Source organism: Tasmannia lanceolata, unplaced genomic scaffold (genome assembly GCF_043159265.1).
Source record: "Tasmannia lanceolata isolate RefF3 unplaced genomic scaffold, GAP_Taslan_0.1 ptg000018l, whole genome shotgun sequence".
NCBI classification, from domain to species: Eukaryota; Viridiplantae; Streptophyta; class Magnoliopsida; order Canellales; family Winteraceae; genus Tasmannia; species Tasmannia lanceolata.
Window position 1 is genome coordinate 5,161,598 of NW_027518695.1, and position 53,049 is coordinate 5,214,646.

The 53,049-nt window shown below is 38.7% G+C and overlaps 5 protein-coding genes and 1 long non-coding RNA gene across 10 annotated transcripts; 4 read left to right on the plus strand and 2 right to left on the minus strand.

Moving 5' to 3' along the window:
* Nucleotides 1-3,342: 3,342 nt before the first annotated feature.
* Nucleotides 3,343-5,154, plus strand: LOC143851678 (uncharacterized). The gene is made up of 2 exons (XM_077361167.1): nt 3,343-3,806; nt 4,345-5,154. The coding sequence occupies exons 1-2, from the start codon at nt 3,437-3,439 to the stop codon at nt 4,950-4,952; spliced, it is 978 nt and encodes a 325-aa protein (XP_077217282.1). The 5' UTR covers nt 3,343-3,436; the 3' UTR covers nt 4,953-5,154.
* A 4,469-nt stretch (nt 5,155-9,623) lies between these two features.
* Nucleotides 9,624-11,398, plus strand: LOC143851638 (uncharacterized). Its single transcript, XM_077361115.1, has 2 exons — nt 9,624-10,045; nt 10,585-11,398. Exons 1-2 carry the CDS (start codon nt 9,676-9,678, stop codon nt 11,190-11,192), a joined length of 978 nt encoding a protein of 325 aa, XP_077217230.1. The 5' UTR covers nt 9,624-9,675; the 3' UTR covers nt 11,193-11,398.
* Nucleotides 11,399-12,533: 1,135 nt separating this feature from the next.
* On the plus strand, nt 12,534-22,944 carry LOC143852021 (serine/arginine-rich splicing factor RSZ22A-like). 5 transcript variants are annotated; one of them, XM_077361530.1, is made up of 7 exons: nt 12,534-12,688; nt 15,054-15,157; nt 15,554-15,642; nt 19,145-19,394; nt 21,099-21,221; nt 21,303-21,903; nt 22,340-22,944. In XM_077361530.1, exons 2-6 carry the CDS (start codon nt 15,069-15,071, stop codon nt 21,346-21,348), a joined length of 597 nt encoding a protein of 198 aa, XP_077217645.1. In that variant the 5' UTR covers nt 12,534-12,688; nt 15,054-15,068; the 3' UTR covers nt 21,349-21,903; nt 22,340-22,944. The 5 variants fall into 5 exon arrangements, with proteins under 5 accessions (XP_077217645.1, XP_077217644.1, XP_077217646.1 ...); XM_077361529.1 differs by having other exon boundaries at nt 22,603-22,944; XM_077361531.1 differs by having other exon boundaries at nt 21,303-21,899.
* LOC143852022 (uncharacterized) lies at nt 15,649-19,138 on the plus strand. The gene is made up of 3 exons (XR_013236610.1): nt 15,649-17,568; nt 17,705-17,829; nt 17,945-19,138. It is a non-coding gene; the product is annotated as an uncharacterized LOC143852022 (long non-coding RNA).
* A 2,208-nt stretch (nt 22,945-25,152) lies between the features above and the next one.
* On the minus strand, nt 25,153-36,940 carry SCY1 (SECY homolog 1). Its single transcript, XM_077360507.1, has 8 exons — nt 36,690-36,940; nt 36,329-36,498; nt 32,987-33,372; nt 29,524-29,823; nt 29,352-29,441; nt 28,747-28,870; nt 26,542-26,705; nt 25,153-25,554 (listed from the first exon to the last, which is right to left on the minus strand). The coding sequence occupies exons 1-8, from the start codon at nt 36,851-36,853 to the stop codon at nt 25,324-25,326; spliced, it is 1,629 nt and encodes a 542-aa protein (XP_077216622.1). The 5' UTR covers nt 36,854-36,940; the 3' UTR covers nt 25,153-25,323.
* Nucleotides 36,941-40,010: 3,070 nt separating this feature from the next.
* LOC143851165 (putative xyloglucan glycosyltransferase 5) lies at nt 40,011-44,037 on the minus strand. The gene is made up of 5 exons (XM_077360506.1): nt 42,599-44,037; nt 41,917-42,225; nt 41,540-41,830; nt 41,335-41,448; nt 40,011-41,151 (listed from the first exon to the last, which is right to left on the minus strand). The coding sequence occupies exons 1-5, from the start codon at nt 43,319-43,321 to the stop codon at nt 40,510-40,512; spliced, it is 2,079 nt and encodes a 692-aa protein (XP_077216621.1). The 5' UTR covers nt 43,322-44,037; the 3' UTR covers nt 40,011-40,509.
* Between the last annotated feature and the right edge of the window lie 9,012 nt (nt 44,038-53,049).

Sequence of the window (53,049 nt, forward strand, 5' to 3'; positions counted from 1 at the left end):
TTGGGCATTCCGGTTGAATTTTTTAACATAAATTGGGCCAAGTTCATTCCAATTCATTTTTATATGGTAGTGCATATCTTAGTTTCTATATAGATACTGATTGATAAAATTAAATAATTACAATTAATTCTTTCTTAACAGTAATTTTAAAAATTAAAGACAAAGTGGAAAAGAGATGTTATACAGTCTGAGCGCAGGCTTCATATTTATGGGGAGCTGAAGCCTTAAAGAACATTTAGAACCTCATCTAAGATGTAATATCATAGTATCTAAATAATAACATATTGATGCGGATTATAGGCTCAATAAGAGGCATGTTTGCCCATTAGGACTCTTAGGGATTTATTTCCATGGTATTTAGAGTCAGTGAATTTATTTATTTTCCATCCCTAAGAGTCCTAATGGGCAAATATGCCTCTGATTAGGCCTACAATCCGCATCACATATAATGAACATCATACATAGAATCATAGATCACTTGGTGTTGGGCTAAAAACCCTCACACAATACTTTTTCCTATCCAATGTCTACAGCCTGGATTGATAAAGGTGCTATGAATTCCTAACCCCTTATAAGCCCTTCCACATCCATTCACTTTTCCGATGTGGGATCTTTGCTTTCCTGTGGAACCACCAACAATCTCCTCCTCTACGTGAAAGTAACGTGGGAACTACGAGATCTTCCCCACGGAATTTTCTCCGTCATCGAGGAACACCAGGGTTACCAAGGTCTTCCCAGAGGGATTTTCACCATCCTCGAGAGTACACCAGAGTTACCACGCCCTGACTCTGATACCACTTGTTGAGAAATAAAAAACAAGCCAATGAGGTGTTTTTTAATCCCCTCTTTTTTTTGGTTTGTGCTCACAGTGGTCAATGGAATACTATCATATGTGTAAGGTGACAGTAGTAAAAAGGAGGGCGAATTTATCACTCTAATGTTTTGCCCATCCAAATTAATTTGGGCAGGCTCATCTAGGTTATAAACATTGATTAGAGTGATCAAACCATAAGCATGCCATTTGAATAAATTTATTTGAACAGGCTCCTCATGTAAAGGGGTTTTTCGGTAGATAGACCCTTACTGTGAGATTAAATAGCCCTCCGTATCCCATGCTCCCTCTCACTTTTTTTGTAAAGAGGATGTCGAAATCTGTACGGAAGATATTTTGGAAAATAAAAGGGCTTTCCCCCCAGCCTTGGAGCCGCCCCCTCAGGGGACACACAACGGTTGGCTAACGTTGACCGTTAGGCTTTAATGGCTAACTCTAAACGGAGGTGATATTCCACCTCTCTCTCTCTCTCCCAACAGGAACAGTTGATGGGCCCCCAAAATTCTCCTCATTGGTGCCCAAATCCGACCCATTATGACAGTGTACCATCTAGACCATAGGATGACCCGAGCAGTCCATTTGATAGGCCACATCGTAAATAGGTTGTGTCCCAAAAAACCATTTCCATATGATGATCTTAGCCGTCAGATATAAAGAGAAATTGCTTATTATGGAAACCTCTATAGATTGGAGGGTTGTGATCATCCTATGCAAATGATTTTGGGGGCACAACCCATTTACGTTTTGGCCAATCAAATGGATGGCTCGGATCATCCTATGGTCTAGACAGTACACTTCATTTTCAATAATATGGGTGGGGCCTAACTTGGGCCTTAATGTTACTGTATGAACCACACCATAGGATGATCCAAACCATGGACGGCTTGGATCATCCTATGTTGTGGACGGTACACTTCAATTTATAAAATATTGGGGGCCTACAATTGGGCATTAATGTTACTGTACGACCAACTCATAGGATGATCCAAATCATTCATTTGATGGGCTACAATGTAAATAGGTTGTGCCCCAAAAATCATTTCCATAGGATGATCGCAATCCTACAATCTATAGAGGTTGCATAAGATGTAGTTTCTATTTAGATCAGAGGGCTAGGATCAGCCTATGGAAATTATATTTTGGGACGCAACCTATTTACTTTTATGGCCCATCAAATGGACGGTTTGGATCATCCTATGGTGTGCCGTACATTTTGAAAAGTATGGGCGGGGCCTACATTGTTCAAAGATGGGCCCACCAATTGTTCCTGTTGTGTGTAAGACTGTCAATTGGGCCGAACTTGGGCGGGCCTGAGGTGTTCAAGCTCAGCCCATGTCTATACAACGGGCTTCAGGCCTGACTAAATTAGAAAATTTGCTTGCCCAAACTCAGCCCAAACTCCACAACGGGCTTTGGGCAGAGTTCGAGCTTGCCCATCACCTCTTATTTTCTGCATGAGAAAAGACTAAGGCATGCACAGAAAAGCCAATTTCATAGAAAACCATTAAACTTGTTGGCTTTGGCATGTAAGAAAAGCCAAACCGATTGATTTTTTGCCAGATTTTGTATTATTCATTTAATAAATCTAAGGTCGAACTATAGCCTATAGGATATGATGATCCAAACCATTCATATGGAGTGGGCTGAAGAGGGGCCCAATTTGTATACTTCAACGGTTTGGATCATCATATTAAGTGGGCTGAAGAGGGAAAAAATAAAGAAAAAACCTATTTAATGTCGAACTATAGCCTATAGGACATTAATGTTTAAGTAACCTATTTAATTAATATCTACTGATTTTTAAAGGCATTAAAAATCTTAAAAAATTATATAGTAAATATATTATTGGGCCCGGGCCTACAACAGGTTGGACAGTCCTTAATCAAGCTCAGCCCAAATTAGAGTTCGGGCTTCAACTTTTGACAAAGCTTGGTTTGGCTTGTTCTCATTTTAATTATAGGTGGGCTTTTACTATTTCAAAAAAAAATTATAGGTGGGCTTTTAGCGGGCCAAACGGGCAGGCTTCGAGCATGCCCATCCCGATTGACAGTCCTAGTTGTGTGTGGGGTGAGAGAGAGAGAGAGACCGGTCAAATGGTAGTAAACATGACATATACGTTATGGGGTGGGTGGGGAGTGGGGGATTATGTCAAGTGGGGGAAAATTAAAAGGGGATGAACATGACAGTTGATTTGACCTTTTTTAAGGTGTATTTGTTGACTTTTTGGGGATTTGAACTCCTTCCTTTGTCTTTTAGTGGACGTGGCTCCATTGATTGATGCCTGCTTTTTCCCCAAAACGGATTCCCGTTTTCCTAGCAATGCTAAAACATAAATGATCCGAAAAAACAGACAAAGAAAAAGCAACTTTGGAAATTTCATCCCAAGCGCCTGTTCTCGTAGACAGAGTCTTCTCCCAGACTAAGAAATGATATTTCTGTATCTCTGCAGAAAGAGAGTTTCATTGGGTCTTCTAATGAATACAAAATATTAAGTCAATGGAACGAGATAACCCTTTGCACACGCAACAAAGTATGTAGACTAGAGAAACAAATAAATACATATCCTAGACCAGCTTCTCAACAAGCAATATCATCTCAAAAACAATGGCCAAGGAGATGAAACCTTCTTTCATGGCCATGGGTATCCTGGGAATCCTTAGAGAAGCCTTCAAAATCCCTTTTAGAAATGGGAAGCTTGCTCTTTTCCTTGCTCTCCTCCTCCTCATACCTTCTTATTTTCTATTTCTGGCCAACAATTTCACCGTCCAGCCTTTGACCTCCAAACTGACCATGAAGTTTCTTCTCTTGCCTAAGGACGTCCCTGGAAGCCCCGAATATACCGAATTGCTAGCGGAGATCATGAGAGATGTTCGAATTCTCGTTGGGGAGGTAACGATCTTCCTGATCATCTCTAAGGTGGTGTCGATTTTCTCGACTGTGGTGACGGTTTACGCATCTGCCGTGATATATGCTGGTAATTTTAAACAACCAATTACTCCAGATGCTTAGAGATGGTATTATTTTATCATTTATACTTCACAACACTCCCCCCTCATGTGTGACCCTCTTTTTTGGGTTGGTCATAAATGTGGCCCCTCTTTTTGGGTTGGCCGTACACCCTGCACACATGGCTGGATTTTTAATATCAAGGAGTTATTGAGTTTTGATCCCATGACCTACGGTGAGGTATTGCTCTGATACAATGTGAAACAACCAATTACTCCAAAAGCTTAAGTTGTTTGAGATTGTTCATTTGTATTTCAACGATCCCCCTCACGTGTGGCCCCTCTCCTTAGAGTTGTCCATACACGTGGCACATGTGGGCTCTCGTTTTGGGTTGGCCGTACATATGGCACATGTAGCCTTACATGTGAATTTTTAATATCTACGAGTTAAGTTTTGAACCCAGAGACCTGCCGTGAGGCATTGCTCTGATACCATGTGAAACAACCAATTACTCAAAAGCTTAAGCCGTAAGAGATGGTGTTATTTAATCATTTATACTTCAACAGGTAATCACTTGACTATCAGCGAGTTATTTTCGAGGGTCCGAGGAACATGGAAGAAGCCTGTGATCACATGGTTCTATGTCAATCTCTTTAGCCTCGGCTACCTGTTGATCTTAGGGGTTCTTATCGGTGTTTTCCTTTTTATTGGAAAGGGTGGTTCAGTTGCTTTGATTGCCTTGGGTGTTATCCTACTTCTCTTTGCTTTGCTTTGCTTTTTCTACTTGGGTGTAGTTTGGGATTTGGGTGTTGTTGTTTCAGTAATAGAAGAAGGTTGCTATGGACTTGAGGCACTTTCCAAAGCTGGAGGGCTAATCAAAGGAAGAAGACTACAAGGGTTTGTTCTCTTCCTTGTTTCAATACTAGTTCCCATCTTCATTTCTCAGATATTTGCTATCAAGGAGATTGATGTTAACAACACTAAAGCAACTCAAATAGTCATGGGACTAGTTCTCGTCAACATAACCGGCTTTGTTTCACTCTACAATCATGTGGTCTGCACGGTATTCTACTATGAGTGTAAAAAGAGCCATGGAGAAGAGGTAGAAGTGCAAGGGGTGATGGGCTATAGTATGGTGCCTGCTACTCCCGAACTTAAAGCTGATAATCCATGACCAGCCATTTCAATAGCGGCTTCGTGAATTTACAGACATATTTTCCTTTGCTATAAGTGCTTCTGTTTCTGGGCTTTTCTTTCTCTAGATGTGAGATTCAATAAAGAAAGGGCGTGCTTTTATGTGGTAGTAGTGGGCAATGTACATGATATATATTTGTATAAGTGATATTTTATGTTGTATACATGATATTTTCACCCTATATGTTGGCCATCCAACCCGTTAGGCTCTGTTGGTTTTGGATTTGAGAACCAATTATAAGTCCAAACTTATTATTGACTCAAAAGCTAAGGAACTGCTTGTTTACAATTATGCCTACCGATTGCAGAGTCATAAAACAATTATTGGACTCAAATTTACTTTTAATTTTGAGTCCAATAATTGGATTTGGACTCACAATCGGTTGGCATAATCTCAAACGTAAATTTCAGTCCAACAATGCTTGTATCTAGCCTGACTAAAAAGATATAAGAAGTTATAAATCTATGGAGATTTTATATGGTGCGTGGCTGCATAGTCCACTATTTTTTCAAAAAGTACTGTGAAGTAAATTTGAGCCCAATAATTGGTTTTCGACTCGCAATCGATAGGCATAATCTCAAACATAAATTTCAGTCCAACAATGCTTGTATCTAGCGTGACTAATAAGATATAAGAATTTATAAACTAATGGAGATTTTATATGGTGCGTGGGCCGACCCCAAATAGTTTGGGACAAAGGCTTTCTTGAGTTGAGTTTATATGGTGCATGGCTGTATAGTCCAGTATTTTTTCTGAAAGTACTGCATGGTCCACTCTGTATGATGATCCAAACTATCCATTTCTTGGCAACAACATTAGTAAGTTGGGTCCAAAAAATAATTTACTTAGGATGATTCCGACCCTCCAATCATTATGGAAACCACTATAGATCGTAGGGTTAGGATCATCCTATGAAAATGATTTTTGGGACACAATCTATCAACCTAGTGGCCCATCAAATGGACCTAGATCTATTGACATCAAAAGTAGTGTCCGAGAATAGATTCACTTTAATAGTTTAGGGTCTTGAGGTTCAGACGGACCTAGATCTATTGACATCAATGAATTTGTGAATATGGGCTAAAAACTTCAATTGATGGGTTGAGATCGTCTTTAAATACAGGGGCCCACCTCACCAACTGCCTGCATTGCGTACTGTGGGGAAAAAAGGAATGATAGTAACTTTAGCAAAACTAAAAATCATATTAATATGAGGAATACTAAGGTGAAGGGTGCACTTACTAATAAAACCAGCTACAAAGTGCACCCCACTGGACCATCTCAACAAAGTGCATTTATTAGCGACTTTATCAAAACTTTAAAAAAATCATCTAAAAGGGTGTCCCCATTGGACGTCTCACCAGTCTTTGCATTTTTTATTGTTTCTTATCCTCTGATTACATTGCTTCTGCCTGTTTGGTTGCCAAAATGCTGGAAGAATGATGGGGGTAGCGGTGGGATTCGAAGGATTTTGCAAAGAAGATTTCTGGAATATTAACTTGAATTAAATAGAAGCATTTGCACGAGAGAGCAGCCACCCTCACATGAATTAAATATATAAGACAAAATCTGTTGAAAAGTGAACCTATGTGGTGCTCTCACATGCAACAGCTGGCCTGCGAAATGCCTTTTCCGATGGTCCCTAGCAAATCCCTACTTTATAAATTTGATTAGGAAAACATTCCCACAATGGGATTTTGTTTCAAAAATAAAGACGAAAGTGAATTGATCAAAGATTTGGTCATTTCCAGTTTTCATGCATTTTTCATCTTTGTTTTCCAAACCAAATCCCATTTTGGTAGAAGCACTGATTTGATTATGAATTTAAACTTTGCAGATTCTTGTGTGCATTTTGTTTTATATGAAGGTTTTAGGGAATCTAGAGTGGAAATTTGGGCACTATTTGGATGGAATGGCATTCTATCGAAGGATCCAATTTGGATTTGATCTATGTTTGGGATACGATCCCTTCAGATTTCTTATCGGCTTATCCTATTTGTACCGTTCTTCATCACAATCCCTTATTTCTGGCTAATCTAAACTTTTAAATAAGTAAAATAATGCTTGTAAGCAGAAGAATTAATTTGAACTACATACAAACATCCAACCTCTAAGATTAAATTAATGGCTAATTAGTTAGGGCTCAGGGTTAGACAAAGAGCTTACAACGGGGAGAGAGAGAGAGAGATGTTTGGGGCTCTTACATAACCTATTGGTGTAGGTCCAAGAAGGTATGTTTGAAAACTTTTATTTAGGAAGAATTTCTTGGATTACACAGCATTCTAATTTGAGTAACAATTTTAGAAATTAGGCAACTATACCTTTCATGTGCTTGCTTTCATTTGGGGCTTAAAAAAGCACGGGAACTCCTATCGTGACACATGTGCATAAAACAAAAAAAGTGGGGCGCGTATCTCGACTTATGCTATAGATTGCCAAATAGTTCCCTAATACTTGCCTGTCTTTATTTCCTAGAAGGGGTTCAGTTTTAGAAGTGTTTTCCTTAGAGAAATTGGATGTTTCTTGTAGCTAACTCTAAAAAGGAAGGGCCAAAAGTGAGGGAGATTAAATAACTCATCCTCGAACTGCTTAAGCTTTTGGAATAATTGGTTGTTTCACAGTCTACCTTGTTTGGATCATCCAAGGCGTTCATTTGATGGGCCCTCACATATATAGGGTGTGCCGAAAAAATCAGCTCCATCGGATCATCCTAACCCTTCAAAATGTGGTATAAAATGTAGTCCCCTAGTGGTTCCGAGGTATAGAATGTGGTTCCCTAGTGGTTCCGGGGTATAAAATGTGGTTCCCTAGTGGTTCCGAGGTATAGAATGTGGTTCCCAAGTGGTTCCGGGTTATAGAATGTGCTTCAGTAGTGGTTCTGAGGTATAAAATGTGGTTCCGTAGTGGTTTCGGGGTATATAATGTGGTTCCCTAGTGGTTCTGAGGAATAAAATGTGGTTCCGTAGTGGTTCCGGGGTATAAAATGTGGTTCCCTAGTGGTTCTGAGGTATAAAATGTGGTCCCCGAGTGGTTCTGGGGTATAGAATGTGGTTCCATAGTGGTTCCGAGGTATAGAATGTGGTTCCCGAGTAGTTCTGGAGTATAGAATGTGGTTCCGTAGTGGTTCCGAGGTATAAAATGTTGTTCCGTAGTGGTTCTGGGGTATAAAATGTGGTTCCATAGTGGTTTCGAGGTATAAAATGTAGTTCCCTAGTGGTTATGAGGTATAAAATGTGGTTCCCTAGTGGTTCCGGGGTATAAAATTTTGTTCCGTAGTGGTTCTGAGGTAGAAAATGTGGTTCCCTAGTGGTTGTGAGGTATAAAATGTGGTTCCCTAGTGCTTCCGAGGTACACAATGGGCCCACATTGTTTGGATCATCCAAGCCGTTCATTTGATGGGCCCTCACATATATAGGGTGTGCCGAAAAAATCAGCTCCATCGGATCATCCTAACCCTTCAAAATGTGGTATAAAATGTGGTCTCCTAATGGTTCCGAGGTACACAGTGGGCCCACATTGTTTGGATCTTCCAAGGCGTTCATTTGATGGGCCCTCACATATATAGGGTGTGCCGAAAAAATCAGCTCCATCGGATCGTCCTAACCCTTCAATCTGAGGACGTACCATCAGCTCCTAGCCTTACTCGGAAGTCCGAACAAATTTTCAGACTTCTGAATTAAGTCCAATACAATGCCCATTTTACTGGATTCCGGAATGGGGTTTGGAGGGTTGTATGGGGTCTTCATTAGCATTGACAATATTTCAAAAGAGGGGGCCTACCTTATACAAATTGAACCACAGGGGGTTTACTTGTAACTTTTTAAACATTAGGGGTTAAGTTGGATGTGTATAGTCCTTGTACAAAATGAAGGGTTAGGATCTTCATGTGGAGATATGCATGTACATCATATATAAGTCATGGTCCAACAAATTTTACTGGATTCCGGAATGGGGTTTGGAGGGTTGTATGGGGTCTTCATTAGCATTGACAATATTTCAAAAGAGGGGGCCTACCTTATACAAATTGAACCACAGGGGGTTTACTTGTAACTTTTTAAACATTAGGGGTTAAGTTGGATGTGTATAGTCCTTGTACAAAATGAAGGGTTAGGATCTTCATGTGGAGATATGCATGTACATCATATATAAGTCATGGTCCAACAAATGAACGGTTTGGATCATCCTTTGAAGTGAGCCCCACTATTTGCAACATATAAAATTCCTGCAGAGAGAGATGGGTAAAAATAAGGTTTTTAAAAGACAAGGGTATTCTTGTCATTTTCCGTCATTTACAAGACCCGACAGGAGAGAGAAATGGGTAAAAAGATGGTTTTTAAAAGAGAAGGGTATTCTTGTCATTTTCCGCCCTTCTTTCATTGTTTTGAATATCTACCCTTCATTCACAATTTAATAAAAACTATGCATTTTTTTAATAATTTTTCCAAAAAGAAATGATCCTAAAAAAGATTGAGAAAAAGCAACTTTGGAAATTTCGTCCCAAGCGCCTGTTCTCGGTAGACGGAGTCTTCTTCAAGACTAAGATTTAGAAAGAGAGTTTCATTGGGTCTTCTATTGAAAACAAAATATTAAGTCAATGGAACGAGATAACCCTTTGCACACGCAACAAAGTATGTAGACTAGAGAAACAAATAAATACATATCCTAGACCAGCTTCTCAACAAGCAATATCATCTCAAAAACAATGGCCAAGGAGATGAAACCTTCTTTCATGGCCATGGGTATCCTGGGAATCCTTAGAGAAGCCTTCAAAATCCCTTTTAGAAATGGGAAGCTTGCTCTTTTCCTTGCTCTCCTCCTCCTCATACCTTCTTATTTTCTATTTCTGACCAACAATTTCACCGTCCAGCCTTTGACCTCCAAACTGACCATGAAGTTTCTTCTCTTGCCTAAGGACGTCCCTGGAAGCCCCGAATATACCGAATTGCTAGCGGAGATCATGAGAGACGTTCGAATTCTTGTTGGGGAGGTAACGTTCTTCCTGATCATCTCTAAGGTGGTGTCGATTTTCTCGACTGTGGTGACGGTTTACGCATCTGCCGTTATATATGCTGGTAATTTTAAACAACCAATTACTCCAGATGCTTAGAGATGGTATTATTTTATCATTTATACTTCACAACACTCCCCCCTCATGTGTGACCCTCTTTTTTGGGTTGGTCATAAATGTGGCCCCTCTTTTTGGGTTGGCCGTACACCTTAGACACATGGCTGGATTTTTAATATCAATGAGTTATTGAGTTTTGATCCCATGACCTACGGTGAGGCGTTGCTCTGATACAATGTGAAACAACTAATTACTCCAAATGCTTAAGTTGTTTGAGATTGTTCATTTGTATTTCAACACTCCCCCTCACGTGTGGCACCTCTCCTTTGGGTTGTCCATACACGTGGCACATGTGGGCCCTCGTTTTGGGTTGGCCGTACATATGGCACATGTGGCCTTACATGTGAATTTTTAATATCGACGAGTTAAGTTTTGAACCCAGGGACCTGCCGTGAGGCATTGCTCTAATACCATGTGAAACAACCAATTACTCCAAAAGCTTAAGCCGTAAGAGATGGTGTTATTTAATCATTTATACTTCAACAGGTAATCACTTGACTATCAGTGAGTTATTTTCGAGGGTCCGAGGAACATGGAAGAGGCCTGTGATCACATGGTTGTATGTCAATCTCTTTAGCCTCGGCTACCTGTTGATCTTAGGGGTTCTTATCGGTTTTCTCCTTGTTATTGGAAAGGGTGGTTCAGTTGCTTTGATTGCCTTGGGTGTTATCCTACTTCTCTCTGCTTTGCTTTGCTTTTTCTACTTGGGTGTAGTTTGGGATTTGGGTGTTGTTGTTTCAGTAGTAGAAGAAGGTTGCTATGGACTTGAGGCACTTTTCAAAGCTGGAGGGCTAATCAAAGGAAGAAGACTACAAGGGTTTGTTCTCTTCCTTATTTCAACACTAGTTCCCATCGTCATTTCTCAGATATTTGCTATCAAGGAGACAGATGTTAACAACACTAAAGCAACTCAAATAGTCATGGGACTAGTTCTCGTCAACATAACCGGCCTTGTTTCACTCTACAATCATGTGGTCTGCACGGTATTCTACTATGAGTGTAAAAAGAGCCATGGAGAAGAGGTAGAAGTGCAAGGGGTGATGGGCTATAGTATGGTGCCTGCTACTCCCCAACTTAAAGCTGATAATCCATGACCAGCCATTTCGATCAATAGCGGCTTCGTGAATTCACAGACATATTTTCCTTTGCTATATGTGCTTCTGTTTCTGGGCTTTTCTTTCTCTAGATGTGAGATTCAATAAAGAAAGGGCGTGCTTTTATGTGGTAGTAGTGGGCAATGTACATGATATATTTTTGTATAAGTGATATTTTATGTTGTATACATGATCTTTTCACCCTATATGTTGGCCATCCAACCCGTTAGGCTCTGTTGGTTTTGGATTTGAGAACCAATTATAAGTCCAAACTTATTATTGACTCAAACTTATTATTGACTCAAAAGCTAAGGAACTGCTTGTTTACAATTATGCCTACCGATTGCAGAGTTCAAAAACAATTATTGGACTCAAATTTACTTTTAATTTTGAGTCCAATAATTGGATTTGGACTCACAATCGGTTGGCATAATCTCAAACGTAAATTTCAGTCAAACAAACGCTCGTATCTATCCTGACTAAAAAGATATAAGAAGTTATAAATTTATAGAGATTTTATATGGTGCGTGTCATATAAATTGGGTCCAAAAAAGTACCGCGAAGTAAATTTGAGCCCAATAATTGGTTTTCAACTCGCAATCGATAGGCATAATCTCAAACGTAAATTTCAGTCCAACAATGCTTGTATCTAACCTGACTAATAAGATATAAGAAGTCATAATTTTATGGAGATTTTATATGGTGTGTGGGCTGACCCCAACTAGTTTGGGACAAAGGCTTTGTTGAGTTGATTTTATATGGTGCGCGGCTGTATAGTCCAGCATTTTTTCAGAAAGTACTGCTATGATAATCCAAACTATCCATTTCTCGGCAACAACATTAGTAAGTTGGGTCCAAAAAATCATTTACTTAGGATGATTCCGACCCTCCGATCATTATGGAAACCACTATAGATCATAGGGTTAGGATCATCCTTTGAAAATGATTTTTGGAACACAATCTATCAACCTAGTGGCCCATCAAATGGACGGTTTGGACTTTGGACCATCCCACGGAGTGGGGTACAATACTTTAAAAAAAAAAAAAAAAAACTCTACTATGTCCCAAAATCTCCTATGTTCTAAAATCTTGCAATTCATAACCTGGCTAAGGCCGGTCAGGCCAAGCTAGGATTATCATGATAAGCGGGTATTGTATTCTGACCCGGCCGTTTAGTGCCACCCACAACCTTAGTCGTTGACCTTTTTTTTTTAATAAATTTTTATATTCTAAACAAATTTATGCAAAAAAGATAACCTGCCCTAATCCTGGGACAGAAAATAACATATACAAACAAGGGATAGAAACTATTCCATGACAGCCTATCCTGGAATACAGTGAATCAAAGATTAGGGTTTTATCCCGATAAATATGACCAAGGTCGTTTTCTGCCTTGCGAAAGCATTCGAAGAGAAAAAGAAAGAAACGAAGGTCCCTTCTAGGGTTTCTGAGCCTCGTTAAACTGCTCTCCTGATACTCCTCCTTTTCCGTTCAAGGTAAACACTAATCTCTAGCATTTGATTACTCAGATCTGTTAATCTTCAGCCCAATAAACCCTCGATTTTTAGTAGTTTCGATAGAAGGCCTTTCATTATTTTTTTCCTGATCTAGAGAAATCTCTATGGTTTGTTTGAAGATCTTTATTTGATGAAAATGAACTATCGTAATATTTCTTCGGAATTAAAAATTTTTCTAGCTTTGCAGCTAGATTCTCCTTTTTCTTTTCCCCTTTTATTTCTGTCAAGGGTTATTGTTAGATCTCTCTGTCTCTCTTTGATATGTCACACGCATCATTGTGGTCTCTTTGTACCATTGATTCTGAATGTATTAACTTAACAATCTTTGTGTTGTAAAGGGTTCAAGATTCAGAAATAACTTTTGAGGGGGCCCTTTATGAAATATGAAAGGGTTTTTTACATTGTTAGAAAATTCACATGAAACGAGAATCGGGGTGGGTTTTGCAAATTCCTAATCACGGTTCAGGATATGTGGGATCAAAACTTTTTTTTTTCTCTGCTTTCTTCAATATAAAAATGGGGACTCTTGTCAGCCTTATAGATTCAATAGTTCAAATATTGGCACGAGTTTCTCGTGTATTAAAACTTTGTATTGACTTGAATTTTATTTTTCAAAACAATTGGGTTAGCTTTCAGTAAGCTCTCCATTATGAAAAAAAAAATCTAGAACTTCATTTGGACTATTTGCGTCATTTTTTAATGCCTTAATTTCATTGTGGTTATGCTTACACATCTTCTCATAATGTAATAAATAATATCCCTAAGCTAAAATGCTCTTGAATTTAAATCGGTTCACTAGCAATTTGTTTTCGTCAGCTACCGTTACTGCATGAATGTGGAGATACTAGATATATTGTTTGCATCATTTGCATAGTAGATACCTTCCTTTATTGTTACATTACGAAAATAAAAGTTCTTCACAGAACTTGAAAAACTCATTCAGTGGGCTCAACTCCAAGCTGAGATTTTGGCCAAGGTATGTGTTAGCTTGGCTTAGTGAAAGCTTGAGAAAACTGTTCAAGTTATGCTTATTTTAATGGAATTTATAGTATTTCGGACTCAAATGAAATGAATTTTACAATCTGATTGTGTTGTTGAGGCCCATTCTTTAATCATCGTCTCTTCATAAAAGGATGCGCTATAACATAGTGTCTGGTCGTGTGTTGGGTTTTGAATTTTTGATACTTTTTTTCCTGTAACAATATTTGTTAACGATATCCTGGGTGAAGATACTTCCATCTTTCAGGTTTGTCTCCGCTCATGATCTATGGGCAGGGTAGAGAGTGGTGCGTGGTTTGGTGGCCTCTAAGCGGATATTGCCTCAAGGGTGGGCCCCTCCGCCTTTGGATTTTGTGAAACTCAATTTTGATGGTTCTAGCCTTGGTAACCCGGGCTCGGCCGGAATTGGGGGGTTCTAAGGAATAGTGAAGGAGAGATGAAGTGGGCTTTTGCTAGCCCCATTGGGAGAGCCAATGCAACGGAGGCCGAAGTGAAAGCAGTTCATCAAGGCTTGAAGTTGTTAGTGAGAGACCAGGTGGAAAAAGTGATAGTAGAAGGAGACTCGTTGAATGGCATAAGGTGGTTGAAGAACTCTCCAAATCTGCCTTGGAGATTTGATCATCTTTTTGACGAAATGTTTGGCTGGATGGCTTGATACTCTTGGTCCTTTATTCATGTTCGCCGATCCGCTAACCAAGTGGCCGATCGCCTCGCGAGAGATGGAGTTTCAAAGGAGGCTTTAGCTCTTTTCGATGTTCTTCCTCCTTAATTCCTCTTCTCTTATATCTTCTCTCATGTTCCTTTTCTTATCTTTTGCCTTGTATTTTGTCCATCTCAGTCATTTCTTTTAATAAACTTGGCTACCATTTTCAAAAAAAAAAAAAAATTGTTAAAGTGAAAACCTTGTGGTTCTTTAGATATGCATGTATTCCACTGTGTAGAAACTCCACGAGTCAAACATAAACTCATACAAGTTGGCTCCCTTTTAGTTACCTTTGTCTAGTTCTTGTCAGACTCAAAATATCCATTGACTTGCCCGAGTTGACGAATAGTTGACTGCGTCAATCATTGACTTTGTTAACTTTTTTTACCTTGGTCAAATTCTCATCTGAGTCCGAGCTTTTAAACAATGATATATTATCTTCCATAAGCAGCTCATAGGATTATAGCTTAACAGTGTAGAAGGTAATTCCGTATGATGTAATCCACGCTATTTTGGATGGACTGTTGTATTGTTTTTGAAACTTGTTACTTTTAGATTGTTCTAGCCCATTCCTTTTCTGGTTTTGCATCTTACATTTAAAAAGTCTTAACTTCTTCCTTGTTTGATATTTCTGTTGGATAGGTATCTCTACTAGCAATGTCTCGTGTGTATGTTGGGAATTTGGACCCTAGGACAACTGAACGGGAACTTGAAGATGAATTTCGTGTGTTCGGGGTTTTACGGAGGTAAGATGCAATATAAGAAATGTTATTTTTTTGCCTTATATGTGACGTCTATGTTGGTCATGCTGTTAGGCACGTTAACATGACTGGTAGGACATTGCCTTAATGCATCTTTTGTCTAATTTCAGCTATTATTTACACAGTATTTATAATTTATAAACCGATGGAGGTCATCATTCTAAATCTCAGCAAAAATAAAGCACAAAACGAGAAGAAAATCATTTTATATGTTGATGTACGTGGGGATTGGAGGTTCAATCCCATCTTACCTACCAAAAACATTTCATTTTTTTTTTTTTGTGTTGAATGAATGGTTCCATGAATTTGCATTCAACTTTTATCATTGTTCTTGTAGATTTCATCAAATAATTTTTAATATGACTTGCTTGTGAGATGCAGTGTATGGGTCGCACGAAAACCACCGGGCTATGCTTTTATCGACTTCGATGACCGTAGAGATGCTCTCGATGCAATTCGTGAATTGGATGGTTTGTAGAAAACTTTGTTATACTTTTGATTGCATTTAAAGTGCAATAAAGGGTTGTTGCATTTCATATGTTTGCTAAGTTGCTTATAAATTGAGTTTGATACATTTCCTTGCTATCTTTGTGCTGATCTCCTCGATTGGCTGTTTCTCTTTTCATTGATAATATTCCACCGTTAAAATAAAAATTTGAGTTTGATGCATTAAAATTCTTTAATGCATTTTACAACACGTGCTACATAATACTTTTGTGTTAAAATGCAATGAAGAGCATTTATGTGCACTTCTAGAATTCATGTTATGTTGGCCTCTCATGTCCAGTTACCAATTTTGGCTGCATATGTTGAAGTTGTTTAAAAGGTTCCAAGTATGTGCCCAGATGGTGGTGACTTTGTGTATGTCAGTAGTTGGTAAATTAGAAGCAGGATGTAATAATCCAGATTCTGATCAATATTGCTCTACTGCCAAAGATGCATGATCAATAATAGTGTTCGACTGCCAAATATATTCATCTTCAGCCTGGTATAGTTGCTTCTATATGTTTTTTTAATACACTGATTTTTTCAATTGTTGAAATTGATTTAAATGGCCGAAAAGGCTAAACACCATGTAACTCCAGGGTCACACCTCACACCCAGCTTAGGGAACCTCAAAAGGTTGTATTTGCAACTAATTCTCTTATGAATCACATGATCTTTTTAATATTATACTTTACTATATTAGCACTATAAGCTGACACCTGATATCTTACAGTACCATGATTGTAACCTTTAGAATGTGTTAACCTGACAGATATTGGATTTTGAGTGTGCATTTTTTTTTTTTTTGTTGGGGGGGTGTTTATTAATCTCCTTCTAAGCACCTGTATTCTAACCAGGACCAGTTGATGCTTTTCAGTGCTTCTGTGGTGGCCTAGTAGTTTGGATAATTGATGGCTTTTCTTTTAGAAGATATGAATAATGAGGTGGTTGCTCTATAGAATCGTACTTTTTGATTTAAATGCTGATAAGGTAGAAATGAATAAATGGAGAGAGTTTACAGAGGCAAAAAGGGATGGGGATGGGGAAGGATGTGGGAAGGGTACTGAAGTTTCCTAAAATGGAATGACACAAGGGGGGGTTATTAATCTCCTTTTAAGCACCTGTATTCTAACCAGGACCAGTTGATGCTTTTCAGCGCTTCTGTGGTGGCCTAGTAGTTCGGATAATTGGTGCCTTTTCTTTTAGAAGATATGAATAATGAGGTGGTGGCTCTATAGAATCGTACTTTACGATTTCAATGCTGATAAGGTAGAAATGAATAAATGGAGAGAGTTTACAGAGGCAAAAAGGGGTGGGGATGGGGAAGGATGTGGGAAGGGTACTGAAGTTTCCTAAAATGGAATGACACAAAGTTAAAGAAAGTTATTCCCAAGCTTGGAGAAACAGAGCAATGCGAAATCCCAAGATTTGACTTCAGAACTGAGGAAGCTCTTATAATGCTAAGTTTAATTAGCTTTTGCTAATTGGAGCATAGCCACTGCTATTCCAGGAACTATACCTGCAAGACCTCTCTCTAATAAAGGCTTCACCAAACACACTAGTCTTCCCAATTGGACTGGGTTCATGTTTAGCCTACTGGATGTTATTCGCATTGAAGTCTAACCTAATACATCAAGCTATTGGTGGATATTATGATTGTATTCTTTAACCCTCTATGGCATCACTTTTTCTCTTTTTTCACCGTGGATAATGAAAAATTTGAAGAAACCAGCGAATGGCATTGCCAAACTCGGTCATTTGGCCCATAGGTGGCGGAGCGCAAATTCAATGGCGGATGCTCTGGCGAGACATGGGGTTAATCTCCTTTCATCGTGTATTGTGGAGGGATCGTTGGTTCATGAGCCTCGGTAGGGGGTTCTGTTATTGGCGAAGGGGTTGTAATATTTCGGGTGCTTTTTTTGTGGGACATCTTGTCCCCATCTTAGCTTGTATTTTTATGTTGCATTGAATAAATTGCGTTTCCTTTTTTTTTTAAAAAAACTCGGTCCTTTCTGACTGTTTATTCAAATCCTTATTTCTCAGCAGCTAATACAGGCAGATACTCAGGGCTGATTGGAGTCACTTCACACAATTCTGTTCCACCTGTTTTTCCCACTCACTGAAGTGGAGAATGAGAAATGATGAACACACCCTATTTAACCAAAGGCTGGGTATGATTGATAATTGCTGCAAACCCAACTTCTTGGGAAAGCCTTTTGAATGATCAATTCTGTGTTCATGCCAGAGGCGTAAAACTAAAATGGCGTCAACTTTTATTTGCCTCAGGACCTTGCTGCCATACCGAGTGATGCGAGGGTCTCACAATTTGGCCAGATAATGAAGAATATAAGCCAGGCTCTATTTTAGCGAGAGGAAATGATCAACCGCCCTAGGTACCCTAAATGAAGCAGGATCACTTTACCATTATTAGATTTCTTTAAAAGAGACCAGAACTTAAAAAACCTTTAAATGCTCCTAATACCACTGTCAAACTGGTGTCCCACCGTGGCCACCCAGGCACACGTCCTGCATCCAACTCAATATATCTCTTACACCTTGGAGTCCATTCATAAAGTTCTAAGTGGAAATTGAATTAAATTAATTCAAAAAAATGAATTCAAAAAAAATAAAAATAAATAACTTACTAAAAAAAAGAAATTGAATTAAATTTATTAATGTCTTGCTGGTTTCTTATGATCTAAGAAATACAAACACAAATTTATCATAGCTGATTACCATTCAAAAAATGACAAAAAAATCATATCTGATTACCATTCAAAAAATGACAAAAAAAATCATATCTGATCAAGATATGCAGAGTATTTCTGAAATCTGAACAACATAATTAATGTGTTTTGGAATCGTCAGTTTAAGAATTGTGTCAGTCAAGAAAATGCTTGCCAAGGTGAGAAATATTTAAGAAATTTGAGTTGGAATATCTTACCTGTTGATTAAATTATACATTGGGAAGTGATATCCGTACTAACTTGTATTGATAAAGTCACTCCTCTATTTATTAAACTAATTTTTTATTGATCATTGATAGGCTTTTGGAATTGTAGCAGCTTTTAACCACTATTAGGAAAGGGCAAAATGAGGAAAGTAAGAATTATGATCTCACTTAAACAATAGAAATTTGGTGGTGCCAATGGCAGAGCAGTAAATATGACCTTGGCAATTTTTTATGTACTTCCATTTCTTCATTTTCTGATAAAAGGTTTATATCACTCTTTTTTTTTTAAAGAAAAGAAAAGAAAGAGAACTGTTACATGTGGGTTCTGTAAACATTTGTACTGGTTGTCTGGTTCCTAATTTTGGTACTATAAATTCCATTGTGAACGTATATAACTGGGTGGTTTTTATTTTAAATATATCTTCTATGCATTTGGATTGGAGCCATAAATCTTGGTGTGGCATTCTGTACAATTTTTTTTATCATTTGTCACTTTGAGAAATCATTTAGTTATGGTTTCTGTTGGAATATAGGTAAAAATGGTTGGAGAGTTGAGCTCTCTCACAACTCTAGGGGTGGTGGGGGTGGGGGTGGTGGCCGTGGTGGTGGCGGCGGCGGCGGCCGTGGGCGTTCTGGAGGTTCTGATATGAAGTGTTATGAGTGCGGTGAGCCGGGTCATTTTGCCCGTGAATGCCGCTTGCGTATTGGTTCTGGAGGATTAGGCAGTGGAAGACGCCGTAGTCGCAGTCCAAGGTATCGCAGAAGTCCTAGCTATGGCCGAAGGTAAAGTCACTGATCACACCCAATTTAATTGTATGCATAAATCATAATATGTATTCATTTCATGTAATTGTGAGAAATATTTTTCTTCTTTTGTTTCTCTTGCGGTTATCTAACTTATCCATAAGTTGTAGAGGATTTCATTGAGATCTTGAGGTTGGGTGTTTGATAAAAAAACATTTGATAAAGTTTTCTTCTGCAAAATCACATGCAGTTGATTTCATGGATATCTGAAATTGCAAATGACATGTTACAAGCCATTACGGATTGTTTTGGTAGGTAAGCTGGGATTGAACCTCCGGCCTCTTGTTTTTGGAACAGAGCCTTTTCCCAATTGAGCTAGAGGCTCAAACCCTACGGACTTGTCAATAGTCAAACCTTTGTTTTCCAGTGTGAGTAAACTAATGGAAATTGCAATCAAAATTTATTCACAACTCTTTAGGCAAGTTTATCCTGTTCAAGAAAGTATGACATTTTCTGAAAATTAAGTTGGTTACTATTCTTGTCTTTGTAGACATGGACAGGAAGAGATGACTTTGAATTTCTTTGTGGTGCCTTATTCGCATTTGGGTCCTCCAGCGTAGTCACCCGATCTTTTGAGATCTTGGAGGATAAACCAAATACGTGAAATATATCTATGAAACTGGGATACTTGTATAGATCAAGAGTACCTCTGTCCATAGGATACGAGACATGTACAGGATACACTTGGATACAGCCTAAGTCACAAATATTGTTCTTGGGAATTTCTTGGCAAGAGAAAATCTTGGAATATGTTAAATGTTTATTTTATTTTTTCGGGTTTATGTCGGGAAAAAAAGTGATAAATATAAAATTTATTTAAAAATACATAAAAATGTATAATCTAAGAAATCTAAGAAAAAATATAAAATAAAAACTATCGCAATATTATCACGAGATTATCATGGCAAATGATTAAAATGAATATAATTCTATATTTAAAAAAAAATCTTGGGATTATTTTGGGATTTTGTCATTTTATAAACATTTAGTGATAAATTTGCGATATTTTGAAAATTTCGAAGATATATTTTTAATGGTAGACTGTTGGAGATATTTGTGACGATATAGCTTCATGAGAAACAAGCTTTTATATGACCACTCACTTCATCAGACGAGACAAATGTGTGTCACTATCATTTATCTACAATCTCAAGGCCATTAAAAAACCATAACATGGTAATCTCTATCTACATCAAAGAAACTTATGGTTACTTATTTTATACTATAGCTGTAATCTGTGTCCTTGATTTTGGTATTTTACACAAATGCTGTATTGCGACAGCAATCCTGTATCTGTGTCCGTATCCGTATCCATATCCAGATCCATGTCTGGGTATCATAAATATCAATGTGATATACATATAAACAGGGTAAGGAGTGGGAAAGCCTCCACATTCTAGTTTTAGTTCTCATGAGGATCATGGGAAAAGGAAAATGGTCAGAGAGTAGAGACTATGAGTATCTGGCAGTAGCCGTTCAAAAAAAGACAGTATCATGTAGTATTGATAGCATTAGATTAAAAAAGACAGTATCTGGCAGTATCATGTAGTATCTGGCAGTAGCCGTTCAAAAAAAGACAGTATCATGTAGTATTGATAGCATTAGATTAAAATGTGTAGGCATCTGGAAAATGCAGTATGTTTGATTTATACTTTTTTGCTCTTTTTGATTGGTTTTGGGCAGGAGTTACAGCCCTCGTGGCCGTTCTCCAAGGCACCGCACTGCCTCGCCTGCGCCTCGTGGTCGTAGCTACAGCAAGTCACCCACATATCACCGTGGGCGTGAGGACTCTTCATATGCCAATGGGTAAGCTCTATATTTCTCAGCTACTTTTCTTATTAGATTTGATAAAACAGCTATAGATTATTGCCGGTGGCTAATATGCAGAAATCCATCTGTCAGAGATCGCCACCGAAGCAGAAGCAGGAGCTGAATGTTTCCAAACATGGAAACTCGTCTGTATCGAGAGTGTCATGGATTAGAAGTCTGAAGATGGTAAAACTTGGGCTCCGTTGAAACAGTGAACAGTGTGTTTTAATTAGCGACGCTTTCAGCACGACTGCTCATATTTGGATAAGTTTCTTTCCGACTTTGTTGCCTTTGATATTATGCTTTCATGACTAGACTAGAACTGCACTTTTTTTTATAAAAGGGTCTTAAGTTAAACTATATAAATTTATAAAAGGGTAGAATCTCACTGAGATATCTTTGTGTGTTGAGGAGGGCGTGGTTCTGCTTAAACGACCTGGTAGACAACTTTGCTGCTTCATCATACACTGGTTTTGTGCTTCTACTACACCCTCTCTCGCGGTTTCGCCCTTCGCACTCCCCACCACCCTCCATCTTCGAACGATTTGAGTCTTGGTTGCCTACGTCACTAGATGCTTCTCTGATTGGCTTCTCGGCTGCGAATGTGCCTCCCTCAAACTTCTTATGGCATTTTCTTTAAACTATTCAATTGATGAGCTGCTTCTGACCCGGCAGGCAGGTATTTCAATCTGTTTTTTCAAAGTAAAAATAAGAGTTCCAGCTTCTGACTATATAAAGCCACAAAAAAAGGGTTTCATTGGGCTTTTTTTTTTTAGATAAATTATATGTTGCCTGATCGGGCATGCTCGTGTAAGGGGAACCGCCCTTGACATATGATCCAGCAGAAGCCCCTCAAAAAGATGAAAAAGGGCTTTGTTGGATCAACTATCAAGGGTGGTGCCTCTTGCAAAAGCATGCCCGATCGGGCACCATATAAAAACTCTTTTTTTGAATGGCAAAATGGTTTTATTGGTTATCGGCAGCCGGTTCTCTATCGTTTTGAATGTCAAAAAAAAAAAAAACCTACAAAATTCTCTTTCATTCCTGAGAATGATGTGGGAAGAGGGGGAGGTGACTATAGGCAGTTTTAACTTGTTGCTTCTTTGTTGATTTAGGGAAGAAAGGGGGAGTAGGGTGGGGTTGTTGGATATTTTGGGTATCTGGCTGGGTTTTCATTTCTATTTTAAACATTATCATCCCCCAAACTGAAGACGTCAGACAACTTCTACTGAACTTGTAAAGAGTTGCTTAGGGTGTGGTATTGTTTTTAATAACTTTACCAAATGATTTCTGGTTGGATCTTAGTTGCTCACTGTGAGTATAGTTGATAGGCCTGAATCTCATTCGACACTTCTTCCATCTAAGTAAACACTTGCAGGTGTGGCTGGAACTGACCTTGGCTGTAGTAGGCTGAAAATATTTACTGATCTGTGTGTTATCTTCCCCAAATGTCTGGTGTTTCTGATCTGATGTCGGCATTGTGAGGTGAAAGGTCTTCCATTGTGGGGGAGGACAACTAGTACTTCTTTTAATTGCCCTTATCTCGACAAGAACAATGATGAAAGCACCCACCAGCAATCACATTCCATGGCTTGCCTTTCACTGCAGCACTACTGCTTGGCTCCTAAACTTGTTGATGAGATCCTGTCAGAGTGGATTAGTTCATTTATTCTGGGTAATAGAAACTCGCATACTAAATAATAGAGAGATTCTGGCCTCCCATACCCCCTTTATGTATCTGTGTTTTTTTTGTAGATTGGTTTTCTAGTTGCTGGCATGCCATCATTCGTCGGTGGACTCTGATGCCTTGTTTGTTAGGCAGAGAGAGAGAGACTGGCCTGTCTGGTCACTGGAGATCACTGTGCCAATCTTTTGAAAATTAACCCTTTGAAATATTAAGTGGATTTTGCCTTCGTGACCATGGCTGAGGGGCCTCTGTTTGGATACGTGGATTTTAGAATCTTAGATTTCCTCAAAATTGTAGTTGAGGGATAAGAGAAGGAGGGCAGCCGTGGTTTTCTTATTTCTCACCCTTCTTTCTATCAGCAAGAGATCATCCCATGTTTTCAGGTTTTAGAAATCGCAAGACGGGAGAGATTTCTAAAACTTGGATTTCTTAAAATCCAAGATTCTAAAGAGAAGCGAAATGGGCGGCCTCCTGATATTGTCTCCCAACTACAATTTTGAGAAAATCCAAGATTCTAAAATCAGTGTATCCATACTGCTCCTAAATGTATTGCCTGAAATCAGCTCATTTACTTTTCGGTGAATTGCTGAGATTAAAAAACCTATTTTTCGGTTAAACCAATAGCAGCTATTCACCGAAAATTTAATAAGCTGATTTCGGGTGTTCTTAGCGGTGAAACAGCCTCTGTGATATTAGTGTTATTCATTTCATCAGAAGGTTGTTTTGGAATAGTGTCGTATTCTAATGGGCTTTTCTGTATGGCGATTGCAAACCAGAGTTTATTTTATCCTTGAATAAGCTTTTGCTATCCTCCATTCACTTTAATACTAGCCTCAACGGATGTAGTATTCTATACAAGCAGGGGTAACCAATCCTAGAGGTTTGTTCAGGATAAAATTATCCGAGCAATGTAGCCAATCAGAGAACAGCTTATCCAAGCATTTCTACCCCCATCAAGAACAGCTCCACTGTATTGGTCTTTTTAAACAGAAACATGTTAACATTTTCCTAGAAGAACCCTGAAATGTGTATGCTGGGAAGGAAAAATTCAAAGAAGCAAAAAAGGGATTGTTAATTACTTTAATCTTCACAAGCTTAAGCAGTCTAGGTTCTTGAACAAAAGGAAAGAACATGAGCTTTCATCATCATTTACCACAGCTTCTTTTTAAGAGAAAGTATGAAAAAAGGTCCAGATGCCTTCTCGCATATTTTGAGAGATGCAGGTGAGGAAGGTCATTGCTGATAGGGTGTAAATAGAGACATTTTGAGTGTGAAGTTTCTCATCTTTCAACAATAGCTTTTGTTATTCATCCAAAAGGAAAAAGAAATTAGAGGAAACCACCTATGATTGAGAGGAAGTTACAATTCACAGTATGAAAGACTGGGGGGGGGGGGGGGGGGCTCGTTGGATACCTCTAAAAATATATTTTTGTATGATCTTATATGCTTGTAATCGTATTTGCAAATAAAGGTGATAATACTTATATGTTTATTTTTATTTTTATTTTTTGAATGGTGGAAAGACCAAGAAAATACAATAGAAATCATACATATCAATATAACAAGAAGGAAAGAGGGAAAACTTTATGGGGGAAGATAGTCGAGCATCTCGAGACCCGACTTAAGAACTACCCCACCCTCGTCAACCTATGCTTCACGGAATTAGCTGATCTCGTAAAAGAACTGCACGAACCTCCAAAGGGGGACGATAGAACCCCGAAGCCAACGGATGACATGGAGGGAGCCGGGGGCTCCCTCCACAATCACCCGAACCAAGGAGATTATATCCAGACTTTTAAAGCCTTTGTGAGCTGCTCTTTTTTTCTTTTTTTTTGAAATGGCTTTGTGAGCTGCTCTTATTCTCCCACAATACGTATATGTTAATCTTCAAATTATATACTTAATGGCTTCCAAAGAAACCTTAACATCTCATTTTCAAGCAAGATTAACTTAAAACAACCTTATTTGCAAACAGCTATTCAGTTTCATACCTGTTTCAAACTCTTACTCGAATGCATCAACTGAATCATTTGATTCTTTCGGTTAAAGATTCTAAACAAAATCTATTTGTTGGGAAATGTTATATTTTTGAGATGTCATTTCTACCAGAAATTTACATGCCGTCAGTTGCAAACCAGTCAGGATCAGAACAGATTTTTGCCCGGGAATGCTTTTGTAATGCTTTTCTTCTTACTACAAAGCTTTTGTCATTAATCCAAAAAAAAAAGAAGAAAAACATAAAAATGGTGATGAATTGGGATGAGGTTACAATTCACAGCCTCATGGCATGCTGCCTCTTGGAATATACATGTTGAAATAATTACAAAAAATGCTCCATTGTATTGTATGAAGACTGACTACAGAGAGAGAACACATGCTATTTGTTTGAGGGGACTTAAAAGTACTGCTTAATTATTCACCATACTTGTCCATGTCATAAAACTCGATGTTCTTGTATTTTTGGGATATGATCTCTGCTTGAACTTTTCGTGCGGTGTCAGTTGCGCACCCAACCAGAATAAGAACAGATGTGCCGGCGAATCCACGAAATGCGGTCAAGTGCGAGATTTGTTCTATCACAGCAGGTCCAGCAGCCAGCACTGCCAGAAAGGTGGAACCCAGAACCGATATCCGGCTAAGAACCTGTTTTCAACCAAAAACTAGTAAAAACATATCCTGAAAGCTAAACAATCCCATCAGATGTTCCATGCTTCTAATAGAAGTGATTCCAACTGGATGCATGTAAGTTCGCTAAGTAAGTTCGCTAAGCATGAATGGGAGAGAGCAAACATCCATTTTCCACTTCAGGTTTTATCTTTATCTAGTTATTAAATGAAACTGTACCTATTCCGCATTATTGTAAACAAAAAAGCAGCTTGCATTTCTTTTTCTAGCAAGAAATTGAGGGGGAGAGTAAAGATTTAAGAAGATGCTTTAACCAGGTAGCAGTAAAGTCTCTATATTGAACAAAACCCAAATCATGAATACCTTTGAAAACTATTTTAGAACCTGATGCTTTTATTTTTCCTCTTGAAGGGTGCTTATGTCACAAAATTGTATTACACAAGCATATTTTCTACAGCAGATGAATCTTTAAATATGATTAGTGAGAAAAAATAAACAATATTAAAATGTAAATAAAGATCCGTTGGGTTTCTTGAGAACCTCCTACATGTTGGGCATGTAGTGGGGGCTATAAGTACCCAGTTGATGTTTGCAGGGAGGGGTCATTCCTTGCTTCATGAGATGCCACCGACAATTCTGGCCGGTTATAATCAGCAGAATAACAACATAATGTAATCACCTTGCTTTGGAGTGTAGGTCGGAGGCCACATCCAGCAATGAAGCATTATAACATAATGATACTTAAAAAAATGTGATGCTTTACTATAATATCAAGATCTCATCAGTGTTAAGTAGATAATGGACGGCCTGAAATCAGGTGCACTACATCACTATTATTTGTAATGGAGAACTTCAAAAATATAGATGAAGTATTTAATATTCCACGAAAGTGTAAGCTTTGCACCAACATATGAACTCTATTTCCACTAAGAAATGAAATTACAGTTAATAGATGTCTACAAGCTGTCCAACAACTCAAAAGTATCAGATTCTCAGTAGACTTACCGTTTTAATGAATAAAGCTGTGCTTTTCCCAGGTCGGACAAGTGGGATGGAAGCACCTTGGCGCTTCAACTGCTCGCTGACATCATCCGGGTCCAATTGCAGAAAAGTATAGTAGTAATTGAAGAAAGCTATTAATAGTATGTTGGTAGGGAGATACCATGTACCTATAAGAATTGATCAGATTAGGGGCCTGACAGTTTGGAAACTTTTATCTATTAGAAAAAAGAACTTCAACTGTTAAACGCTAAGAAAACAATGAATTGCTTAAACACAGGCATTAAAAATATAACCCACTACTATTTATTTTTTAGTATAGGTATGCTGTATCAAACCCACAACCTCACAGTTGTGACACAAAGCACCTTCCAACTGAGAAAAGGGTTCAAGCGAGGACAGTCCAGCATTTTTATGCTTGGATACATTGTACTTCCTGTTTATGCTGCGTATTCTTTTATGTAGCAAATCTTGCCGAATAATCATTTGTCGTCTGAATAAACCCTCCCCTAGCAAGAAATCATCTACCTCCTTGGTTTCCCTCCTAAAATATGAAAATGACACATCTAAAATTCTAAACCTCTTATCAAATACAATATCTCATCGATCATGTTTGCTCTCCTTGCAGTCCCAGCCTTCCATTTGTTACCCGAGCAATAAGTTTGAGTACCACGCTCTACCAAAAGCTTGCACAACAAGTCATCCCAAAAGAAGGCTGTTGAAGAAGGCCCATGCAACCTCCTGCTCTTAATGGACCCTAACAGGTTCTCATCACTTTTGCCTCCATTGCCCCTGAAAACAGAAAGTTTTATAAGACAGCTGTGAGGCTAGCCATGCTGTACGGCTCAGAATGTTGGCCCACCAAAAGGCAGCATGTGCATAAGATGAGTGTAGCGGACATGCGAATGCTTAGATGGATGTGCGGCCACACAAGGTTAGATAGAATTAAAAATGAAGACATTCGTAAAAAGGTGGGGGTGGCTCCAATCGAGGAGAAGATGAGAGAGCACCGCTTAAGATGGTTTGGACATATCCAACGTAGGCCTTTGGATGCTCCGGTGAGAAGAGGTGACTCGTGCCAAATTGAGGGAGTAAAAAGAGGTAGGGGTAGACCGAAAATAACATGGGTAGAAACAGTGAGGAAAGACTTGATAGCTAGGAACATAACAGAGAACATAACCTTGGATAAGATAGAATGGAAGAAAATGATCCACGTAGAAGAACCCAACTAGAACCAGGATTAGAGCCGGGTAGATCCCTTTTACCTTCTTCATGAATTTTGTTTTCTAAAGGATTCATTTAGCCGACCCCAAGTAGCTTGGGACAAAGGCTTTGTTGAGTTGAGTTGAGTTGCCCCTGAAAACACTATGAATACCTGCGGGACGCAGGTTATACAAGATGAGTTTACTCGGAAATTAAGTTAGAGGGTCTCAGTGAGTTATGGCACCCTTCCTGCCGCTGTTATATCCAAACTAGGTCCACTTCTCATTCCCTCCTTCCAACTCCAACGAATTGCACTGAAATACCTAAACCTTTTCTAGGTCCAAACAAAGTATCAATCTTTTTATCTCTCAACTTCCTATCCAAATATCCTGTTGCTTCTTTCATTCCAAATCCCCAAAGTACCGTGTAAGGGATGTTTTTCTTTTCTCACAAAATCTGTCCATAACCACCAAGCAGCACATCAAAGTTCTTGTCTAAAACACACACACCATCATTAAAAGATTGAGGAATTCAAGATTCTTCTCATCATCTTGCAGTGGATAATCAGTGGTTTCCTTCCATTGGTTGCAAAAAATATAAGATTAAATCTAGTTAAGACTTAAGAGCCAACTTAGAAAATGAAAGATTAAACAGCTTCTGCAAATAGGTTGAAACTCCAAAATGGTCCAAGATGAATATCATGCATAATTTTAGAGATATTGTAAATGATTACATGAAGCGGTTTCTGTTCCTTGGCCAATGGCCAACTAATTTAATTAACACAAAGCAATATTATTATTCTACAAGTACAATAGCAACAGGATTGAAAAGTTATAACCACAATCTACTTAAATTTCTGTATTAGAACCACAGATCAATATAAATACAGTTTTTTCAGTTGAATCCACAATATCACCCATAAAACCAATGAATAATCAATTATGAGCTTCATACAAGTTCATGTTTTAATAGCTTCCATTGGTAATAATAATAAAGGGTATGCCTTACCTCCGGGATTTAAAGCAACTGCAGCTTTTTTCAAAGCAGCAATACCAGTGAAGCGTGCTAATGTACCAGGAAGAGCCAATGATGATGTTGAAAATATGATAGGCATAACACCAGAACTATTCACCTGCTTAACCAAACCTGTTAGATTATATCAAAAATATCCCAATGCGTCTTAAAACACAACAAAATGTACTATTCATGGAGAAACATGTAGGATTCTATGCATGAGCCTAAAACTCTAGACAATGCTATAATTATATTGCCTGCACACTCCGGCAGTCAACCATATAGGATTAACACCAAAAAGCTGTTTGTAATTTTATAGCACCATCAAGCACGCCGATTTTTTTTTTTTTTGAAAGGTAATAGATTGGTGGCAGTTCGACCATATCCAGAACCAGGTTTAACTGTGTCGAGGGGTGCTCTCCCGACTCGGTGAGTCAGCCTGGCAGCTGCTAATAAAGTTATCTGAGCAGTCGTTCAACATCACACCACCAGTGGGCCCCCAATAACTCGAGATACAAGCTCCAACCAAAGAGTTCGGCAAGCACGCCAATTATAATCTAGGAAAATAACATTAGTTAACAAGAGCTCCATGTACGAACCTTAAAAGGAAGATAGGCTGATTTTTGAAGTCCTCCACTTCTACTACTGTACCTTGAAGCATAATTAAGTGGGATTTTCCTCTCAGCTTCCTGCAACCCTTTGTTGAGAAACTTGTTAACACATGACAAATGTTTCAACCAAACTGACTTGAATGGAGGAATCAGACATTACCTGGACATATACGATACCAAGAACTAATAAGAAGAATGAAACAACAATGGCGACAAGTCCAATGTAGTTTCCATCCTGAAATGCTTCTGCAACTGTCCTCCCAAATGATGCAGGCAAGTATGAAATAATACTTGTGAAGATCAAGAGAGATGTTCCATTTCCAAGTTTTAGGTCAGAAATCCTTTCCCCGATATAAGTTGTTAGTACTGATCCAAGTGTCAATAGTGTAACGGTTGATAACACCCATTCTGTACTAAAATCATTGACATATGGACGAAGATAAAGTACTTGCCCAATAGCCTGTCATAGAAAGTAGAAAGGGTTATAAAGAATATTGAGTTGCGAAGTACATTATTAAATCTATCTGTGGAAAGAAATGCTAAGGCATGCATTAGCCTAAATTTTCGTAGGAGATAGAAGGTCCGCTATCAAATTCCAAAGCATCTAACAAAACTAGGAATGTAAAAGCAATGTTTTAGCACATAGAAGTGATTAATTCATAGTTTATTAAGTTTTAGTCTCTATTTTCTCCTTACAATACCACAATGCCTATTAACCTTTCGCATTATGTTCCGTTTCTTTATGCATCCCTACTTTTTCTCTTTGCATTTACTAAGTTAAAACAAAATTGATCTCTTGATCCAACTAATGCCTACACATCATTTGGATCATGGTCTGCATTTGCAGGCCTCCCTATGAATAAATTATTATCAATAGAAGGTACTTCTTGAGTTCATATCTACTTTACTATACAGTATCCAAAGTCCAAACAGCTATCTGGCAGAACCATTTTCTCCACTTTTCATCCTTTTGCCTGCAGTAGTATATGCGATAATGCAGATTCTGTTTAAAAGTTTTTCTGCTGTTTAAAGGCATTTTGGGAATTTCTGCATTAGTCATTTTAACTGCCTTAGCAGGAGGTCTGGAAATCTTTTCTAGATAATAGTAAACATGATGCTTTTCAGTAGGCATGGGTGGAATGGGATGCCTTATCTCATGGACAGAATGGAATTTGGTGTTAAATGGTGTGGGTGGATGCTGAATTGCATTTTTTCAGCGTGGTGTTTGATTTTGGTTAATGGCTTTTGTAAGGCTACAAGTGGCTTATGCCAGGGTGATCCTTTATTGCCGTTTTTTTACCATTATGGAGGATTCCGTTGGTAGAATGATGTGGAAAGCTAGTTCTACAGGTCTAATAGAAAGGTTTAAGGTCGGCCAGCCAGGGTTGGAAGTGAATCATCTTCAGAATGCTGTTTTTTTAATGGTCATCTTCAGAATGCTGATGACACGCTCCTTTTTAGTAGCCCTGGCTCTTAGAAAGTTAAAAAAATCTGAAAGCGATTCTGAGATGCAATGAAGCTACTATTGGTCGGCGGATAAATTTTCTTATGGGAGTCCGGTTAGGAATATAAGACTGGAGTTTTTGGTGACTTCTTTCTACTACCAGTCTACCATTAATCTCACCACTTTTGTCTATCCCCCATCGGAGAGCGTGGTGTTTACCATGGCCACTGTGCTTTGTCTTTGAAAGATACTAAGTTCGTTGACCACATGTTGCTCCACTATAATTTTACTCGTACGATATGGTGTTTCATCCTGGTTCTATAGTTTATCTTTTTTAGTCTTGGGCCTTTGCCCCGTGTCCATCAAGAGGTAGAACGCTTTGGAACCTATTTCTCAAGGCCACATTAAAGGAAAGGAATGAGAGTCTTTAGAGGTATTCACTATATCAAGAGGCAGATCTTCTCAACATCGATACTTTTGGTGACGACTCTTCCAAGTTTCCATGGTATTACAATTACCCAGTGTTTAAAAACGCGGATGCGGGTCAAAATGCACCCAAGAAAAATCCTCGTCGACTCAGGGCGGATGCGGCCAAGAACGAGGGTTGACGCAGCTGAGTACTTGGTTGACACGGTCATAACTCGGGAGTCAAAGGATATTCTATTGACTCTGTAGGGCAAAATGTGGAACATGGCCAAGGGAAAAAGGAGGCGACTCCGGAGAGCCACGATGACATGAGGGAGTTTTATACCACTTTCCATAATTCTCGAGAGGAAATATGGGTGAGCAATTGTAGAAAGGAGCATCTGAAGCCGCGATAGGGTCTTCCCCCTCTTGGGTTTTTGAAGCCAAACTTTGATGGGTCGATCTTAGGTAATTTGAGTCCAGATGACATTGGGGGTCTACTTAGGAGCTCTGCGAGAAAGGGTTCTATTGGCGAGAAAGACTCAAATGAGGTTGCGGGTGCTTGCTCTTCTAAGAGGTATAAGGCTGGCTGATGGATCATTCTCAAATTGATGATCTAATTATTGAGGGAGAATCCCTTAATGTGGTTAGATGGATCAAAGATGGGGTTTGATTCCTGTGAAGGTTTGCTGACGCTACTAAGAAAATTCTTGAAAAGATTGATGAGACATCACATTTGGCAATCAGCTAAATACGATGCCGATCACCTTGCCTGTTCTGGAGTCAAGAGAGTTGACATTATTACTTTTGATCAGCTCCCTCCCTTAGGAGTTTTGTTGGTTTTTTTTTTTTTTTTCTTTTAGTTGCTTTTTTTTCCTCTTTTCTGTTTGTTTAAAGTCAAACCTCCTCGGTTTTTTATTTATGAATTCTCTATCATTCAAATAAAAAAAAGTAAACAAGAGGTGATAAGCAATCTTCAATGGAAACTATGCCCCCCCCCCCCCCCCCCCCCCCCCGCGCGGCTCTTTAAGTTCGAAGAAGGGCCTAAACTAGCATGGCAATAGACTCCCTATAAGAACATCCAAACTTCTATATCCATTCTACATTCAATCGTGTTTTTCGAAAGATAACTTCATTAGAGAAGAAGAAAAAAATAGTTGGAGGGCCGAGATGGCCCTGCCACAAAATAACAAGAAAAAAAAAATAAAGACCCACCAGCCATTACTAGGCTATCGGAATAAAATTAAAAACAAGGATTAATCTATTGGTTCCATCCCTATCATGCTCATCAGCCATTGCATTAGTACTATATGAGAGACAGGAATGGAAGAGTTGGAGCACAAATATTGATATGCAAAATGATATTCGCCATTCTTCAAGCCCAAAGCACGTTTTCTTGGTCCAAACAACAGCAACTGTGTTATTGGGGGATTTAAAGCTATGCCACACTCTATATTCAATCAATGACTTCTAATAAAGAGGTAAGTTAAAGTCAAAATGGCAATGCCCAGACTACACAAGATATAATAATGAGTAAAATGGATTACTTTGTGCATAAAAACGTTGATCCAATAAGACTTTACTGAGTATAAAAAAATACCAAAGGTTGTCTTGTTCGCCATTTTCTAATATGCTTGTCACAAATGTAAAAAAGTTGAAGTGCAATTTGGACAGCTAGATGAAGCAGATATAGGGCATATCAAAGAAATCATTAACCCTTCATATGCATCATATTTGTCTATCCAATCACCACTCTAAATTTGAAGTCCTTTACCTGTACTACTGCAAACCCAACAGACGCATAGCGAGTATACTGAAGAACCTTCTTCCTTCCTGCTTCACCCTCTCTCTTCTGTAGGTCTTGCAACTTGGGATAAATCTGTGTAAGTAGCTGAAATACAATCTGTGCATTGATAAAGGGAACAATACCAAGGGAGCATATCCCTAACCGACCAATGCCTCCACCAGAAAATGAATCCAACGTGCTCAACAGACTATTCTGGTCCAAGTTACCAACAAAAGCCTCTCGGTTGACTCCACCTAAAGGTATGTATATCCCAAGTCGGGATAAGGCTAAATATCCTAAGAGCTTCAGAAACTTTCCCGGCAGTGGGCCTTTGAAAAAGTCACCAATGTCGATGGAACTATCTTCGATTGCAGCTGCCAATATCAAAGTAAGCAATCAAGTGAGATACCAGACTGTCAAATAAATTAGATCACTTCACCACCTATTTCTAAGTGTGACCCTAGCATAAGTGGCTATGATGTTATATTGTGAAGTCGAAATAAATTTAATCCCCAAAAACATCAGAGAATTATTACATATACCCATTAAAATGGAAATCCCGGAGCATCTGTAGGCCTAGTCATTTCACTTCCATTTGTTGAATATCAAGTACCTTCAGTTTACGTATAGAAATAAGGTGAAACCATCTCGGTCGGCTCTTTTATTAACATGTGTGTTTACCTTAAAAAAAAAGAAATAAGGTGCAACCAGTTGATTGTTTAATGAGAATTTCCTTCCTAGTTTCTCAAGTTAACGAAGAACCATAGCTTCTCAAGTTAACGAAGAACCATAGCTTCTCAAGTTAACGAAGAACCATAGCTTTTCCCACCCATATCTATGGGTTTTATCTTGCATTTCCATTCCATAATGTTCTATGCCTTGATTCCCAGGGTGTCAAGATGAGATTTGACTATTCCTTCTGCAACTTCAGGATCTTCCTGTTTGATGGGTTAAGCACCTAGTATTAGGAATATTTATGCACCTGGAGTATGTCCAAAAAAAAGGGAGGCCTAGTTCACGAAGCTCCCGCCATTGCGGGGTCTGGGGAGGGCAAGATGTACGCAGACTTACCCCTGCTTTGCAGAGAAGCTGTTTCCGTGACTCGAACCCGTGACCACCAGGTCACCCTGGAGTATGTCCAAAAGCAGATTTTAAATATTGGTTTAATATTGTTTATAATTTGGTGCTTTAATGTGGAACACACACACACACACGCACGCACACGCACACGCACACGGGCGCACACGCACACACACACACACAAAGAAGGCATTTCGCGGACTGGCTGTTGCATGAGAGAGCAGCCACCTCGGATGAATTAAATGAATAAGACAAAATCTGTTGAAAAGTGAGCCACCTCGGATGAATTAAATGAATAAGACAAAATCTGTTGGAAATTGAGCCTATGTCGCTGCTCTCTCAAGCATCAGGCGGCCCGCAAAATGCCTTCTGTGATGGTCCCTAGCAAATCCCTATAGGCATATATCATCCAATAGATTCACAATTCCTATCAAGTAATTTGATATGATCCAGGCAATATCTTAGCAATAAAATTTAGTTTTTTTTATTGGACTATTGGACATATGTTATTTTTTATGCAGTATTTTAGTTGATTTATTAACATTTTATTTAGCTTAGATGTAGGGGGATGTCCACATCCGCCTATGACCTACCTTACCCCCATTTTCCATAGCCCAATTATCTTTTTAAACCCATCTTTTAGCCTTTTTAGCCCTGGCGTACATATTTCTTATTTCATATTGGTTAAACTTCCACATAAAGTCCTTTTAATGCCTTCTTTTAGCGTATTGGTCAAACATATAGCCCCACCACCTAAATAACTCAATTCGCTCATATAAAAACCTAGAAACTCCATCACATCTCATCCCTTTCTCTTGTCTCCTCCCCTCTACTATTACTCTCTCCCTCCTGCTCTTTGTCTCGTTCTTTGCCCCCCCACCCAAAAAAAAAAAAAAACCTACATCCTTTTATCCCTTTCCCTTTTTCTCAATTTCCATCCAGTTGGGTTCATAAACTGCTCTCCCTCGATTGTGCATATAAAGTATAAACCATTCCCTCGGTTAGGAATATAAATCGTTCCCCTCTTCCACTCCAACATTTCCCCCTCTTGACCTTAGGGCAGGTCTTGCCGCCAGGAAATTTTAATCATGACAAATCGGTGACTCCATAGTGGTGAGATAGGGGTAGGGCGCTAAAAATCCGGAAACAAGAATCCCGAAACCAGTGTGGAAGTTGCTAAAAACCAGGAAACAGAAACCCCACTCAAAATAGGATCGACTGTTTCCTGGTTTTTAGCCACTTCCACACTAGTTTCCGGATTTTTGTTCCCGGATTTTTAGCCACTTCACCTGCCGTACCCCTATCTCACCACTTTGGAGTCACCAATTTGTCATGAAAAATGTTTCCTAGTGGCCAAACATGCCCTTAATCTTTCTTAATCTTGATTTTTCTTGATTTTGATCTTTCTTTATCTGGATCTTTCTTGATCTTGATCCTTCTTCCTTTATATCTCATTATCTTGGTTGAGATCATCCCCTTTTCATCTCTACTCTAGCTATCTCTCTTCCCCCTCTTCGAAACCTCCTGCAACAAGATGACGCTCAAGGCTTGGTACCGCATTACAAGTACAGATTTCCTCTACATTCTTATTTTCATTACAATCTACCACTATTTTCCTCTTTGAGCCTCCCCCATTAGTTTTACACCCTTGCTTGTCTTAATCAGCCTACCCTCATTCCACTTAACCCTATACCCAATACATCCCTTACCTGTATCCTTTCAAGATTTCTTTGGACTATAGTTAGGGAGTTTGTTTTTATAGATTTGATTTGTTTGACAGGCCTAATTGGATATGTGATTAATGAGTTGAATTCCCCGATTTATAATCTACTGTATGGAACTTTCTAGGTTGATTTGATTTCTATTGGTGGAAGAACTCAAAAGCATTGAATCTTTATAAAAATTTAACTGTATTTTGATTTCTACTAGTTGTTTATTCTGTTATGAGAATGTATGGTGTTCTTTTTGCTGAAATTAGAACCTATTTACGCTCCATAAGTTCCCATAATTGATCTTTGAATCCTAAGTTCGCACCAAATTCGTATGAGTGACATAAATTCACATCAAAATGGTATCAAAGCTAGGTTTGCATCAAATTGGTATGAGAGCCAGGTTGCATCAAATTGATATCAGGGCCATGTTAGCATGATAATCAGAGATCCTTCTGGTCAAATCATGACGAGTTTATTGGATGCATACATAAGGTGAATGAATCCAAATTGTAACATAACTATGGGCTAAGAACCAAACCTGCAACTCCCCGAGCAGAAGAAGATTTTTCCTTCCTTGTACTTGATGTGCTTTCAAGGGATTGAGAGAAAAAGTCCACTATACCTTCCCAAGCAGCATTAAAACCCGAAGACGCTCCGTCATTCAAACCTAAAGGATCAAAAACTGAGATATCTCTCTGTTGATTATGCCTGCGAGGAACTCAAATTAGCGGGAAAACAAAACAGTAAACACTGCATAAAAAATTGCAAAAATGTGTAAAAGCATGATGATGAAGTTAAAATAATAATAGAATTTGAAGTCCCAGAAAGGAGAAGAACAAAAACCCTAATTTGAAGATGAATTGGAGAAGTCATTTGAAAGGAGAAATGAATTGAAGTACCTGGAGAAGGGGAGATGGGATTTCCATGTGGAGGGGTTGTTGGGTTTAGTTTGAGTAGAGAGGGTGGCTTTGCAAATTCGAGGGGAGTGTTTGGTAGGGGTTTTGAAAGCGGGAGAGGTGATAGAGAAGAGGGGCCAACAAACTTCCCCTACCGTTAACAACATTATCCTCCACTGGAACTTCCTCTGTCTTGTTTTCCCTCTTCTTACAACGATTGTTTGCAAAGGATAATCATTCTACAATCCAATACGCACGGTGCTTAGTACGCACCCCTAACCAAAACTCTCTCTCTCTCTCTCTCTCTCTCTCTCTCAACACACACACTTACACACGCCGGATTGCAAGAAAATATTTCTGATGTAAAAACTTTTCTTTGGAAATTTTTTTCTTTCCATGATCTGGAGGGAAATGTCATGGGTATAGTTAATTAATTAATTTGGAAAACACTTTGAAAACGGAACCCCTCTTGAAAATAAAGAAAAGAGTGGAAATGACTCTGGATTTCGTCATTTCTACCGTATTAATTGTGTTTCATGACTCTGGATTTCATGAACTGACCTCACAGCTGTCTTATAAAACTTTCCCTTTAATTTGGTAGTTATTTTACGGTAGCAGAACTCCTGAAACATGTTCCACTTCAACCAACCAGATCTTACATCAAGCGAAATTGCACTGACTCTCGTTGTCTTTTCTTTTTAATTTGCTTTGGAGAGCTTTTTAGGAATTAGAAGGGCGATGATTTTTTCACACACCCCCACGCCACCCCTGGATTATGCGCCCTCCTTTTAGCATGATATGATGTCAAAAAGCATTAAAGTCTGCCCACAATTCATGTTAAGAAGAGGGGGGATTTAAATTGCTGTGCTTTCTCAAATTTCATACCTATGCACGGGTTCAGTATCCACCCCCCCCCACCCCCCAAACACACGGACAATTATCGTGATTTGATGTCAAAAAACGTAAAAGGAGGGACATAATCCTATTAGCGCGCCGGGGTAGCGAAAAAATCATCTCCCTTGTAAAACCCCTTCGACAGCTCGTTAAAAAAAGAACAGGTTGATCAGTGCAAGAATCAAAGCATGGTAGTGCCAGTATCAGTACCTATCATAAATTGAAGCTCCCTGAGTAAATAAAAATTTGAATATGGTTGGTCCAAATTTTTTTGGTGTAAAAAAGTAGGAAATTTTAGAAATATATTAACTTTTCAAATATTTTCCAGAAATTTCCTAGAATCCAAATAGGGCCTTGCTCCGTTTGGATGCCAGAATTTTTTTGGTTCTTGGGACTTTTGTGGAATTTCCGCAGAAAACCCACGTTTGGTTGCTAGTTATATATAGTGGGCAAAAAAGAATCCCACAAACCAAAATAACCCCGCACGAAACCTAAAGCTGGAAAAAAAAATCCTAGGAACCAAAATAATCCCACACGAAATCCGAGGAACCAAAAGAAGAACTTTTTTCTTCCCAACAGTTCAAGCAACCAAACAAAGCGGGATTTTTTTTTCCCACCATAGTCCGGTCAACTAAACATGGGATTTTTATTTTACCGGGATACTTCCAGGGAGTTTTTTTTCCCACCAATCTCCCGGGAAGTTTTTTGTTCCACAAAAGTCCCAAGAACCAAAATAATTCTGGCATTGTCGAGTGCATTGCTTGTGAACATAAACCTCGTGATCAATTATGTAAATAATGCCGTAACGATTTGGCTGATTGTATAGCCAAATTAGGAACACCGATAGGGACTCATTATATATGGGGCGATCTTTACCCCAATGTGCACTTGCAAACCTTTCTATTTAAAAACAAAAAACAAAAAAGAGTTCGTATACACGGTCTTCAACCGACTATGAGGATTTTTTATGAGGTTTGGAGCCACAGCTTGCAACAGCTAGTAAAATTCCGTGGTGCCTAAAGTAAAATAAAAGAAAAGGTAAACTAGGACACCGCCTATGAAAATGTTAAGTAAAAATGAACCAGAATTTGAGTAAAAAAACTGAAATTTTAGACTAGTGGCATCGAAAATAGAGTTGATTGGAATGTGGCACCGTATGAATAAAAAGAACAAAATGCCCCCTGAGGGCGGTTGTACCTTATTTCAAATATTTCTCCCTCAATTTCCACCGCTGGTTTTTTTTATTTAGCCATGGTACATCACCTACCGCCGGGAAATGATATCACAAACCCAGCTTGTCTTATCTTTCTCTTTTTTTAATTGGCTTGTTAGAGCTTTTGGGGAATTATAATGAACCTTTGACAGCTTTTAAATACTAAAAGACAAGATGATTTAGTAAAAATATCAAAACATGGTTTTGCTGATATCATTTCCCAAATTTTATATATAACCAAAATCAGTGATATTATATATTAGTGATTTGCTGGGGTCCATCGCAAAAGGCATTTTGCAGCTGGTGTGTTGCATGTTAGACCAGCCACCTCGAACGAAGACAACAGCTTTTGTCTCGATTCAGAGATGGTTGACATGTGACAGACGAGCCGCGAAATGCCTTTTAGGATGGACGCTAGCAATTCCTTATATATTAATATGTAAAAATATAGAAAATATCAACTACCCCCTTGAGAAAAGATTTTTCGATAAAAAGTTTATATACAACCAAAATCACCTCCAATCCAGCAAAATCATTAACTCCCACTTAGTTACTGTCTTTCAATTTTATACTTCTAAATATTTTAAGAGAGTCAATTAGACTATACTTAAATTATTTAATACAAATAAATGATAAGTGGTGTGTAAGTGACAGATAAATATGGATTCAATCGACATGATTCATATCCAATTGTGCTCAAATCCTGTCTATTAACGTTCAGATCCTTTGGATCAAACCACCACATCCTCCACTCTAAAAACCGGCACAAGGTTGGGTTTATGGCTAGGTAAAAACTCTCAGTCAGGCTAGCAAGAAAGTACAACGTTCAACTTCCCATCCTTTTCTTATCCATTCGACCTTTTCCGAAGTACCCTTTTTTACAATGAAAATGATAGGATATAATACTACAAAAAAGTGGGTGAGGTGAAATAGAATATTAAAGAGGTTTTAACCTTTCCTGTTAAACTAGAACATGGCATTCTTGGCTGTTTGTGTGCCCATAAAACAGAAAGATGCTTGCAAGGGCCCATATGTTTAAATGGCAGGATCTCTTTCTACTTTCTTATCATTTAACCATAATTGGGATACCAAAAACCTCGGTTTCCCACACTCAAACCTTATCCTTCACTGCCCTGCCGACATTTTCTTTAACCAAACCAAACAAAATCATTTGCAGCAAAAGGAATCGGAAGAATATAAAACAAAGAGAACCCATAAAGACAAAGTGGCGATCAGATATCTTCTTTAAGAATAAACTGAATTAATTCAAATATACAGATGATTGTAACACATCTCTAGATGGATTGGGAAAACAGCAACCAATTTCCTTAGCTTTGTCAAATACATATATGATCTGAATCTGAATACCAAACCACACCCAAGCAAGAATAAAGACTCTAATCTTACCTATAACAAATCATCAATTCAAGAGAAGAATGACTGACAGACAGCGAAAAAGGATAGAAGAACTCCAAGGGGAGAAAGATTATAAAAATTCTATCAGGGCACTTCAAAGACCATAAACTTATTTATTAGGATGGAATTCCTCCTCGGCCACTGTTTGCGGAGGCGAATTATCAAACTTCAATGGGACGATATTGAACAACCTTTGTTGGGAGAATCAAGAGCATAATCAATCAAGATTTAACGATGCCAACATGAGGTGTGGCATCGAAATTCAGATTGGATGACTGAAATGATGGGTTTTTTCTTATCTCAGCTCATTTGCTCCCCAATTAGATCAAGACCCACGAGGAGAAACGACACTCCTTGGAAGAGTAGAAAATAGAAGTGGACACCTTGAGCAGATAGCAGGCTCCTGAGCGCTGCAGTGAGTAGGAGAAAAGCCAATGCGAGCTCTTTCTTGTAAATTTTGTTTACCTTTTTCACTGCAGGGGGAGCTTTTGGCTGTTCTTTCAACCTGTTCAGCTCATCGAGCTCACTCTCCGAAACACCTCTGTGAATTTGAGGATGGTTCGTGATCTTTGATTCTCTCTCGGCAGCAGCTATTAAATCAGATTCGGATGATCTACCTGCCTTTTTAGTGACAACCCACTCGTACGAACTCCCTAACTGGAACAATCCGGCTACCATGGCATTGAACTTAGTCACTGACATTGTGTTCTCAAATAAAAGGTAGGGGACAATGAAAGGGAATGATTTCGGAGCAGGTAGAATGTTGAGAAACGACATGAAAACAGGGATATAGCAAATAACCCACACGGGCAACTCGGCCTCAGGTACGAACATTGTTAGAGGGAGAATTATGCAAAATAATGTAAAAGAATAGAACGGAAGGATCAGCTTCCTCAAGAGAAAAAATAGCAGTACTAAATTTGCTTTCTTCCATACTGATATCTGCAAAACAAAATTAAGGGCTCCTCATAAAATTGTGACAGAGGGTGACTGGATAAGAAAAGGTATGGTGCTATGAATAATCAAAAGTAGGAAATTCAGGGGAAAGGTAAGGTTGTAATAAATCAAAACTAGGAAAGTTAGAGTAATGGTAAGGTTGTAATTAAAACTAGTAAGATGACAAACCTTGGAAGTTATAATAGCAGGGAGACATAAGCGGAAAAGGTGCATTGGACCAGAATGCCATCGATGTTGTTGTTTCCGGTAAGCCTCATAAGATTCTGGAACCTCACAGAGGACCTGGAAAATACTCTCACAATTAGGATCAACAAACATTAATATTTAAAGCTAAGCAGGATAGAAATTACAGCTTTCCATGAAGAAACAATACCTTGACATCATTGAGGAAGATGAACTTCCACCCGTTGAGATGGGCACGAACGGCAATATCCATATCCTCTACTGTTGTTCTCTCAAGCCAACCACCAGAGTCCTCCAGAGCTTTGATTCTCCAAACACCAGCGGTACCATTAAAACCGAAAAAGTTTAAGAAAATGCCATTAACTTGCTGTTCCACCTCAAAGTGGAAGCATAGATTAATGTTTTGGAGGCGAGTTAACAAGTTCTCATCCTTGTTTACGAAAGCCCATCGAGCCTGAACCAGCCCTAGTTCAGGATTGTTCTGCAACACAGTAGAGAAGGGAGTGATAAACTAGAAAAATTAAAGTTGATTGTTGTGGAATTTGCTAAGAGGGGAGGTATGGTTACCTTAAAATGTGGAACTGTTTGCTTGAGGAAATCTGGATTTGGTTGGAAATCTGCATCGAAAATTGCAACAAATTCATACCCTTTGACGTAGTCGCAATTCATGGCAGACTTGAGATTCCCAGCTTTATAACCAGTTCTAACCAAACGATGGCGATATATGATTTTGATGCCCTTTTGGCTCCACCTGGCAACCTCGGCTGAGATCAAGCGTACAATGTTTTCATCATCAGAATCGTCGAGAACTTGAATCAACAAACGATCTTTTGGCCAATCAATCTGGCAGACAGCAGAAATGGATTGCTCATATACCTGTAGGCAAAACCAGTTTGCAATCAATAATCAGGAAGAGTTCTTTTGGGGGTGAATATCATCAAAATGGACATTGGCGAGCTGGTACGAGTTCCTATTTCCCGTGGAGTATTCTCGGAATTCTATTGCCATCATCACTACTTAGAATTTGGGGTCTTTTTTTTAAAAAATGATATAATTAGGGGTCTTTAATAATGATAATATGGGTAACAACAGCCATTTAGTATGCAATCCACTGGTCCACTTCTTATACTGGACTATGAGCATAAACTAAATTATCATATCTTAAGGGGGAAAAGACTAGCAATTCTGACTTAATGGAAACTATACAAAAAAAGAAAAGAAAGTAAAAACAGGTAGTTGAGCTTCTTACCTCTCTTTCATTGCACATTGGTATCTGAACAAGAACCATGGGATACTCATATCCAGACCCTTCCACATCCTCAGAATTGAAGGGATCCCCTCCTTCAACTCTAGGCTTAATCTTCTTATACTTGATCCAGAAACAACCAATACATAAGACTAACCGATCTAGTGACTGGATAATGAAGAGGGCTACACAAAACTTTGACAAGGCTTGAATTGGAACCGCAATGTAATCCGCTCGAAATGACAACCACGAGATATAAACCATATGCAGCCACCCTTGGATCTCAGATGTCTGTGGGATATGCAAATTGGGTTTCCTAAAGTTCCAACCATTCAAGTGGGCGACCACCTCGAATGCAAGAATTGCCAAAGAAACAATTAGAAAACCTCTGATGAACTTGAACAGTAACTTCCCTTTACTCGATTTCTCTGACTCCATGGCCACTCCCTGTTGGAAAATCAACCTCTTCTTTACAGCCCCAAGCAATGCCCACAAGACGGTCGCAACCCAAGCAACGCAACCAACGGCTCGGTGAGCCCGGAGAAGCAACACCCATGTCAATTGCTTGGCGTTCTTCCCCCGGTTCTTATCGACCGGCCGAAATGCAGAACCAGGGCCATCAATTTCCACAACTGAGTAATTAGGGTTCTCCATTGTTACTACAACTGGAGTCCCCTTTCGTGTTTCCTTTGCCCACCAGTCAGAAAAATCAAACTTTGAAGCCATCTTCCCCCAAATTCACGGCAGAGAAAAAGACCTAACCAAAGAAACCAAACCCTAAATCTCCCCCAAAAAAGCCTTACTCACAACCCAGATCTCAAAATCAAGAAACTCAAAGAACCCATTTCAGGCTCCCCCATAAAAAACAAGATACCTACTCAAAACCTAAAAACCCACTTGTAACACTGCATTTCAGATCCAATGCAGCAAATAAGACTGAAGGAACTAGAGTCTCTCTCTACTACACACTACAAGATACCATTTGGAAAATAGCATTATGGAGAAAGGTATCTGCAGATGTAAAGCTCAAAACCATGTGCGTATTATTCAATATGACAAAACAAACAAATCGCACTTTTTAACTTAACAAAATATTACTATGGGTTGTTTGGCTCCTGCAAAGAGAAAAGCCCACACAAACTATACCCTACAAGAAAAACCCTAGAACTTCTAGACTACTCCATCTCTTTGTAAAATGGAAAAGAACCCATCTCTTTGTAACATGGAAAAGAACCCAGATAGGGTTTTGACAGTAGAGTGGAATTTAAGTCGTAGAACATGAACAAGATCATCAAAATAGCACACAAAAAATTAGAAAATTGGCAGAAAGGAATAGTTACAGGCAATGTAGATCCCAATCGACCTTGATCTCCTCCAAATCCGAGCTAAAATTGCAAGGACCCTCTGTTTCAGTTCCTCTTAAATATGGAATAGATTGCATAAAACCAGCCAACCCTCACGGTAAAAGAAAAAAATAAGCGGAAACTTTAAAAAACGGAAGGATACTGATATTCGCACTAAAAGTTTTTATAATGGAACGAACTCACCTTATTTTATTATTTAATTGGCGACTGAGAGATTTTTTAGAACTGTAATCGCCTTTGACAGCTGTTAAATTATAAAAGACAAGGTGACTTCGTCCCATTATCAAAAAATTGTAGTGGAATATCAAATGCCAGAAAGAAAAGCAAGAGAACGCCCGACGTTATGATGCCATTAAAGATGCATGTACGGTACATGCATGCATGAGTGTGATGTATGTAAAGCTTTGGTCAGGGCAAAGGAGATGGAACTCTAATCGAAATGACAAAATTACCCCTCAATGCGATCTAAGGTTTAAATTTGCATTGAGTATTTTAGTCATTTGCAAATACACTACCTGGACAAGTTTATTTCTGAAAAAGATTGGTTATTTCTTAATTAGTAATGTACTCAATGGTGTCTTTGATTGTAATGACAGTCAGCTAATAATAGAAGAGTTATGTCTCATTTGTTACTTTGAAGTCGTAACTCCGAAGAACGGAAGAAGCCTCATGAAATCTCCATATCAAATGTTTTTACCAATGTTTAATCGTGACAGAAAGGCATATTCTTCTGCAATTCCTTGCCATCTTTGGCATATTCTCTGCCTTCAAAGGAGACAGTTAATAACCATTTTTATATTGAAAAATCTTATAAAGGTTACTACTAGAAAGAGAGCTCATTAATCTTAGCCTACTGATATTGGCACTATCATGCTTTAACAACTGTACAAACTCACCCTGTCTTTTCATTTTAAATTGGTTCTAAGAGCTTTTTGGGAATTGTAATAACCTTTGATAGGCGTTTAAATAATAAAAGACGAGATGAGTTAGTGCAAATATCAAAACATGGTAGTGCTAATATCAATGGTCTAATATTATTTCAAAGATTGATGCTACGCCGATAGATCAATAATATACAACCATATTGTTACTAGAGGTGCAACTTGGACAAGGCTCAACTTGAAGCCGATGGGTTCAACCCGATTTTGGCTCCGGTTAGGTTGGCATTTCCTTGGGTTGGGTTAGGGTTAGAGAAAGCCAACCCAATTTAATTTTTGGTTGGCCCTTGGGCAACCCACGGCTAACTAGCCAGAATTTTTTTTTCATGATAAATTAGTGTCACCAAGAGCTGAGAGAGGGGGTGCGGTGGGTGGGAGGAGGAGAGACTCGAGAGAGGAATGAGTTGAGGGAGAGAACAGGCTAACAAATATCAGGAATAAGTTGAACAAATTCTAAATGGAGTTTTTTGTTTCTTGGTTTTTCAGGCTTTTCTTACCCTCTCCTCACTCAGTCCCTCTCGTATCTATCCCTCCCTCCACCCTCCCTCACCATTAGATAAGCTAATAGAAAAAAAAAAAGGGGGGGGGGGGGGGGGGGGGAATGATTTCTGCGCTCCAATGTTTTGATAAACATGCACTCCATTTTTTGTTGTGTAGTATTTGAAGGGCTGTCAGATGAATATTACAGTTCTCAAATAGCTCTTAAAGCCCTTTAAATACTACACGACAAACAAGTGGAGTGCATGTTTATCAAAACATTGGAGCTCTGAAATATTTCCAAAAAAAATCATGGTAACCAAACTTGCCCTAGGGTTATAGTTTTTTGTATTTTTACTTTTTACATTTTTGCCTTGGACCAATCCAAACCCAAATTGTTCCAACTGGACCCAATTGGAAAAATTCGGTTAGGTTGCGATTGAGAGGTTTAAAGGTGGGTTGGGTTAGGGTTGATACTCAAGGTTTTAAATTTCGTCCGAAATCTGAAATTATCCGAAATTTTGGATTTCGGTCAAGACCAAAACCGAAGCTGCCGAAATCGGCGAAACGTACCAAATTTCGGCCAAAATTTTTGAAATTTCGTCAATTTTGGCAAAATTTGAAAAAAATATTAATTCCTTTCCAAAATTGCAGCCGAAATTGCAGAAATTTCAGCCCAAAAAATCCACGTTTCGCGTCTTTACCGAATTTGGGATTATGGCTGGGTCCGAAATTACTCCCGAAACCAAAATTGAAAACCTTGATCCTACCTGACCCGAGGCTTGGGATAGGGTAGAGATTTTTGGTCCTCGGGGTGGAGTAGGGTTGGCCTCTCAAACCCGACCCAGCCCGACCCGAGTTGGCTGATGATATGAGCTTTCTAGAATGTGGCACTAGAGTAGGTTGATCGAGAGAGCGTTCATCCGGTGGGCCACCAAAAAGTATCTACATTCACAAATGACACGATTGGGCGGAGAAGATTAACTTTAGTCAAAGTTTGTCCAGCTGTGGCCATAACATATACCTGTATGGCCCATGACATGACGCTTACATCATTGGAAAATAAAACCATCCGTGTTTTTGCCGAGTAAATCCACCGGAAGGTCACCGACAGTCCGAAACCTGAACATCCATCCATCCGGCATCCATACATCTAAAACGATCATGCCGCGACCATGACCATGATGACGTGGCAACCTTTCAAAAATAGCTGAGAACCACTGTCACAAACAAACAGTACGCAGCGGTCCCATCTCCACGTGTAAACTCTTGCCATCGCTAACCGCAAACAGAAGCACGTTGGTGTGCACAATTTTTGCCCCTCTCCTTTCGCCGTCAGTACAATACTATTCTACAAAACTTTACATTAGAAAGCGGACAATGATAAATTCGCACCCACTGTAGGATAATTCGCACCCCTTTAACATGAAAAAGCGTTAAAGTCTGCCACATGATTCATGTTACAGTGGTGCGAATTTTATCACCTCCCTAGAAAGCGAGAGTAAAAATTCTAGGCATACAGGGAGGCATCCATTGAGATTCCTATGGAAGAGCTCCAGCTGTCAAAGCAAAATCTCTAGATTTAGGATAATGGACTCATACCCGTACACGTGTCCATGTGATGGTGGGGTAGAGTTTGATTTGGTGGGCCACTATGCGGATGGGCCATTACACTGAAAATCATGCTGATCAGCGAAATCTAACCGTTTGATCAATTCTCTTGGAATTCTTGATGTGTTTTAACAAGCCTTTGATTGGATGGCTAAGAGAGTGAGATGGCACTTCATATCAACAACTTAATCTCTTTGTTTCTGTGCCACGTGTAGGGTGAAGATGGTAGGTAGCACCTCTCTCTTTTCAAGATTATTGGTTTCATTTCATGCACTTAACTAAATATAGAGGCTGAGCTCCTAAATATGCTCTGAAATACACATATTAAAATCAAATAGAGAGTATTCAGAAAACCCAAAAATGGTCACCGCTAAATATAGCTGTGACTTCCTCGGAAAGTCGTAGGTAGCAATTTTTTTTGTCTCTACGCCTATTTTCTACAAAGTGAGTCTAGCCGCATACCCCCTTAAAGGTAGTGATTAAAAATACATTTTGCCTTTTGCTAGCTTGCAGAAGGCATTTCGCGGATGGGCTGTTGCTCACATGCAACAGCCCATCCGCGAAATGCCTTTCGCGCGATGGACGCTAGCAAATCCGTTTGTAAAATGTAAAATTGTAGTGAAGATTTTGATAACCATATGAATTATCACAAGGTATTATTTATCGAGGAATGATAGATACAAGAGAGCCCTTGGATAAAGAGCCAAAAAAGGGCTCTTCATTGGATCCACGTCATCAAAAGTAACTGATTTTAAATTGTAACTGAAAATGATGTGGATCCAATGAAGAGCCCTTTTGCAGCTCTTCATGCAATGGCTCCCTTGTATCTATTATTGCTCTTATTTATCTTCCTTTGTCGGTTAAGGAAAAATCTTTTATTTGTTGTCTTTTATGGGAAAAAACTAATCAAATGATCATAGTTGCTTAATCAAGGGTGATTAAAGAAATCCATTGATGATTTTGTTGAGTTTATTACTAAAAGTGCTTGGTTCAAGACGTATGTTCACCGAGAACTTGATAAACTCGATATACCTACACTAAGTAAAGGTTCAAGTCCAAAAGACACCTCTACTGATGCATAACACATATTGCCTTGATCAAATCTATTTACATTTATGATTTATTTATTTTTTGTAATTTTGAATTAGTGGGGGATTCTTGACTTTTTATTTGAAAAAAGTCTTTTTGTAATTCAAAGTTACAATGGGGTGTTTTTAGTCATTATATGTATGCTTTTGGGCTTCTCATTCAAATTACTTGAGCTTCCCTCCAAAAAGACTAAAGTTATGAGAAAACTTTAGTCCTAGATGGGAAGTGTGAGAGAATGAGAGTGGCCATATATATACTTTCACTCTCTTAGCCTTATGAATGAGTAAGAGGTCATGGGGATCCTACGCGCACAGATCGCCCAATTGGATCCGGTGGGCTTTTGATCTTATCACACACGCGCGCCGCCCGGCCCGGCCCGGCGTGACTCGGCCGGCCGCGCGCGTGGACGTAAGGCTTTTCTTTTTCTATTATTTATTTTTTCCTTTTAACGGTCAATAATTTATTTATTTTGTTTTAACTCTTTTTTACCGTTTGAGATTCCTTAATCGTGGTTTAGTGACCGTTTGGAAAACGTCTCTCACGCACTAAAGAGTGCGACGTTTCACCCTAACGTGTCGATTACATTTCTATAAAATCGATTTTAGAGAAAACAGAAAGATATCCTTGACGGATTCTTCTTCTGCTCTTTCTCTTCTCTGGTTTTCTGCTCAAGGCTTTTGGCAAATATAAACGAGTTCTTAGGCATCCGGGCTGCGTGAGTGCACACCCCTGGAGCGAGAGTTGTTGTATCCTGGAGGCATACGCCGAGACGCCCATCTACACCGTTGATTCGTCATAGTGGGGGTGAGATTTGCCTTAAGGACAACGAAGATTCTTCGTGCCTCAACTCGATAAGTGATCTAACGATTTCTCTTTTTATTTAGAGATTATTATTGCAGAAAATAGTATTATTGATCTCTGTCTTCAAGTAGTGAGGTTAATTTGTTATAACTTATAAGGTATTCTCGAATCCTAAATTACAGATTTGCACATCAATTTTCTAACAGATTTCCCCGTGCCATTTATATTCTTTACGTGTCTCTATATTAGAGAGAGAGGGAGGGAGGACGCCACTATTTGGCTGCCATCACCACCACACATATCTACCAAAGTTGCTCGATACATTGTTCATTTGCTACACTTTAGGTGATCACGACCGAAGATTTCACATGTATCCACTAAAGCGTGCTTATGCATTATTCATGTAGCACACTTTAGTTAAGTGAGTTCATTGATCTAGTGGGTGTGTGTTTTAACAATTATGCATGGGACACGTGTAAAGCGTAATTAAATTTATATCCTTTGTTTACCATGCATAATAGAACATTGGAAATCAAATATCTCCCTCAGTCTACCGTCCATATTGGAACCACGAAAATTGAAACAAAGGTAAACCAATGCAGGGAAAGTGGATTCCTTTAAACTAGCTTACCCCAAAATAGGTTTTCCTCTCGTGTTTACTCTCAAAGAGACCTTCATAATTATTTAGTAGCTCTTATCTGGTATGGGATGACTATGAAAGAATTGTGTCTTGTTTCATTGTTTCCGAATGCATCTACTTCTTTCTTGTTGGTTTTGCAATTGATTGAAGTTATGTTGAGTTTTAGTTTCCTTCTGATTTTTATTTTATTGGGTTAATGAGATTTGAACGGGAAAGGGGACGAATTGGATTGTGGGTTAATATGATCCATTCGTTTTTTGCCAACAAACAGTAGAAAACAAATGGAGCCGGGGCATACAATTTTCAACCTAATAAACATTTACTCCCCCACGTTTTATCTTTGCGGCTAAACAAACTGACCCAAAGCAGAATGCAGTAGAATAGACCAGATAAGGTTCTTTTACTTTTAAAATTTTATATAAGTTGGTGTGCTATTTGGATGAGTATTTAGGTGGGCAAGTCCCCCACCAAGAGCACAATGTCACGTTCTGCATGAGACCATCTGCGCTTCGTGGTGTGGACTTTGATAGGGATAGAAAGTTCCAAGCACCCTCATTTATTGCCACATGCATGTACTTCGATGCAAATATAAAGAGTTAATTTACACCCTTGCTCGTGGAATTAATCATGAGTCATAACAACACGCTTCTAATTATTTATTCCAGTTTGTTACTAATGGAGTGGTTAAGAAATTTAAAAAAAAATATATATATATATATATATATATATATATATATATATATATATATATATATATATATATATATGTTGTCAAACCTTAGCTTCATGGTTTCCCAAAATAGAAAGTTCTCGGATTATTGTTTTTCAAATGGGACGGTGCTTTACCAGCTATATTATGTTGGCGACTACTGATATTGGCACTACCATTTTTTATAGACTGCTGAGCAAAACGAAAATCTGTTTTGTATAAAAGACAGAATCATCTGCTGTGACGCGTGCTCAACAAGAAGACAAGAAGTGAGCCAAATCCCACCAAGCGCTAAAAATACTGTGGAAATGACCAAATCGTCGGTCATTTTTGCTTTCTTCTCTATTTTCCAAATGGAGTTCCATTTTGGAAGTGTTTTCCTTTTGCTAATGTCGGTGGGCAGAACACACCTAGTTTTTTATAATTATTTAACCAACTGTCAAAAGCTATTAGCGATTAAAATAGAAACTACAGGGTGAGTTCGCCCCATTATCAAAACATGGCGGTGTTAATACCAGTAGCCCTTAATTAAGTTAAAATTTTCCAATAAGTCCCAAGTTGAGTAAATTAGACGTCCTTTCAGTGGGTCTTTTAGTTTTGTAGAAATCTTTTAGATTTTTAGTATCTCATGGCCCATCTACCGTTGGATCTGATGGGTCACCACTCGTAGTGGGCCGGATTGGGTTTTCATTTTTTCCCTCTTCTTATATATATATATAGCTGGGTTAGAGTCAGGGTTTTACATCCTCCACTTGTAACTTTTATTCTCATTAATAAACTTGAAGGTCCCGCCCCGGGTTCCTAGATAAATTCCAGGATAAAAAAAGCCACACATGTCATTGATTGTGATTTAATGAGGAAGAGTTGGAGATTTCGTTGCAGTAGAATGAATCAGGTATTTTAAGTAATATAGAACTCTAAGATCTGAAACCCACATGAGATGAGTGAGACATGGAGTATAGTTCTACATAGAAATGAGCTGTTTTGTTTTGTTTTTGATGTGGGGTCCATTCTATGCAGCCAATCAAGTGTATTGCTTGTACTGACGACTTCTTTTGTCTGACTTGTTGGAGTTGTGCTCTACCTTTTAAAGTTTTAATCGTAAGTTCTTAAAAACGAATAAAATCTCAACTGTTATGTGGAAACAAAATTATAAAGTAAAGGTTGGGTAAACCCAGAATAGAACCGATCAAGTTCGGTTCTAGTTCCGTTCTGTTCCAAAGATATATGGTTCAGTTCTTGTTCCAAATTCTAGGAACCGATTGTATATGGTTGGGTTCTGGTTATACCCCGGAACCAAACCGAACCGAACCATGTCCACCCCTAATCTAGAGCCCTTGCTTCTATAGCTAGATTTCATCAAAAAATTTACAACAGTATTCATGATTTGAATATGGATTTAATTTTAGATAGAAAATACCAGAATTCCCCCCCCCCCTCCCAATCGCATAAAATCACCCTCCCCCAATATGGTTTTCGTGAGAAAAAGACTTTACACTTATTGCTTAAGGATAAATTCACCCCCCTTTAACGTTTTGCTCTGGCTTTTAAAGTTTTAATCATAAGTTATTAAAAATGAATAAAATCTCAACTGTTATGTGGAAACAAAATTATAAAATAAAGGTTGGGTAAACCCAGAACCGAACTGATCAAGTTCGGTTCGGTTCCAAAGATATATGGTTCGGTTCTGATTCCAAATTCTGGGAACTGATTGTCTATGGTTCGGTTCTAGGTATGCACCAGAACCGAACCAAACCATACCATGTCCAACCCTAATCTAGAGCCCTTGCTTCTATAGCTAGAATTCATCTAAAAATTTACAACAATATTTATGATTTGAATATGGATTTAATTTTAAATAGAAAATACCAAAATTCTCATCTTCGTGTCAGCAACCATTCTCTGTTTAAATTGACCTGATTGGTTTTTAGAAATTTTGTTGGAAATTATACTACCTAATGAGAGAAGGGTAAAACTCTCTCTCTCTCTCTCTCTCTCTCTCTCTCTCTCTCTCTCTCCCCCCCCCCCCTATTTTCCTATATTGAAAAGTTGTAATATGATACATATACATTTATGTTATAGTGTATAGGAGGTAGTTGCAAGGTAGTTATTGTAGGGATATGCATTTTAGGTTCGTGGATATGTGTTTTGGAGTTATGTGTGTTAGTTTTTATTATGGGTCATGTTAGTGGGTAAATGGATTGATGATGTGGCATTCTATTTGTGCTTGTATTTAAGTTCGCGTATTTTGATGAAATGGGAAGAAGAGAATTGTTACAGCAAACAAGTGAAACTTTGTTTAGGAGAACCATGGTTCCTCTCTTTTTGAACCTCTAAGAGGCCCGGTTGCCTTGAATCAACCACCTCCTTCTCTTTTCTGTCTTTTTTCTTTTTTTATTTGTGTTACAGCCAATTAGGCATGTGACAAGTGGTATTAGAGCTGTCAATTTTGCGCCATGGTGGAGTTTTTGGAATCCATACGTGAAAATCTGCAGGAGATTAAAACACTGGTTTAAAAAATGATGGAAGGACAATGATAATTTGTAGAAGGCTTGAACAAAATCCACATAACGATCAACCTAGAAAATGTGCAAAGAAGATGAAAAGTTGAAACTTGAGAAAGTTGATCTTGTGGTGGACAAAATGTGAGAATTTATGCCGACGAAAATAAATTAGTTGAACACCATGCTAAGGATCATCTTGATTTTTCTGAACCATGCGATTATTCCATCATTTCAATGCGCCTTCATCAAGAACCTGTACTTCCTTCCAACCTTAACCATAATGGAATTTTAAGGCGGAGTTCGAATGATCGCAACCATTAC

Excerpts from the sequence above, each read along its gene's own strand:
- LOC143851678 (XM_077361167.1), top strand. The coding sequence starts at position 3,437 with ATGGCCAAGGAGATGAAACCTTCTTTCATGGCCATGGGTATCCTGGGA. Across the intron at positions 3,807-4,344 it reads ATCTGCCGTGATATATGCTG|GTAATCACTTGACTATCAGC; the intron begins GTAATTTTAAAC and ends ATACTTCAACAG.
- LOC143851638 (XM_077361115.1), top strand. The coding sequence starts at position 9,676 with ATGGCCAAGGAGATGAAACCTTCTTTCATGGCCATGGGTATCCTGGGA. Across the intron at positions 10,046-10,584 it reads ATCTGCCGTTATATATGCTG|GTAATCACTTGACTATCAGT; the intron begins GTAATTTTAAAC and ends ATACTTCAACAG.
- LOC143852021 (XM_077361530.1), top strand. The coding sequence starts at position 15,069 with ATGTCTCGTGTGTATGTTGGGAATTTGGACCCTAGGACAACTGAACGG. Across the intron at positions 15,643-19,144 it reads TGCAATTCGTGAATTGGATG|GTAAAAATGGTTGGAGAGTT; the intron begins GTTTGTAGAAAA and ends GTTGGAATATAG. Across the intron at positions 21,222-21,302 it reads GACTCTTCATATGCCAATGG|AAATCCATCTGTCAGAGATC; the intron begins GTAAGCTCTATA and ends GCTAATATGCAG.
- SCY1 (XM_077360507.1), bottom strand. The coding sequence starts at position 36,853 with ATGTTGTTAACGGTAGGGGAAGTTTGTTGGCCCCTCTTCTCTATCACC. Across the intron at positions 36,499-36,689 it reads TCCCATCTCCCCTTCTCCAG|GCATAATCAACAGAGAGATA; the intron begins GTACTTCAATTC and ends AGTTCCTCGCAG. Across the intron at positions 33,373-36,328 it reads TTCTGCTCGGGGAGTTGCAG|CTGCAATCGAAGATAGTTCC; the intron begins GTTTGGTTCTTA and ends TGATATTGGCAG.
- LOC143851165 (XM_077360506.1), bottom strand. The coding sequence starts at position 43,321 with ATGGCTTCAAAGTTTGATTTTTCTGACTGGTGGGCAAAGGAAACACGA. Across the intron at positions 41,831-41,916 it reads AAACAGTTCCACATTTTAAG|AACAATCCTGAACTAGGGCT; the intron begins GTAACCATACCT and ends ACTGTGTTGCAG. Across the intron at positions 41,449-41,539 it reads TCTTCCTCAATGATGTCAAG|GTCCTCTGTGAGGTTCCAGA; the intron begins GTATTGTTTCTT and ends AGTATTTTCCAG.